This window comes from Amborella trichopoda, chromosome 7 (assembly GCF_054954075.1).
Source record: "Amborella trichopoda isolate Santa Cruz 75 chromosome 7, AtrichopodaSantaCruz75HAP2 v2.0, whole genome shotgun sequence".
In the NCBI taxonomy this organism is placed as follows: Eukaryota; Viridiplantae; Streptophyta; class Magnoliopsida; order Amborellales; family Amborellaceae; genus Amborella; species Amborella trichopoda.
Window position 1 is genome coordinate 39,710,112 of NC_142342.1, and position 52,804 is coordinate 39,762,915.

The following is a 52,804-nucleotide window of genomic DNA, read 5'->3' on the forward strand; positions in this document are numbered from 1 at the left end:
CCTTAGCTCTTGGAGGAGAAGGTAATGTCCGGGAAAAGAGATGGAGTGCACACTTGTATGGCTCATTCTTATTCAACACACGAGGACTTCGGTAGGGACAAATTACAAAAATACCCTTTGTAGAAATTACAAAATTACACGCGCATGCTCATAATATGCACCTTGCACTAGAAGCTTAAATACCAGCCATAATATTTATTTTCTTTTTTAAAAGACAATAATTAACCTTTTGTTTTTTTATAAAAGATAGGAACCAAGTTTTTAAAAAACGGCTGATTGCACATCCAAATTTCTGATTTGGTTTGGCAGATCCGTGATCTGATTTTTGGAACTTCTCATTAAAAATTTATAAATATTGCAAAAAATAAAAAAAAAGGTGGGCTTAGTTTTGACCGGTTCTTTCACAAAATAGTCTAGCTTTGGCCGATTCTCTGACGGAACTGACCGGAAATTTATTTCACGGAAATTAATTCACCCCCCAATGACTCCCGATCTAGATCGAACCTTGACGATGTTTTAAAGGGTCAATAATTATATTTTAAAAGCATGATTATAAATAAAAAAATAAAAAAAATAATTAGAGATTGTATACAATGAGAACTGTTAGCTTTGAAACAAGAAGGTTACGAGTACTTACAACCATCTGATGTGAAATTTGATAGCTTAGATGTGTTATAAAGTTAAAAAAAAAAGTTTTTGAAGTTTGAACTTGGTAATAGAATAAATGTAGCCATCCAATTTCACATCCAACCGTCAAGATTACTTGTGACCACCATATACCAAAAATAAATGATCCTATACTTATCCTAATAATAATTCGAGAGTAATAATAACAACAATAACAGAGAAGGATTCAAAGGGTATTTTGGTAATCTTTAATTTGACGAGTAGAACGTATGCTCGAGGACTATTTCAAAACGACACGAAGCAAGGACAGTGGAGGACTTGGCTTGGATTCCAAGGTTGGGAACTGAATTTGAACGCATCCCCCATCTCTATTTATACATCCATTTCAAACATTTATTAAACTCCAATTTCACAACATCAAACCAACTTTCCAAGCTTGAACCTCATTCTCTCCCCCAACAAACAACTCTCAACTTCTGGCCTGCAAAACTTCAACCCGTTCCCCATTTTTATTTGATAGGTACCATCCTCTCTCTCTCTCTCTCTCTCTCTCTCTCATGCCAATATCAAATGATCAGAAGATTAAAGCCCATTCTCTCCTCTGCAAAGCTACTTTATGTTCATGCCTGCAAAAGTCTAAGAATTAGTCATTTCTCTTTCTCTCTCTCATATGCCAGTATCAAATGATCAGAAGATTAAAGCTCAATCTCTCCTCTACAAATCTACTTTATGTTTACGCCTGCAAAAGTCTAAGAATTATTCATTACTCTCTCTCTCTCTCACGTACACATCTCAAATGTTTCCCTCAGATTTGTTTCCCTCTCTTACCATGTTTTTGCCTTTATCAACGACAAATAATTCTTTGTGATATTCTAAATTTCTAGGGTATTATGATTTCAGCTGCATTGTTAAACAGAAGGAAAGAAGCAGAATGAGGTTCAAATTTAAGACATTTGAAAGACTAAGCTCAGATGGATGTACTGGTACTCCTCTCTCTCTCTCTCTCTCTCTCTCTCTCTCTCTCTCTCTCATGTTTCTTAATGGTGAATTCATCATCTTCTTCCCCCAATTCTTGCGCTTGCACGCGTAATTCGAGACTTTTGGTGAAGATAGAGAGACTCTGTAGAAAACTAAAGAGATTATACTCCCATGAGGGACCAAATTGTACATTTGCTCCCTCGAGTAAAACCTATAGAAGTAATTCTAAGAACCTGAATTATTTTCAGGAGGCCTGCAACTCAACTCAGCGACTCAATGAAGAGTTTTGAGTAGGCTTCCTGGATTTTGTGAGGAAAATCATTGTTTTATGATTGTGCAAAATTGAATTTTTGAATGATGAAATCTTATAATGTATATTTACTTCCTCGGATAAAACCCCACTTAGAATTAAGTTTTCGACCGTAAATTTTACTCCCTTGGTAAAACCCCATTTAGATTAAGTTTTAGACCCTTAAATTTGGAGATGTAACTCGTCAAACCCATGGATTGACCTCGATAAGAAAAATTCTTAATTGTACCTTTTATGCACATATAAAAAATTTATGTAGAGCACCCAATTTTAGATGGTGAGATCCCAATGTTAGGAAACTCAAATTTCAATTTTTTAAAAAATAATCATCTTCTAAGTCTTAAACAATTCCTAAAATATCAGATTGAAAAAATCCTTCCAAGTAAGTCTTTAAGTAGAAGTAAAATATGCTCATATGTGTACAAGTTGAAGGGGCGTATATATTGAGCTTTTCAAGCTGTATTATATATATCTACTCCCTCGGGAGTTTAATATTCTTTTTTTTTTGGGATGATTTAGTGGGAAAGACCGGCCTCTACCCGTTTTTTAAGTAGCATTATGTATATCTACTCCTTCGTGAGTATGATACTTTTTCTTTTGTTTTTTTTTTTTAGGTAATTCAGTGGGGAAGATCGACTTCTGCCCGTTTTTTCAAATAGATTAGGAGTTAACTTTTTGAAGGTATTAATGGGGTGGTGTTAGCGGTGAAAATGAAAACCACAACGTAGTAACTAGATTATGGGGTGATACCACCACGACTCAAGGCCCTTTCCCAAAAGTATTCAACGTAGTAGTTTTTCAACCTAGATGATTTTAGAATCCACTTTAGATCACCATATGAAGAGTTTGTCGAATATTTAGATTTGAGCATCTAAGTATTCAACGGTTTATGTTCAATATTAGGAAATTACACGCAATATATAAAGAGAGAGATTTCATCCTAAGAAGCCAGTTCATGGTTGTGAGGTGCAATAGCTTTTAAGCAACCAAATTCTAGAGAGACAAGGTACTCAACCAATTCTTCCAAGGCTTGGTTTCTCTAGAAGCTTGGCGGCAAAGCGAACATACGAAAGTACCCAAAAATATACGATGGCACCCAGACCTGGACATGGACCCGAACCTGGACCTCTGGACCTGTAAATATACTATGGGACTCAGACCTAATCCCAGACCTGACCGGGTCCAAAGTCCCTAGACCCGGACTCAAATTGATTATGGGAGACCCATACCCAACTTGGACCAGACCTGAAAATCATTTTTTACATTGAAAAAAAAAAGAGTGTATTTAACTCAAAAAACAAATAGAGGGACTGCCTGGACCCATATCCAAACCTAGACCCAATCAAATCCAGGCTAATAGACCCTGACCCGACCCATTGGGTCTAACCATTGGTGCCATACCTGGACCCTAGGTCCACTCTAACCCCCAGGTCTTGGGTCCGCATATCCTAATTGCCACCCGTATGAGAGAGAGAGAGAGAGAGAGAGAAAGAGAGAGAGAGAGGGAGGAATTGCTAGCCGTGAGGTGTGTCTTCCCTGATAGTAGTAATGCAATCTAATATTCTTATGGTTTCAATTTGTTATTTTGTTTTTAAAACGATAACGATGATATTCTTAATGCTTGTAAATTAGATTCATTATTTACTTTCTTTCTTTTCTACGAAAGAGAAGAGAGGGAGCACCCGGTGGCAATGTTCAAAATTTGTTACGCGTGAAATTATCGTTAGGCAATTGGGATAGGTGAAACTAGGGGTGGCAATGGACCCCGACCTGATCCGGGACCCACCGGGTATACCCGATAGGGGTCCAGGTAGGGGTCCAACATTTGGACCCGGGTGGGTTGGGTTTGGGTTCAAAACCTGGACTTGAATGCTATTCAGGTCCGGGTCCGGGTCCAGGTCTGGCTAGACTCAACCTGTACCTATAAACTGTTGGAGATAAAATACTTCAATCCCTATTCATTTGGGGATATTAAGGATCATATACAATAAAAACTCGTAGTCATCTTTATCTATTAAACGACATATCAGACGGCTTGAAAATCTAATCACAGGTGATTGTGATATGGTTATCGATAGAAAAAAAAAAAAACTCATGATTAGGCTAACAATGGACCCGACCAGACTTTGGACCGACGGGATGGGTATGAGTCCAACTTTTAAGTCAGGTCCGGTTCCAAAACCTGGACCCAGGTCTGGATCCAACTGAACCCGACCCATTGCTACCCCTAGGTGAAACCGGGGGCTGTAGGGTGTACTTATGGAGGTTTTAGGTAAATAAATATAGAAGAATCATCTTGTTTTCAGTCACGTTAAAAGCGCTGTTAAGACTGTATTTTACCTCCTTCTGTTAAAAATATAATGTGTAGAAAAAGGTCTATTAGGCAAACAATCCTTGGGATATCTGAATAAAGAATGTTGCAATAAAGAACTCGCCATTATTGTACAGTATAGGCAAGTCTACAAGACCACCAGAATTAAATGAAAGTAGAGAGACAAAACTGAGCAGGAATTATAGAAAGAAAAAGACAGTAAGAGATTATAGAGAAGAGTTGGTAAACAGGTGTTCAAAATAGAAGTGTAGATGTGCAAAATGCATTATCAAGTGCCCTCCACCACACAAGCACCCACATTCTCACGTTTGTTCAATTAACACAAGGCATGAGTCTTCTCATGTAAATGACACTCTTTTTTTACTCTATCCTTCAAGGACTAAAACCCACCATTTTGTCTCTCCACTATTAAGAACTAAGTAAAAACACATTTGAAACTATACTATTGTGAAATACAACACTGTATTTTTAAGTGTGTGGTTTCTATAAGGTTGCAACTTTAAATAATTAACTTAAAGCGAACCTCTAAAATTTATCATAACATGTAATTTTGAGGCAAAAATTTCTTAGAATTATTTCAAAATCTATATTTATATCTAATTATAAAATTTTAAACTCCAAAAATAGTTAAAATCAAGTTGATCTATAAACGTATGAAAATCTTGAAAATGGACGGTTTAGATAATGTGTGGTAAGATGCACTATTTTTGAGACTCAAAATCTTTTTTTTTTTTCATATTCATACATCTCGATGAGATAATCAATTAGAAGATTTTTCAACAATAAAATAACATCTTTCAATGGATTTTTTAGGTGCATATGTAGTTCTACATTTTAAGGTTGCAACGTTATATAAACTTTTTCCTATTTTTAAAGCCCAAAAATACTAACAATTATAACCTGCAAATATAATGGGAGATGGACTGTAAGAAATAATCCAACAAAAAAACAGAGAGAGCGAGAGAGAGAGTAAGAAACTTTAAATAATACAACAAAAAAAAAATGCAGCTGAGTGAGAGAGAGAGAGAGAGAGAGAGAGAGCACCCCATATCCATATTTAAACAGTTAATAGGTGTAAGGTTGAAAAGCCATGTCAAAGTTGAGAAACAAGACATTTTCTGAGGTGATAAAAACCATTTCAATTGTTAAAAACTTAAGAGACTTAAAATAATGTGAATATTGAATACCCATAACCTGTCTTTTGACTAAACTATGTTGTAGAATGCGGTAATATGGGACAAAACTGCTAATCAGTTCATCTGGTGTAAATGTCAAACAAGCGGTTCTCTAACCACTAACTCTCTTGCTTTGTTTGTATTTTATGGGGAAATTATAGATATTCCCTTTGGGTTTTTAGATATCCACCCTCAAGTAAAAAAATAGATGTTTAAAGTAAAAAATATCCCCTATGCATTTAAGAGAGTTTCTTTCTCTCAAATTCAAAATTTAAAATTTTAGAGAGACATAAAATATTTGAAATTTTTAAAGAGAGAAGTTACCTCGAATTTTAATTTTTAGAGAGAGACTATATCAAAATGTTTAAAAATAAAAACTACTTTAAAATGTTTAGAGAGAGAAACTATCTCAAATTTCAAATTATCTTAAATTATAAGTTTTTAGAGAGAGAAAAACCCTTTAAAATTTTGAAAGTCTCGAGATCGAGAGAGAGAGAGAGAGAGAGAGAATTATCGGCAGGGACATGGTTTATGTGGGTGTATTTTTTGTCCTTAAAAAAGTTATTTTTAACATTGAGAGATCTATATAAAAAATAAATTATATTGAGGTTAGTAGTATGGTTTAAAAAATATTAGGGGGTGGCATGAATAGAAAATATGTTTGGTGGCTATCTATATTTTTCTCTGTTTTATATTAAATATAAATGAAAATACAAGACTGGAGTCTAAAAGTCCACGGACCAACTCAAATTCCGATCCATGACTATATATGGACTGCCCATTTTGATGGACATTAAATATCTGGACTTGTAATATTAAGATAGCGGGCAATGATCTAATGGAATGGTTTTATCATGATATAATGCAACTATACTTCTAGAAAACTATGATAGTAGTATTTGTATAACCTAAAATTTTGTACACACACACTTTTCATCTCAATAATCAATCTCAAGAAAAAAAAATATCAATTCGAATCCCAGAGATGGTCAAAATGAATCCCCTCCAACAACCAATCTAGATCATTCATTTGGTGAATTTCAAAATCTTAGCCTTTACAAATTCAATTTTTTTTTTCTCTTTTTTAACATTGTTCATCTAATGATAATAAAGCCATCCAAAAAATTGAAGAAGAAAAAATCCTTACACGGCCTAGATCTAAGCATCTGATCAAAATGGATGGCCTACGTTAATTGGGCTAAAAACATACTCTCTAAGTGGTATTTTCAAAATTTTATCCTTTGTGATTGTTTATTAGAATGAAAAGAGTGTATATTTTAAATTTTGGATCAAACAAATGGTTCTAAGATGTTTTGAAGATTGTTGCATTATATTACTATACATCTGTTTCATAAAACCATTACCCTAAAATAGCACTTATTTTTTTTTAAATAAGTCTTGAGATGTATTGAAGTTTTTTTCAAAAAGAAACTGTTATTATTTCTTAGGGTTAGATGATGACAAAATCATTGATTCGTGTTTAGAATCAGCTATTTGGATCATATTCAATTAGGGCTGGCAACAAGTAGACTTGGGGTGGACTAGCCCTTGCCCTGACTTGGAGATGGCCCTTAATCCTAACCTTATCTAGGCCTTGATCAAGCTGAATGGCAAATAAAATTAATAAAAAATTAAATAAAGAAAAAAAGAGGGCTGGACTGGTCTTCGCCTTAGCGCCCTAGTTTTTTTGAACTGGGCTGACCGGGCCATTACGCGCCCTAGTTACATGATTGATTAGATTCTTTGACTTATCTCTGACACTTAGTGCTAACATAGCAATACTTAATAAAGTGGGTGATCCAGGTTTAGAGAAACGAAATGATTACCAATTTATTAATTTTGTTTCCCATTCCAATCAGTACGTGCACGATCAAAAACAAGTTCGTTGGTCGATCAAATCGGTTTTGATTTGATTTTAAAAATATTTAAAAAATTAAATAAAAATTTGAAAATATATAATATATTAAAAAAAAAAATCACCCACTTCATTTAAACAGTCAAACCAATTAAAACCGGTTAGACGAAGGAGCCAAAATTCATCAAATACTAATTTTTAATAGTTTTTTTACCTACTTCAATTTTTACTCAAGATTAAACTGGCCAAAGCATTGGTCCACGGTCCAATGTGGTTAGCACATTTGCCAATTTAAATTTTTGCCCCATCAACAAGGCCACCTTTTAACTATACCCACATGAGCATACAAATTAGGAAAAAGTTTTTATAAGCGTGAGGCTCGAAACAATCAAATTAAGACGAACCTAAAAAATTTTACGACCTCAAGATGTATGGACATTAGAAAATAAATAGATTTTAAGTTTTGAGAATACTGCATCTTGCAATGCATTTTTTTACCGTCAAATTTCAAAATTTTCAAATTTTCACATATTTGTTCGATCTATACAAATTTTTATGCTTTAAATTTTATAATCAAAGATGAATCCAATATTGAAACCACATTTTTCGATACTATTTGAGGGTAAGCTTTACTTTGATTGTTCACTATTTGAGGGTAAGCTTTACTTTGATTGTTTAGAGCCTCGGCTCTATACAAACCGCATGACACTGACTTGCATTTATCGCTTTCGGAATCTAAAATCTAGGCAACGCGTCTCATAATTCCCACGTGTTTTTTGTAGGACCCGAAGCTGAATACGAGCCTCCATCATCACCACCGAACCTCCACGAGGAGTATGCCAACGCCTTCCGCACAAAGTCCTACAGCCTTTTCTGTGCCCGGGTCAACGCCGTCAAGTCCAACGATACCACCAAAACAGCTTTGACACCATCGACTTCCGCCGGAAACCGCCTACCCTCTTACCGTCTGTTTGCTGAACAGCTGTTAGAGCCTGCCCAGAAAACCGCTTTTGAGATACTTTCTCTCTCCAAAAACCGCCCTAAAACCCACTGTTTGCTCGGCGATTACTTCTCCAAAACCGCTGTTGCCTCTTTTCAGTGCTCACTTCTACTCAAAGAGATCGAGCAAACCCGCCTCCAATACGGTACTCTCAAATCCGCTATCCAAACCCTAATACGAGACCCGGTTTTGAAGCCAACGGTAAACAGCCCAAAACCAACGGTAAACCTCAAAGAACCCAAGAAGTATCACATGAATCCAGCGGAAAACTGCCAACAACTGGGCACCTGCCCAAGACAAACGAAAAACCTCCAAGAACTAACGGAAAACCACCTCTTGGCGATGAGGGATCTGTTAGCATTTTCAGAAGAGCAGACTCCATTAACGCTGGTTCGGCTCGAGTTGGTTCGAGCCATGTGCGCCGATCTAACGTCTCGGCTCGAGATCCGTCGTACCTCGGCTCGGCGCTGGCTCAGACTCTGCTCATGGCTTGGGTCGTCCTGGACACCTCGTCGTCTGGTATGGGATTGGGCTCGGATCGATGCCGCAGCCAAAGGGGCTTACATTGTGAGCCGAGAGTTGGACACCATTAGCCGGCTCGTAGCTAAAGTTAGAGATGAGGTGGATCACCTTAGGGTTTTGGCTCGGTTTGTCTCGGTTCGGCTCGGTAAGCGGCTGATTGAGGCGGTGAGAGAGGTGGCTCGCCAGGTTACGAGGAGTGAGCGGAGCTTTAGTGAGCAGCTTGATGAGCTGGAAGAGCATTTGTATCTATCTTTTTTTACGATTAACAGGGCAAGGAAGCTTCTCGCTAAGAAGATAGATAAAAAATGTCGTACGGACTACTGAACATTTTTCGGAAAAATATATTACGAGAACATTTATATTTGGTACAAGGAGGTTATAGTCAATGTCAAGATTTGCGTCAGAATCTTCTTCGGCTTAGTGAGAAAATTAAAGCAAAAGCGGCAGCACCACGTTTCTCTTCGTTTCGATTTATGCTTAAAATCTGAGGCCGAAGCGAATTTGATGACATTGGTCACAATTAGTCATAGCTGTCATATGTGACATTAAGTAACTCAGTGACTAGATTTAAAGTTCTAACGAAAGTTTTTTGAAGTTTAGGACACACTCCAAGCCGTTGGATTTTACATCCGATGGCTATTAGTGATTGTGAACTCTTATGTTCTAAAAGTAAATAGTTTTATAGTATATAATTAATTTTTCTTTTACTTTTCTTTTTTTCAGGGCTATTTGCAAAATAGTGCAAAGCTCATATTTAGGGAATTCATTTATTTGTAATCTGTAAAAATAAGGCAACGCTGATCTTTAGGGAATTCCTTTATTTGTAATTTGTAATTGGAGGTTCAATTTTTTTTTTGAATTGGATTGGGCTTGAGCCATGTATGTCTTTGTCTTAAAAAATTGATCTTCTTCAGTAAATTACCGATCTGGATCAGTGAATTGAGTTAATTCTCTAGTGTGAAAATCAGTCCACAAAAATGCAAAAATTTTCAAAAAGAAAAATAATACGAATATAATATTTGGGAACCATCGATCTTGCCTCCGGATTACCCAATTTCCTGATGCTACAGAACCCAGACCAATGTCCAATTCCAACTAAAAACTTGGTCAATCTAGACCGATTCTAGATCCAGAGAGTTCACAAAACGGTGATGGCTTTAGAATTTTTAGAATGTCACACAGTCAGATCCTAATAGGGAGGACTCGTTTCTCAGTGGAAAAAGAGAGAGATTCATTTTTATAGGATGGATGACGCTTATTTTGATTCATTTTCTAGGATGGAAGGTTCTCTTAGGTTTAGCTTTGGTTTAAGGTAGGAACTTGTTTGGGATTTTTTTAGGGTTTATTAGTGGTCTAGAAAGTACAGGGCATGATGGTACAAGGTATGCTATGGATTATTTTGATTATATAGTCCACAACGATGTTCTAGGTTAAACTAGGTTCTTTCTCTATGGAATTTAGGAATTTAAGGTTAAAGACATCGGACTAGGGTATAATTAGGATTAAGTTCTTAGGTTTTGGGGTCAAGGGGTGTTGGGTAAAAAACAATACAAGGTTTCTTAGGAGTAAGCAAGAAATTCTAGCAAGTGGGGATCAATAACACAAACAATATCTAGATGTTCTAATGGGGATTTTGGGTTGATTTGCTTTTTACTTCTACCGAGAGTGTCTCAATATTGTTGTTTTAGTCGTGGTATAGTAATATGAAAGCCGACCCCAATTAATTGAGAAAATACTATGATGATAATGATGATGATAGTGGTATAAAAGAGGTAGATTGATTTTTGATGTTCAATATGGAAAGTGAATTTTAAACCGGCAAAGGGCATTGACAATATTTACGGAGAGATACATCTCTTATTAACCGAAAGTATAATATTCAATGAGAGGGATTCAACTTACCAGTGGATGTAGACATGACGCATGTAAATCTTGTATTATTGTGTGTTTTTTCTTCTTATTGTATTAACTGCACCTGTTTTCTTGTTGTATTTGCATATTTTGAATTTAGTTGAATATGTACATGATCTTGGGTAGTGTTTTTGTATTTAGGATAGTTCTGCAATAGAGGAGTTTTTTTTAGGAACTTTCAATTGGTATCAAAGCACATGGTGTATACGTATGGGGCTAAAGTTTATTTTTGGATAGAGAACAATACATGGTGTGAAGTGGAGAAAGATGGAAACGAAATGTTTGTAAAAATATTTATAATAGTTTTATTTAGCAAGGGATATAAAACTTTAAAAACTATCGATTGGAGGTCGGCAAGGCAAAGAAGATTTTCATATTTGTTAATAGCCACAATCACCACTCATATGTTTTCTTAGAAAGACAGGGGGTGTCACGGTCTTTGGGTAAAAGGCAACTAAAAGCCATAGTTTTTATAGATAGTAGCTTTCCACTAGCTAAATTTATAGACATTGCCCCAATAGGATGAACCACATAAATCTTATTTCATTATAGTAGGTTTTTATTTTTATTTGTTTCTCGTAACTATTTTCTCGTTGTATTCACATATTTCACATTTCGTTAAGTGTATATACATAATAAGAATTAGTGAGATTCCGATATTCAGAATCCATGATTATGGAAAAGGTTTCCAATGCAATTATGTAAGCACCCACCAAACCTCATTCCTTCAACTACCTCATAAATTTGTTCTCCCCATTGTTTCTCATGTCTCTTTCTTGACAAACACCCACAGCTACTTCTCTCCACAATATAGGGATTACATTGCCCTTTATGAGCTATTCGCTTGCTTCTTCCAAAACTTCATTTAATGTTCAAAAACTTCATTTACAGTAGTAGGAAAGACCTTTAAGAGAAAGGGAGATAGTCTATCGCATCTTTAATTTTCAAGGGTACAAAATCATATTAATACCATAATCAATCGCCACCATTTTTGTTCTATTGGTGGGAGCCTCAAAAGAGAATCCTTAATATTCTTGTATCACAACTCTTTCAATCTTGACTCGAGCCTATTTGCTCAGTGGTTAGGGAACAACATTGTCTAAATCTTTCTATTTCTTCTCAAATCGCTATCTTGCTGATATTACTATTATCATAGTCTTTTTTCAATTATTTTAAATGGCTATTGATCCGTCCATTATGTTCTATCAAAGGCCATACCTTCAGTAAGGCCATAAGTCTCTATATGTTTTTTACTACTTCCGACCATGTTCTTTCGGATCTATCCTTTACCCTTTTTTGAGTTTTTGATATCACTATATTAATACTAATTAAGTGTAAAACTCTTCTAGATCATATAGTCAATGCTTACTTATGACACTATGGTTGAAGGTATCTCACCTATAATTTCATAAACTTGTTAATTTATTTTTAATAAATATATTTTACAAACAATAGAAATAAAATAAATTATTTAAAATCTTAAAATAATTATTCTAAAATTAATCTATATCTAAGAAAATAAATTTGATGGAAATATGATCCTTAAGGTCTAGGAAATAATAATTATGAAGCACTCAATCTTCTATTGTGGACCCTAATCCACACTTACTTTTTCAAACTGACCCAGTAGTACCCATCACCTACAGTTCAAACCTGATGTAAACATAGCTCTAAAGTGCATAGGGGTAATATTTCGTACATGTGAATGCATCACTCTCAATGGCGAACTGTTTTCCCAATACGGACTTCATATGTATATGTCGTGTGATGGATTAGAAATGAGGCTTTTGATACTTGTCTCTAAAGACCAACCATCACACATAAGGGTCACATAGTCCCTTGGTTCATTCATCTGGGCAACTCCGATCTCATCAAGGGATAACCCATTAACCCTCATCGGTGTTTATTCCATGCCTAGGAATCAAGGGTTTTCTAACTAGACTGGCCTAGCACACAAACCCTAGTATGAGTTATGGCAAAATAACATTTGCATTGCATGATCCACATAAGATCACACTCCCACTCAGTTTAAGTTCCATAAAACTCTTATTACAAGCTCTCATAAAGCCTTTAATGACCACATTTACCCAACATTCTCCCACTTGGCCTTCGAATGCTTTACAATTTCTCTTCCTTACATTCTCTTAACCCCATCTCTCTCATATGTTTTACAAAAATATTTGTAGCAAACCCCTTTGTTAGCGGGTCTGCAATCATTAAACCTAACGGTCAATGATGATTGTGACATCCATGTGTCAAAAGTAAATTGTCTCATTGTATACATCATTATTTTTTTTTGTTTCCTAAGAAAAACACAAGAATGCGCGCTAGAACAGTTGATGGTACATAAAAAGTACATAAAATGTTAAATAATTGATGTTTTAGTTGTATTTTCATAAATTTCTCTTATTAAAAAAAAAAAGTACTTTTTCTTTCCCTTTTTTTTTAACAGACCACTATATTGGTCATCCCTATTTATAAGTTGGGGAACTTTGAATTCAAGCTCAACACCATATTGTTGTTATACAATAACCACTGAGCAAGAGTCAAACCCTAATGCATTCTGTTAACAGAGCCCCAATTTGAGCCTCTTTAACAATTAGGTATGCTTTGGGATGGTCTAACCTCCAACCATCCCCCACTACTTTCCAACCCACATTGAATGAAATTTTAAAGGACTGAGAAGTGGATTGAAGAAGTTGGTACCTTGTACCAAACTTGTGCTGTCATAAAAAGATCTTTTGGCAGTAGCCTGCCGACGGTATCATAGAGTTGCATATATTTTGAACATAGTTTTATGTTGGTTGCATGTGTTAGGAGTCAGAACCCAAAGAGAATCCAATGATTCAAATCCAAGACTTTAGTAAATAGTCATATGTTTATTTGGAATCATGCCCAGGGGATTAGATGGGCTTTAGATGTTCAAATTAACAATGGAAGTTTTAGGTTTTTTTTTTTTATTTTTGCCTATGAAAGAAAAGCCAAGAATTTACAGACTTATCTACATGGATCAAAGTGCTAAACTGTCAGATGTGAAATTGAGTAGCAAGCAATGTGAAAAATGTTCTTAGACTTCAAACATGGTAAAAAACAATAAGCATACTTCGGAGTAGTTGATTTTATGATGAGTATGATTATGACCTTCTTGTAACACTAACAAACGGTATGATACATATGGGATCCTCTGGTCACAAGATTTCTTTCTTGAGAATTTGATGCATAAAAGCTCTTGCAATGGCATGATTCCAAACCGAAAATTTTGAAGTTTTACACATTTTTCTTTTTTTTATGTTTTGGACAAGTATAAATATAATCATTCAGTATGGACGGTGGGATAAGGGAGTATTCCAAGTTTGGAGTACAATTTTTTGGGCCTTATTCCCCATAAACCAATTTGTATACATATTTCTTACTATGCCAGATTGATTGGTCCATGTATCCATCCAAGAACTATTGATGCAACATCTTACTTTATATTTAGGGAACATTGATGCAACATCTAATTTATCCATAGCTCTACATGGTCCATGCCAATATGCACCAATGGTAAATATTGGCTTTAATTAGAACTACATGGTTTAATAAAATGATTGACATAAGTTATTATGCAAGACCGACCGTCTTTGCTATTAAAGGTGAGTCAGAGTCCGGCATAAGCAAATTCTTTCACTTGGCATTCTTTACAGAGCTCAAACTTGAATCAACAAATTTTGTCTATGATAAATTGATACCGGTAGTTTTAAATTTTTTCTAGATTTTACTCCACAGAAAGCTTTTAATACCTCCCCTATTGTATATTTCCCCACCATCGAGCCGTCTAATTTAGATCAAGTGAGACACTAACTGTTTGATCTAGATCTAATGCGTCAGAGTATTTTAGTTTTAACTTTTTCTATGAATCATATGAATATGAAATTTGGTATGTGACCTCATCTAAATGTGGTGTACCTAAACAAATATTTTTTATAAAATAAAATAACCAAAATACCCCTAAAATTATATTGTAGTGAGAATATGTTTTTCTATTTTTTGGCAAGGGGATCCAAAATTTGGTGTCAAAATTTTTTATAAAAATAAAACAGCATAGAAACTTGACATTATGATCGAGTCCATCTCAACCACCGTTTTCAACAATGTTCAATGCTTTTATTGATAAATTGCCACAAAAAAGTCCATCTCATGGTAGAGGGAAGTAGATAACGTTTATACAGTACAGGAAGCATAATGAACTTTCCCTTTTCTCCAAGCCTACCCATGTGCATGAGTTTCCCCTTTTGGGGGTGGAACACCATCACATTTATCCAAGTACAAAAACTGTACAATACAAGAATAGTGAAACGGTTTACACTATGCAATCAATTGAAGCTTTATTCGTTTTAGTAGGAGAGTAAATGCATTCCATAATTCATTGATGCCAAATATATCCACCTCTATCCACTTTTTCCCATGCAATTGCTCCTAGAAACCAAAAATGTGATACCCAAGTAAATGTTTCCCATGTGGTTCCCAAAAATAATACTAAATCATCGAACATTTAAAGATCATATTGGTGTTTATAGAAATAATGAAATGAAATAACAAGCACCCATGGTATGTCTATAAATAAATGCCCTCATTTTCAAATTTTCCATTTGTTTTTTGGCATTATATTTGCTATTTTCCACATTTATCTCAAGGTTATCTAAATCTTGGGAAGTTTTTCTAATTTGAGAAGGAATGGCTTGTAGTCCTTTCCCTTTTAAACTTGGGGTGAAACATGGAATGCATAATATTGCTTGTCCTTTACTACTTATGATGGTTGTGAAAATGTGATTAACAACATATCTAATCAAAATAGGGTTATGTTAGTGTGCTCACACTATGAAGTAATTTATTATTATGTTCAACAAATTTTGGACACTTATGTACTTTTGTTTTGCATATAAAGCATTTTTTTAGTAAGGATATTTTTTATCATTATGAAGGATGTGACGTCATCTACATGGGGTGTGACATCATCCCACATCGAGAAATAAATGTTATTAGTATACTCCATTTGGGTGATGTCACACTCATATATATATAACGTCACATCCTATTAATGACAAAAAGTCCTTCATTAAAAAAATATTCCATGTACAAAACAATAGTATAGAAGTGTCTAAAATTTATTGAGTACAATAATAAATTACTCTATAGTATGAGCACCCTAACATAATCCATCAAAATATAATAAAAAAACATAACTAAATTTGAAAAAATAAAAGTGTCCTTGGTTTTCCATTGCTACCTACTCCGCCAACCCACCATAGAGAGAGAGGGGGGCTATTGAAGGTGTGGGAGCATAGGAAAGTTTTTTTATTGGAAACATGCGAAAGTTTAATATTGGCAGCCTTCTTTTCATTTATTTTTCATATTTATGTTTATCTATGAAAAAGGGAACTTAGGTGGTCCATTTGGACTCAATCCTAGCCTACAAGACTCATTTTTAGCTAGCATGACTAGGTTCAGGGCACAAGCCCATCTATCAGACTATACATCCATTTGAACTCAATCCTACCCTACAAGACTCATTTGTGGCAGGTTCTAGGGCACAGGCCCATCTATCGGACTATCAATTCATTTGGATGCACACAATTTTGAGATTATGATTTGAATATCAATTTAGTAGGTTGGAATCAATTATCAAACTTGTCAATCAAATCATTGCTTTTGGAAAAATATATCTAGGCATTGCTACCACTAGAGGGTAGTACAAGTTTGTTTGTTTTTTATCCTTCTTAAGGCCTCAATAATAGATTCTTAATTGCTCATAAACAAGGTTGTATGGGCCTAAGCTTTGTTCTTTGATATGAACCATCTTTGTATAAAGTTTTTGAAGTTTAAAGAAAAATGAAGCCCAGTAGCACCATAGGAAAATAGAACTCAACATGAAAGGAACAAGAAAAATGAAGCCTACAGCTGAACTAACCCCCAAAAGGAAATGACACAAAAATAATTAACAAGGAAAGAATAAGAAGAAGATAAAATATGATAAAGGAAATCGTTATGAAATTAGAAAAGTGAAAAGAAAATCTTAGCAATAGAAAAAACTAAAGGATGGAGTTTCTATGAGGCCTAGGCTTTATGAAAACAAAATAAATCCTCACCTCAAATCCTCGTCTGGAAAGCACTTTCGACAACGAAAATCTACATAATTGATCTAAAATCAAATTCCAACAGTGGTAATAAAATTTGAAACTCAAAAAATGATAAAGATCTTGCAAATTCATGAACAGTTATTTTTAGGGTGAAATAGATGGTCAAGATAATTTGTTAAAATATACCCAATTTTTAGAGCTTAAATCTTAGTTTTTTTTCACAACCATAATGTTCAAGCTGAGATGATCGATATATAGGTTTTGCAATGCTTGAATTCCAAATTTTGATGAATTATAAGATGCTGATTTACTTATTTTGATAGGGTTGAAGCCCTATCATACCATTTTTCAAAACTAAATACTACGAGACCATTCCCTTTTGAGGTCACAATTGTTGGTTGTCATTTGATGTAAATAATATTAAGGTTATTTAAATTTTTTATTATTCTTTTAACTTTAAGAGGTGCGCAGGATTTTGTGCGTGAGTTGATATTGATTGATTTGGGTTAATTAGTTATTGACTGATTTTGGTTAGTTAGTTTGGAATAAACATAGATAATTAAATTAGGGGAGGTAGTTTAGGAGTATAAATAGGATAATGTTGGATCTAAATGGGATTTATCTTCAACAACATGCAACGTTCGGATAAAACGTGGGATATAAGCAAATATTTGACACGTGATTTTATGAGAGAGAACATAAGGAAGAAGAGATAAAAAATAGGAAAAATGTAGAGAGAGTTTTTTTTTAATGTTTACATTATTTTTTAGTCTATTTGAATAGAGGTATCCCTTCATTGTAAAAAAGTTGAATAAAATTTTGGCCGAGATTATTTCGGGGTGGATTCCCTTGCAAATCTTGAGATAGTGTATATTCTCTTAACCTTGGGATGAATTCCTTGTAGATCTTGAGAAATGGTATATTCTCTCAACTTTTTATTTTTATTTTTTTCTGATTTTATTTTATCTACATTAATTGTATCGGAGCGAGGACAGATCTAGAGAGCAAGTCAGATCCAGATCAAGTTAGATCAGAGCAACTCAGATCCAGATCAAGTCAGATATTGAGAGCAAGTTAGATCTAAGCAATCAAGCTAACATGTTAGATTTAAGCAATCAAGCTAATCTTACTCCTACTATGAATTATCGTTGGTAGAAAATTTCACTAAAGCCCTAAAGGATTTTCGAACTGAAGATGAATCAAGAGATGAATTAGAGGTTGCAGCGGTTGGAGAACAAGCTTTCTCGTGAAGAAGGTACTCACAACCACATTTATCTTGCACCAGTAATTCCACGACAAATACTGGGTGTTCATTTGAAGCATACTAAAGAAATTTACAAGCCAGATCCGTCGTGTTCTATAGAGAAACCAGATCTGTCACGTCCTATAGAACGACCACGAAATTTTGATATTAAAATCGATCTCCCAAAATTTCATGGTCAAGCGTGTTCATTGGTTGAACTTGGTGTTTTTTTTGAGCTGGACCCATTCCTGGTTAGGAATAATCCGCCCAAGCTCGTATTCAACAATTACTCTTAAAACACAGTGGCAGACATCAATCTTGAAGAAAAAGTATCGAGACACACGGTAGGACTTCATCACCAACTTTTGAGCTCGAGGTCGAGCTTCTCCCAACCCGAAGAGAATGATCCAAATAATATTAGGGCTATTTTAATTTTTTATTATTCTTTTAACTTTAAGAAGTGCGCAGGATTTTGTGAGTGAGTTGAAATTGATTGATTTGGGTTAATTTGTTATTGAATGATTTGGGATAGTTAGTTTGAAATATAAACAGATAAGGTTAAATTACGGGAGGTAGTTTAGGAGTATAAATAGAATAATGTTGGATCTAAAGGGGCTTTATCTTCTCAATAACAAGCAACTTTGGGGTAAAACGTCTGATAGAAGCAAATATTTGGCATGTGATTTTAAGAGAGAGAAAATAGGGAAGAAAGGGTAAAACATGGGATAGAAGTAAATATTTAGCACGTGATTTTAAGAGAGAGAACATAGAAAAGGAAGGGTAAAACGTGGAATAAAAGTAAATATTTGGCATGTGATTTTAAGATAGAGAAAATAGGGAAGCACAGATAAAAAATAAGAAAAGTGTGGAGAGAGTTTTATTTAATGTTTATCTTATTTTTTAGTCTATTTAATAAAAAAAGTTGATGAGTTTGAATAAAATTTGGTCTCGTGAAGAGATTATTTTGAGATGGATTCCCTCTCAGATTTTGATAGAGGGTATATTCTCTCAACCTTAGGGTGAATTCTCTCACAGACTTTGAGAAATGGTATATTCTCTCAATTTTTTATTTTTTTTTGTTTTATTTTCTCTACATTATCATTGGATGTGAATTTTGACGGATTGACGTGTGTCACAGCATTTTACATTTAAGGTTGAAACCTTATTTAAACTTTTTACTTCGACTTTTAAACGAATTCAAATCATTTTCAACATTTTACTTGGATTTAGGGGTGGCAATGGACCTGGACCTGCTAGGTATACCTGACACGGGTCGGGTATGGGTCTAGCATTTGGACCCAACGGGTTGGGTCTGGGCCCAAAACTTGGATCCGAACACTATATAGGTCCGGGTCTGGGTCCAGCTGGACCCGACCCATACCTGTAAACAGTTGGAGATCAAATACTTGACTTAAGCCCTATTCATTTGGGTGTATTAAAGATCGTATATAATTAGAACTAGTTTATCTTTAGCTATTAAACGACAAGTCACACGACTTGAAATCAAGAGCGGGTGATTGTGATCTTGTTACTAATAATATGGGTATATGACGGTAAAAAAGGGCAAAAATAAAAAAGAAACAAAGAAGCTCACAATGAAGGTGACAATGGACCCGAGACCTGAAATATATAGGTATAGATTCAATTTTTGGACCCGAATCTATTCGAATCTGGTTCCAAATCCAACCGGACCTAACCCATTCCCGACCAGTTTCCACCCCTACCTGGATCTTGCAGCCTCTCATGGTTATCTACTAAGGGTCATAAATGAAATTGATAGAGAGAGAGAGGATTTGTAACGAGAGCATTGTTGAGTATGTGATTTTAAATTTAGGGTTAAAAGCAAAAACAATATAAGATCAAAGTCTACGATTTTATTCTCACCTTAAAAAAAAAAAAAAAAATGAAGATAATTGGTTTCAACGGCTTTTTGTAATTTTGTTATCGATCAACTAAAAACAATGTGCGATGGATGATAAAGCACTTAAAAATTGAAGCAGACTTTATGGCCTGCAACAGCCATCACATGAAGGCCTTAATTTCTCCCCAACTGCCACCCCTCCACCCTTAACTCTCTTTCTCTCTCTCTCATCTGCACAACCCCTTTATAAATCACTCCACCTCTCATCTCCCAATGTGAACCTCCATTTTCCTTCTCTCTCTCTCTCTCTAGATCAGTAACAGGGTGTAGGGTTTTGGGTACTCTCTCATCAACCATGGCATCTGACAACCACTCTGTGGTAACCATCAAGAGGAAGTCCACCATAAAACCAGACAAGAAGGCAGAGAGAGAAACCATCCCATTAGTAACCTTCGACCTCCCCTATGTGACTTTTTTCTATAACCAAAAACTCCTCCTATTCAAAGATTTTGATAAGAGAGAAAATGGAGAAAGAAAAGAGCCCATCAGCAATGGCTTCGAGGAGAGAGAGAAAGATGAAGATGAGGGAAATGGGAAGGAACCCAACACCACAAATGGGGGGTTTGAGGAGAGAGAAAGCGGAGGAGAGAGAAAGAAGCCTGCTGAGATTTGGTTTGAGGAGAGAGTGGAGGGATTGAAAAAGAAGTTGAGAGACGTTTTGGGTTACTTTTTTCCTCTTTCAGGGAGGCTTAAGAAAGCTGAGGATGGGGCTTTGGAGATTGAGTGCAATGATGAAGGGGTGGAGTTTGTTGAGGCTTTGGGTGAAGGGATAGGGATTGAGGATCTCTCTAAACCAGAGGCTTCTCCACTTCTTAAACTCATTGTTCCTTACACTGGGGTCTTCAATTTTCAGGGATTCACCCTGCCATTGCTGTCTGTTCAGGTAACTTTCCTTGTTTCTCTCTCTACCTCTCTCTCTCTCTATTGATGTTTGTCTCAGCAAGTTACATACCTCTCTCTTAAGAGATTTCTCTCTCTAGATGTTATCTTCTCTCTTATTTTTCTTAAAAATTAAGGCCAGGGGCCCTCTCTCTCTCTCTAGATCCCAAGAATAGACTGTGAGTCTCTCTCTCTCTAATTCCCAAGAATAGATGGAGACGCAGGACCCTTTTTCTCTCTCCTCTTCATGACACCGTCTTTAATGGTGTTCATTGTTAGGTGTCGCTAAACTCATTACTAGTTATTGTCATACCAGTATTTCAATTCCCATCTACGTGTTACTTTTTCTATAAGGACTAAGTTTTATGAAAATAAAGTAAAGTCTTGGTTCGAATTCTCATCGGATAGCATTTTGGGTATTCGAAATCATTTTTCAACACCGATCGTGAAATTTAAAGTTACAAAATAATATAGATCTTGTCGATTTGTGAACACTTATTTTTAGGATGAAATGAATAGGCTAGATAATTTGTAACAATGTGCACTATTTTAAGTACTTAAAATCCTGTTTTTTTCACGATTATGATGATCAAAGCCGAGATGAAAGTTTTTCGATACAAGAATTGCAATTTTCGGTGAATTTTGAGTTGAGGCTTTGATTATAGGCCCTATCAAACTATTTTCCTTATCGTTATTGCTTGCTTGCTTAGTCATGGTAACTCAAATTGCTAAAGTTAACAAGGCATATGCACATGCTATCCTAAATTACTGAAAATCCATTTAAACGACATTAAAAAAAATCAATCAGGGAAAAAAAGAACCAAAAATGTAAACCTTGAAATTTGCCCCACATTTAGATGGAGATGGGATTTTTGGTGACACTGGATATTTTTGGAGAGATTTTTTTAAATACAATTAAAAAAAGATGTCTAAGTTTTTACTCTCAAAGACTACTATTGTCCAATTTTGTAAAGTGTAGACACAAATGTATAATGTAACACGTGGAGAAAACCATATTGGCACATGTTTGTAAACCATAATGGCACATGTTTGTAAACCATAATGGCACATGTTTGTCTTACATAGCATGTATCATATCCCCAGATATGGTTAAGATCAATGTTTTGAAAAATGAAAATCCAGATAGGAACGATCAAAATTGTTAGGATCAATGGGTGGTTGATCCATATCTATAATATCAATAGATTTTAACCTATTTTCAAATTTTTTTATTTTTTTTCCCAATTTGGTCCATATATATCACCTGATTCAGCGGATTTAGATCACTTAGAACGACAGGCTAATCCAAAACCCAATTCCAGATTTTAAAACCTGTTGAGATAGACACATTTTGCTCAACCTGTTGATTAAACTATTTTAAAAAAGAAAAAAAAAAAAGAAAAAAAAAGGTAAATCTCTCCTTCAATGTCTTCGCCATCTTAGTTTTATTACAACCTTTAAAGTTTCAACTAGAAACTAGAACTATAGGCCCTGCTTCTCCCAATTTCCATCACATTTTCAATTTTTCCATCAAAATATGTCAATTTCTATTGAATTTCCACTTATTTTACATATGGATAGAGAGAATTGTCGGTCTGGGCCCCCAATAAGAACAGTAGCCTAAATGCTTGGGACCCACAATCCAGAGGTTCCTAGAGTTAAGTCTATATACTGTCAATTATGTCCCACATGTTCCTCCCTTGGACGGTCGGTCTGGATTGTGTGGACAGTTGAGATTTGATGGGATAATGCAGCTCAATTGATGGTCCGGATTTTGTGTCATTTGAAAGGACGGTTGAGATATAATGATTTTCTTTCTGACCATGAGATCTCGAGATGTGAAGTTGACACGGTTGTCAGTTTGTTCGTGTACTTCAAAGCTCAAACTCTGGTTTGGACTGTTGATATATGTTTAATGCTTATTTTCGATTGTTTTCTTTTTGTATCTTCAAAATATTAAGTCTCTTCGATATTTCAAACTTTTGTGTGTTTAGGGGTCACAACGGGTCTAGTCCGGGTTCAACAGGCCTCGAACAAAATTTATGGGTCCTTGACCCGGTCCCTAACCTAGACTAGTATTTTTAAATATTATGTTAAATATATATGTATTATTTAAATATTAATAGTTATATTTATTAAAATATTATTCAAATAGCCTATTTCAAACTAGTTGCGGGTACATTAAGTTGGTAAAAACCTTGAACGATGTAATGAGTGAGTGATGTAACTGATTTTCATTCATCAATAATGAATGATAACATATGCCAAATAAAAAAAAATGGTAAAAACAATAAAATCTTGATTTATTATGATTCTGATACCTATATACCTTTCTAGTACATCAAAAGGATTTTCTGAGATCAGATCTCGGTGTGGGTGTGGGTCAGGTCCAGGTTGAGTCGACCGAGAACCGACCCGATTAGCTCCATACGCGGATCTGGATTAGGTCCAAGGGACCCGGATCAAGGTAAGAGGAACAAGTATCCGAATCTCAAATATCTCTCGTACAAATCCGCAAAAAGAGAGATATACACCGCTTTATACTTGCGTGAACAATTTAAATGCAAACATTTGATGGTCCCATAGAACCAAACGATCATACTGGTCCATCATTCAAATCGACCCCTTTCGGGTTGGTGAGGGACCAAAAAATGCTTCATGTTAGTCTCCTCCAAACCAAAATCAGTCTCCTCTAAAAATGATTTGAAGTAGATATTTCCAGGTCTACCCTGCCTAAAGCAAATGTGAATGGTCCCTCATAAAATCATTGGTTGTGGTCCTTTGGACCATTAAATATTCTTCCCAAATTTAATGGGGACCTCATCTTCACTAAGCTACCTAAAAAAAAGAAAACTATGAGGAGAGCATTTAAACTCTTTTGTAATCATAAAACACCCAAAGTATAAATAGATAGATACTTGATTCAATTAAGTGTGGGTGGACCTAAAATTTTGGGCACCTACTTCTTTGGCTCTTTCCTAGAAAAGGTAAAAATATATGATATATTCCATTGATAATTTGATTTTGTTTTACTTTTTAAAAAAATCCAAAAAGTAAAAACTATGTTTTCAAAAAAAAAAAAGCATAAAATCTCAAAAAAATGGACTTTTTAAGCAATTTACCTCCAACCTAACTTTTCCTAGTAACTTTTTTTCAAAACAATGTTTCCTAGCAAATACCTCCAACTAAAAAAAAAAAACTAAAATACCACTCCCTTACCTCACACGTTGACAATGGCGGTCCAGTGTTTGGAAGAGGCGGTCCAGTGCTTGTCACTGATTTGGAATGGTCAGGCATTACATTATGGCGGTCTGGAGTTTGGAAGAGGCGGTCCGGCATTTGTTTGTAGATTAATGAGCGATCGGGCATTTGTGAGCTACGGTCCGGTAAAATTGAAAATTGTGTCTCGAATAGGTGGCCCCAACAGTGTAAAGTTCTGGTCCGGCAGAATGGATGGGTCCGGCAATATACAACCGTGGTCCGGAGTTTCCTTTTATTGGGATCCGAAAATGATTTGTTATGAACAGGAATGGTATTTTCGCCAAAAAAATGAACTTTTAGTATTGGGGGTATTTGCTATAAAACTTCATTTTTGAGAAAAAATATGCTAAGAAAATTTAGGGTGGGTAAAGTGCCTAGAAAGTCTATTTTTGTGGGTTTTATGCAATTTTTTCAAAAAAAACTTATTTACCAAAAAAAAAAAAACTTCTTCTAAAGATGGTAATAGGTCCATAATAACTCCAAACATTGAGAAATTTACTTTCTAGTTTAAAATTTTGCTTGTCTTGGAATGGTATTTTTTATTATCTTTATTTGGTGAATTTTTTGGAAATTAAATCCTGAAAACTTATTGCTATTAATTCTAATAACCTGTAACCCAAAAAAAGTCTGTTTATCATTGAAAAGAGCCTGTCAATTTGGATTGGGGAAAGTGTGCTTATATATAGAGTACAGGGTTCACGTGTGGATCTCCTAAAAAAAATTTAGCTAGTGATCAGGTGACCAAGCTCAGAGATGGAATGGCCCTTGGGTGTGCCTTCAACCATGCTGTACTGGATGGCAACTCAACATGGCACTTCATGAGCTCATGGGCTGAGCTCTCAAATGGCTATCCCACCCCCTCTCTCCTTCCCTTCCATGACCGGACCCAGTCGAGGGACACACGTTTGAAGCTCGACATCCCGGACCTGAACTCTATCAGTCCACATGAAAATGGCAAGCCACCAGAGAACGACGACAATGATAACAACAGAGGTCATATGAGGGAGAGAATTTTTCACTTTTCTGGAGATGCTGTGGAAGCCATAAAGTCTCAAACCAACGAGGCTCGTGATCCTGGTGCCCCTTCGAAGCCTTTGTCGGCTTTCCAATCTTTGTCTGCACACGTGTGGAAGGCTGTTTCTAAGGCAAGGGGCCTCCAGCCTGGTGATGTGTCTATCTTCACTGTGTTTGTCGATTGCAGGAAGAGGATCGATCCACCGATGACGGATTCCTATTTTGGCAACTTAATCCAAGGGATTTACAGTCCTCTCACGTGTGATGCTTTACTAGAAGGGCCTGTACAGCTCGGAGCCGAGACATTGCAACGTCTGATAGACTCACACACCAGCAAAGCCATTTCTCAGAAATGTGAGGAGTGGGAGAAGGAGCCGAAACTCTACAACTTTAGGGACGCCGGGATGAACTGTGTGGCCGTCGGCAGCTCGCCGAGGTTTAGGGTCTATGAGGTGGACTTCGGGTGGGGCGGGCCCATGCACGTGCGAAGTGGGTCCAACAACAAATTTGATGGTATGGTGTATTTGTATGGTGGGAGTGATGGGGCCCGGAGTGTGGATGTGGAGATAACACTAGAGGAGAAGGCCATGGAGAGGCTTGAGGAGGACCCCAAGTTCCTCTTGGGCATCTCTTGAAGAATTTCGAATTTGAAATGGGGTTATTTCAAATTTTGAATTTCTCTTAGGTTGTGCTTTGGGATTTTAGATTTGGTATGGAGGGGTCAATTGAAATGGGAGCTTAGGAGGAGTTACATTGTAATTTTGGGAAATATCAGTTGTTATTTTGTTGTGTTTCTTTTCAAGGGTGTCTTTTTTATTTGTGAAAAACATGGATTTCTTTGGAGGTTCAAGTCAGTTATTTTGTGTATGCAATTTATTGACATTGTTCCTTTCAGTTTATGTTATTTATTTATTTTTTATTTTTATTTTTCCTATTTGTTATGTCTTTATTATCAGCTTTATTGAGCACCACGTGATGCATTTGTATGTACGCCCTCCTAGTGGGGAGTTATTATTTATGTGATTTGAAGATAGATGTTTGGCATGGTAAAATGTTTTTTTTTATTCATTTTGGTATTGTTCTCTCGCTGAAAATGAAGCCATAAGATACTACACTCCCTCGGGAGTACACTGTTTATTTACTCTATTAGGATTAATTTTACGACCTCAGATTTGGGAATATAACCTCTTTAACCCATAGAATGACTGAATTAAAAAAAAAAAAAAAAAGAAAGATAACTGCACCCTTTATGAATTTGAAAAAAAATAATGTCAAAATTGAGTAGAGACCGTCCAATTTTAAAAAAGTAACATATCAGTATCAAAATCCTGAAATTTCAAATATTTTCTTTTGACAATAATCATCTAGTGATTCTTAGGTAGTTTCCAAATTTTCAAATTGAAAAAATCTCCTAGGTAGGTCTTCTTACTGAGGGAGGAACTGTAAAGTATGCTCCGCAGGAGTATAGCATAACTGCTCCAAAATGAAAATGATAGAATAATATATGCACATGACAATTAGTTTGCTTAATTGACAAATGTCATCTCTGTCATATATGATATTCAGCCAATTAGTTTGCTTACCAGCTTCTACAAAATAATTCTAGAAGTTCTAGTAGAGAGGCTAAAAGTAGTGCTTCCCTCATTAATTTCTAGCCCTCGGCCTTTTTGAATAACAAAATAACAAAATAATAACGGATAGCATTGCACAAGAATGTGTTGACTTGAAAGTTTGTAGTAAGGAGCCAGATATACTACTAAAGCTAGACATGGAGAAGGCTTATAATAAAGTGTAGCGGCATATCCTAATGGAAGTGATGAGATGCATATGTTTTGGAATAAAATGGAGAAATTGGATATGGGGTTGCTTATCAAGTACCAATTTCTCAGTCTTTGTTAATGTATTGCCTAAGGGATTCTTTCAGGTAACCAAAGGGATAAGACAGGGTGATCCTTTATCCCCATTTCTTTTTACATTGATTGTTATGGTTTTTAGCTTGATGATTTCTAAGGTTGAAAAATTAGGCAGATTTAATGGCTTGAAGGCCTCGAACGATGATCTCTCCCTCTCTCGCATCTTCAGTACACCAATGAAAAGATCATTTTTGGCAATGCAGACGAACAAGTGAGGTACGTCAACAATTTCCTTAGATCCTGTAAGTTAGGTTCGGGCTTAAAAGCTAGTTTTAAGAAAACTTCAATGTTGGAGTGGGCTGCTCTGATTCTAGTTTGCATTCACTTGCCACATTAGTTGGCTGCAAAGTGCATTATTTTCCCATTAAGTACCTGGGATAGCTAGTTTTAGACTCTAGATTGCAAGTAAAACTTGATTTGTGGAAAGCAGAAGAGTTACACTGATTAAATCCTCTCTTGTTAACCTCCCTATTTATTCGATGTCATTGTTAAGTATGTCGCCAATGGTGTGCAAATAGGTTAAGCTAATGAGGAATTTTCACGTAAATAAACTCCTTAAAGTGATTAGGTGTGAGAGTTTTTTTACACTATTTGGTCCTAGTGCATATTTTCACACCAATTGACAGCCAATTGGGGTGAAAACAATCTCACCCCATACCAAACATGTCCACCTGAGAAAGTACATTTCAACATGTTTAAGAAAGAAGAAAGCTAGGCAGAACAAATTGAAACTGAGACACTAGATCCTTAAATTGAAACATAGACCCTAGAGAAACAACACTTCATAAATTTTCTTTTATCTTCAATTCTTCGGGGGCCAAAGGAGAATAACTGCCTAGGTCACAAGTATGATTTATAGAGCTAGAGCCCGAAACCCGAAACAAGAAGCACTATCATCAATGAAACCTTCAACTGTTGAGCTATGGTGTGCTCTGGATCACTAATGGGATCAGATGGTTGGGTTCTTTGCAAACAAATGGTCGATTTTTTGTTGCAAGAAAGGGCAGGGAAAATTGATGAGCTTCTTTGAGAAAGGGGGAAAATGGAATGGAAAATGATGGAAAGGGAGGAAGGATAACAGAAGTGGCGGTGTTTCTTTGTGAGAAAGGATAAAGAAATGTTAAAGGTCAGTTTTTGCCTGTAAGAATCGAGAGAGAAAGGAAGACAAAGAGAGGGGAGGAAAGAGAAGGCGAACCCGAAGGCACAAAGCTCATTTATTCGGAAGATATCTTCAATCCAACTATTTTTTTATTTTATTTTTTTTGTAATGAGCATATCCATGTTTTGAGCCATGTTGAACGTAGGAAAAATCCAAATACGGTCCCCCAAAAAGAGCCAAATGGATTTTCATGACTCGTATCCTAGAGATGCAAAATGGGCGTTTGTATATGTGTAAACATCCAGTTTGGAAATAACTTTTTCCTCTGAATTTCTTTATCTCAAGGAGTAGAAATATCCCTTGAAATCCATAGAGAAATCATTAGATTAGCCTAATACACCATAGTCCTCAGTGAACCAAAGTCATGCCTAATCCATAGTCTAACCTAGAAATAATCCAAAATATCCCAAATCCAGAACTTCCAAGATCTGGTTTGAACCCGGATCCGATGTATTCCCCAATAAAAGGTAATTGTCTTTGGTCACATGAGAAACCTCGCTCACACAAATGGAGGGACCCCTCTCTTTCAAAGCTACAACTTCCATGGGTTGGGTTGCAAGCCGTGGTATCCAAAATTGCTTACTAGAAGTTCCAAAATGTTAAGTTACCATAAAACTTTTAGTTATCAGAACCGCTCTACTAAATTGGGAATTTTGGCTTCCAAAGCCCCAAAAAAATTTGGTTACTTAACTCTCCTTTAGTTTCATGAAACCTTCACTCTGGCTTTACAAACCCTAATCTTACCTTAGATCTTCCAAAACTATACTATTTTTTTATAATCCTAGTTAGGCCCAAATGCATAGGAAACACTAGGTTTGTATGTAACCCTAGGTTTTTAATCTCTTGATCCATTTGCTATCCAATATTCGATTTTTTAAATTCAAGTTTCATTTAAGTTTCTCACTAAGTTGGAAAAGGATAACACACTATATTAACTCCTACCTGACCAATCAAAGTCTGATATGTATGAGATTGTATACAAACTTAATATTTAAGAGAGTCCAAAAAGGTGGGTCCCGTCAAATTCAGATATACAAAAAACCAACCTTAAAAGTCTTATTATTTGCAATCTATCTCGGCCCAGCTTAAATAGTGTGAAATTCGAAAAAAAGCATAAACAAGAATGAAATAAAAAAAACAAAAACAAAAAGGTGGGGTTTCTATAGGGTTGCAACCTTAAATTTGGAGGGGGTGTCTACACACAAATTGCATTAGTTCAATTTAGGCTCCTGAGTGCTACTCCAGTGGGCCCAATTTGGTATGTCATTCTTTAGTTGTTTCCTTGTTTATTACCTTATACTCCTCCGTGCTTTTATTTGATTTTAGTCCTGTTAGATGTGTTTTAATCCAATTTCATTAGAATCATACAAAAATATTAGTTTTATTTAGATTCTAAGTGCGATCTATCTAGTGGAGTTGACAATATATATAGGAGAGAATAGAATTGATTCGTTATGAATTGTGTAGGGTTCTTGAGAACACCTCGCTTGTGGAACTAGGAATAAAAAATATCAAGATTCCACCCAAGATTTTGTACATGATTGGCTAAATGCAAAGTAGATGAATACAACTATAAATTGAGTGTAAGAAATAAAACAAACATAAAAATCACACCACAACAACATACAATTTATGTAGTTCACTCATAAGGCTACATCTACGGCCTTGGCAAGTTGAAATCCACGATCACAATGAAGATTTACAGTTTTTGGGTTATAAGAGATAATATATATCTCTAAATATCGGTAAAAGACCATCACCGAAGAGATAATATATATCTCTAAATATCGGTAAAAGACCATCACCGATTTTTCCTTTTAAACTGGCTCTCCCGACCCAGCAAGATTGTCCATTAATATCTTCTTTTCCACCGCAATACCGCTACCGAAAAGATAATCTCTAAAGCAACTGAGAGATTTTCTCTCGTTACCAAAAAGATAACCTCCAGAGCAACTAAGAGATTTTCTCTCTCTAAAAGTGAAAGCCTACCAATCCAAATTTTATTGATTCTCTTTTATAAAGATCATCTTGAGCTTTTTTCTTGCTCCCCAAAAAACCCCTTCTTTTTTCACCATAATACTTTTAGTATTTGATTTTGACTATCACCGAACATAACAAAGTGTAATTTGATTAAGACTCGTATTTTAAAAGGATGATAAAATTTCTCTTCTCTTCACCTAAAACAAAAAAAGGATTTCTCACTGTTCGAACACTATTTTGAGAGAAAAGATCACATCTTTAAGGGATTTTTTATTCCCACTGCTAACAAGAGTGGATGTTCAATTGGGGCCTAAAAATTATTTCTATAGAAAAAAGGAGGAGGCATTTTAGTTAAACCATTTGTTCAATGTCCAGTAAAGAACAAGACAAATATATCATTCCCATCTTCAAACACCATCGCCATTTTTATTTTCAAAAGTCAAATACCTTCCCTATCTTCAAATAAATGAAAGGGAAGTTTAAAATGTTTAAAATAATTCACCCAAAAAAAAGTTTAAAACGTAAGAGTTGAACTATTTAATATTTTGTTTTAAGTGAAGTTTTTAAATCCGTTTTGATATATTACTTGATGGCTATTTGAACTTTGTTCACGAGAATGATGGACTACTTGAAATTATATAAAAAATATCCTGAAATATTAGATAATTCAAATATTAGATATAGTTTGAGTAAATATGATAAAAAAATATAACACAATATTTAAAGGGTGCGGTCTATATAGAGCCGAGGCTCTAAACAATCAAAGCAAAGCATATTTTCAAATACTGTCAAGAAATGTGGTTTTAATACTAGAAATCTTTATAATAGCCTTAAAATATAGTTTCATCTTTAAATTATAAAAGTTAAAAAGCTTAAAACATAATGTAGATAGAACATATTTATGAAAACTTGAAAATCTTGAAAATTGATAGTCCAAAAATACGTTACAAGATGCACTAATGCGTTATAAGATGCACTATTTCCAAAACTTGAAATCCATTTTATTCTCATGTCCATGCATCTTGATGTCGATATGAACAATTTGAAGGTATTTGGGCATTAAAACAACATCTTCTATTAAAATTTTAAGGTGGGCTCTAAGTTGATTATTTAGAGCCTCAGCTCTATATAAACTTTTTTCTTTAAATAGTTCAAATGAGAGATATAGTAAATATAATATAGAATTCAATAAACTGAAAAAAGGAAAGCTCAAGAAGGCAACATTCTTCTAAAGAGAAGCAAAGAATATTTCTTCAATATCTTTTTTGAAGGGGATATTAACTTAAATTACTGATAAACCGCCGCAACCATACCGGTTACCGCTCAAGCCGGTGGCCCTTTATCTGTCGCCTTAAAACACGTATAAATGGCCTCTCTCTGCGTGAATTTCTCACTCTCCGGCACTTGCCTGAAAATTCGGCCTGTAATTTTCACGGGAATTATCGCGGGAAAATTTGCCGGGACTTTCCAATCAAGGTGAATATTGGCTGGAATTTGTTTTGATCAGTTGTTTCAGGTTTTTATGGCTTAGATAATAGAACGCGATTTGTTCTAGATCGGGGTATAGGTTGAGTTTATTTGATTGGGTAGTGTCGGTTGTTTGGATGGGAAATCTAGGGTTTCTAGAGGTCGTCTTGAGTCTTATTTTGCTCTCTGCTTTTTAGGTTTGGATTGTTTAGGATTGTTCTATGCTGCATGGATGGTTTCTTTTGCTGAATTTCAGTAACTTAGGAATTTATTTTCATTTTGATGGGATTTTACTCCTTTTCTATGAATTATATGGTGAAGGAAATGTTTTCTGGAATGTTTGATTGGTATGGAAGTTTTCTCTAGCAAACTGTTTGGGATTTCGGGTAATTATTCATTTTATGTTTGTAACTGTTTTTTGCATTCTCCGTTATAAAAATTGTGTCTTTTTTTTTTTGTGGTATAGATTTAGTACGTTTTGATGAATTTGATAAAATGAAGCATTTTATTTTACCTGAGGACGAATTCAAGTATTTGATGTGTGGATTGCTTTGTTTATCTCTTTTTTACTGACTGTGGAGAGGATAGATTTGGAGAGTTGTTGTATTTGGATATGCTTTTGTTATGAAGAGATTACTTGAATCTCAATGTCGATTGGGATTGATTAATGAAATAATTATTTGGTAATTGTACTACTATTGCAGTATCTTTACAGCTGCTTTCATCAAACTGGGTTTTAGATAAAATTGCTTGTGTTAATACTTTGGTTGCTGCTTCCTTTAATAGTTGGCTGATATGGGTGTTAGATATGTAGGTATTGGATAATGGCTCTTATGTTGTTATTTGATAATATTAGTTGCTATAGTTAGTTCGTTTTTTCAAATTTAATTGCTTGGAGTTGCTGTTAGTTTGCTAGTTGATAGGCTCACTCTTTTTAAGAAATCCTTTTACTTGGAAAATTCTATTCTACTTATGAATTGATCATTTAAGTTTCTGCAGTTCTTTGGATTGGTTTTGTTGGTAGATTCTTATTACAGAACAATTCATGTTGGTAGTGTTATTTGGAGAGGATTGTGCTCTCTCTCTCTCTCTCTCTCACACACACACACACACACACGCAAACACACAACACACAGTGCTTGTGTGCATGCAATGTGTTCACGTGATATTATGTTTTACAAAATGAATTCTTTTGGGTGTCCTGTGTGGTTTTTAGTTCTAGTATACGCATTTTTGTCCCCATGTTTTTTCATTGTCTTGAAAGGCTTTTTATATTAAACTTGGTGTTCCATACTTTCATGGGCTTACTTTGGGTTTGTTTGTCACCTAGAGATTGTAAATGATATTGTTTTAGCGATATAAGGGATGGTTCATAGTGCTTTGGCATGATAAAAGTCTATTATTTTGGAACTTCTGTAATCCTGATTCAGATATTTTTAACAACTTCTCTATCATTATTCAGCCTATAATTTTTACAGGTACTTATTTCATACCACTTGAATGACTCTTTGTTCAGGTTTAATAATTCATTTGTTGTTATGACACTATTTTCTATATGGCTATCCAAGGCATTTTCTCTTGAACTTCTATGCAATTGTATCCTAAGTGGTTTATACCACGAATGTTGTTCTCCATGAACTCAATAGTTCATTTTTCTTTCTTAAGAACTTGATTGTGTTATTATATTATATGGGGATTATAATTTATTGGTTTATCCTTTTTCTTGTTTCTCAGCGTTATGTAACACTTGGAAGTAATGCCATTTAGTGCTTTTGCACACAAACCACTGTAGAGTTCTTTGGCAAAATCTGATAAGTGATTTGATTGTTCATTTTCTTACAAGTTCATTCAAGAGAGATCAGTTTCATCTTACAACTCGTTTTGATAGTAGAATGTTTAAATTTTTTTAGTAAGCCGATATTTAATAATTTTGATATCTGTAAACTGCTTTCAATTGTCTTTTGGATTCATTTTTTCATGTCTCATTGCTTAAGGTTTTTATCATAATCATTGTTACTACAGGAAATTATAATCATTAAGGACTCTGTTATCTTTACAGTCTAATAATTTTTTGGAATATTTTGTTCCATTGGGGCTTACATTTGATTATTTTTTCTCCTAGTCCCCTCCACCCGTCCCACCCCCTTCTTTGTATCATTTTCTTGATATGAGACATTTGTTATACCAGAATATCTGATATGCTGCAACCTGTAACTGATATTAGATATTCTTTCCTGCAATTGTTTGCAGTCCGTAATTTTCTTTACAACATTTCATGTTTTAAGTTTAAATTTTTTACTGGAATTTGCATTAAATGTGGGTCTTATTTATGTTTTCTGACTGACTTATTGAAATTCTGTTATCTGATCAGATTGAAGAATGGCTGATAATGAGAAGGAGGGCGAGGAAACTCCTGGGCGTGGAAATGATTGGGAAGTAGTTTCACTCACTGCATCAACATATGCTGCAGCACCTGGCCCAAAAAGCTTCGAAGGATCTGAGGACGATAAAGATAGGGAGCTTAGCAAGGATAATAAAGAGGAATGCTCACCTGCATTGTTCATGTCGGACCATTTTGTATTCCCACCAAGCGAGCACGAGAATTTGCCAATTGAGGTTGATAGCCCAGAGATCATTGAAAATCCCTCAAATCTCTCTGAAAGTGTTGATGGGTCTAAGCCTGATTCTCAAATTTATGAAATTCGCAATGAGGCTGAGGTTGATGTGGCTGAAGATGACAGACTCGAGAGAATTTTGGAGCATAAGAAGACAGCTGAAGAGGAAACACTCCATGGCATTGTGTTTTTTGATGATAAGGGTAAGAAGCTCTATGACTGTGGTAAGGATGTGAAAGGAGGCAAGGGTTTGCAGGGGCTGGATTGGATGGAACCAATCAAGCACCCAGAAGTGGAGGAAATGCAAGATATCTATAGAGTGACTAAGCTGGGTTCTTTTCATGATGAAGCAGATGTCGGTGGGTCGACCATATGTGACAAGGGTTCCATTATTTCAGAGGAGCTTAAAGGGGCAGAGGAGACAGATGATCCTTCTTCACCATCAAATTTGGGATCTCTTTCTGAGTCTTTAAGATCTGCAAAGCCATTAAAAGAGAAGAAAAGTGATGGGTCTGGTCTTCCTTGTGAAGCTTGGTGGAAGAGGCAGGCAGCTTCTCTCTATGCTCAGGCTAAGGAAGCAAACACCTTTTGGTCAATCTTTGTAGCTGCTGCTGTGATGGGACTTGTCATTTTGGGGCAGCGCTGGCAACAGGAAAGGTGGAAGGTACAACAACTTAAGTTCGGTATCAACGATGAGGTGAGCCAATCTTTATTCATATGATATATAGACTTCTCTATCCGTAGAGCCAACAACCCAGTGTGCGGGCTGTTTGTAATACTCGCTATCTGCTGAATGAATTGAGATCCATTATTTAAATATAACTCAAGTTGGGTCCACCGCCCAGTGTACTGGCCAGATGACATCATATTTCAAGAGTGTTGTTAACTTGAGCTGTTTGGCTTGGCCTTTAGCATAAAGTTTCTTTTTTGTTCTTCTGTTGGATGGTAGTTTGTTATTTCATTTCTTTGATAGGCTTTTTAAGTGCATTGATGCTATTAACTTCCTTTGAAATAATCTACTGAAATTTTTTGGTTGAATTATTGCATAGTAGATTTTTTGGACAGTTTCTCGTTGTCTCTGAACTTGTTATTGTACTGTAATTGATATGAGTTGGTATGTTGTTTGGGTTTGGCAATTTATATCAATTTGTGGCCTGTGATAACTGATAACGGTTTTATTTACTTTGAAGTTAATGCTTGATGCATAGTATAAGAAAATGGAGTTACTGCTTGGATACTATGATTACTGTGTAATGAATTTTGAACCAATTCCCAGTATTTCATCATTTCACATTTACTATATTTCCCTATGACAGATGTAGACCCTTGCTTAACCTTCCGCTGCCATTGCCTAGTCCTTCCCTAAGAAGAGACTTTCACACATGGTTTTTCCATTCAAGACATATTCTCTGTTGCTTATCAGGATTGGACATTCATGTTCAAGTCACTGTAAACATATTAATTTATTTCCAGCTTATATCATGGTAGCATGCTGGATAGTGAGTTTTGCTAAAGGCTTTCTGAAGTCTGTCATATTTGTGAAACTCCAGCTAGGCAGAGTCTAGTCCTTTGCCTGTGGGGAGAAGAGTTTTCTATCATGGATCCTCTGTTTAGTAATTTCAAAGAAAGTTATTTTCTGATTATGTGATTATGTCACAAGTCATCAATTCTGTGGTATATCACATATATCTTACATGAGATCTTAGAGCTTAGTTAATCTGTATCCATATTGTCTTTAATATTCCAGTTTGGCCAAGGGAACATTAACTCATTGACTAGAGTGGTGTTAGCTGTCCACTCTTTCCATTTGAGGGTCTGTGATTCAGTGAGACTCACCTAAGTCTCTGTTTTCATCTGGACCTGGCACTATGCTGGTCTGAGTCACTTGGGCAAGTCCAAGCTTGAGACACTGATTTTTTAATTGCTACTAATTATTGTCACGTGTAATTTGGTTACCTACAAAAAAAACTTTTAATACATCATAAGTTTAGTCATTCCTTTATGCATCAAGTTCCAATCTCCATCTGCATCGCTTTGATTTGCATTGGAATCCTTTTTCTTTGTATAACTATGATCCATGCTATAAATATATACTGTTCTGTGTCATGCTCAGTTTGACTTATATTTTTATTATGATGAGTTGAAAATCTTGAGTAACACTTTCTCAGGTTTCCTTCTCTATTTGTAGTGTCATGTGCATGTGGCACAATCCCCCAAATTAAATTGTAGGGAAGAGAGTAGAACATAGTTATTGTGTATCTTTACCGTTCAACATAGGGAAAGTATCTCCATATCCCCCATTTTAAAGTTTCATATCTTCATGGACCCAAGATTTCAACACATATCTTTGGCCATAGATATCCTAAGTTTTATATCTTCTAACCCTTTAAACTAACTTTTTCATTTTGATCTTATTTTCTAACCCAAACAAATTATAAAAGGACAAATATTTCTAAACCTATATTTTCTCTCTCATCCCCAAACTTCTCCCTCTTTCACTCTCCCCAAGCCCCTTCTCTCTTTCTATTCCGTGTAATACACCCCAACTCTCTCTCTCTCTCCCTCCGTATTACCTCTCTCCCCATCACTCCTCAAGCCCTCTCACTCTCTCCCTCCCTGTATGGCCCTCTCTCTCTGTGGGGCCATATATGTGTCCATATGGCCCCCTCTCTCTCCCTATTACCCCCTCCCCCCCTCTCTCTCTATCTCTCACTGTCTCTCCCTTGTGTTTGCCCAAACCCCTCTCTCTCTCTCCCCCAAATGCCGTAACTTATAACACCCTTATAACTGAAACTTTCGAATGGCCCAAAAAGGATTGATTGCTGATGGGTTCACTTATGGTGCTCTTGTACATGGTCTATGTAAGGAGAAAATGACTCAAGAGGCAAAACGGGTTATCACTGAAATGCTTGAGAATGGACTAAAACCTGACTGTTATATTTACAGTAGTGTGATTGATCGTTTGGTGAGAGTAGAAGAAATTGAAGAGGCTTTCAGCGTAAAAGATAAGATGGTGACCTCGGGTATTCAGCCCAGTGCTATAACATATAACATGCTTATTCGTGGGTATGCAAAAAGGGTTTGGTGAAAGAAGCTGATAAGCTCTTGGGTGAGATAGTGAGGATGGGTTATACCCCAGATTCCATGGCTTAGACTTCGGTTATTGAAGGGCATTGTAAGAATCAGAATTTGGCCGGAGCTTTCAATCTTCTTGCCAAGATGAAGCAAAGAAGACTGAAACCATTTGTGGTAACTTATAGCATTTTGATAAATGGGTTTCACAAAGCATGAAATTTCCAGATGGTCTTGACTGGATTTTCCAACCGAACCTCTAATTCTCCACTGGTGAACCTTCAAACCTTAATCAATCCTCAATTCACCATTGAACCTTTTAAGCCCTAGCCAACCTCCTATAAAACCTGAGTAAGGGTTTCACATAGCATCAAACAATGAGACAATTGATGAGTATTTTAAGCGCTAGGCAGAGATGGAAGGCTTTTCCCTTAAACTGATAAATTTTGGAGTCATCTAAGATTCCATCGAAAATGGCAGTACCTCTGCAAATGACGTGAATCTCTGCAAATGGAGATCTTTGTGGTTTGGAACCTCTGCAAATCGACTTCTCTCAAAGAGAAGAGGGGTTTGGGAAACATGGGGTAGAGAGAGTGGGATAATACGGAGGGAGAGAGAGAGAGAGTTGGGTTAATACACTGAGGAGAGAAAGAAGGGGCCTGGGGAGAGAAAGGGAGAAATTTGGGGATGAGAGAGAAAAGATAGGTTTAGAATGGTTTGTCATTTTATAATTTGTTTGGGTTAAAAAAATAGAATTAAAGTGGAAAAAGATAGCCTAGGGGGTTAGAAGATACAAACCCTAGAATTCCTATGAAATCTTGGGTCTATGGAGATATGAAACTTAAAAATAAGGGATATGCAGATATTTTGTAATAAACAAAATTTCTACACAAATAAAATAAAATAAAAAATACACATTTTTTGGATGTTTAAATACAAATAGACATTCGCATATGCTCTAACTACAATCCCCCTCAAGTTGGTGCATGGATATCATGTATACCCAGTTTTGCAATTAGGTTTAGTAGTCCTCAGCATTCAACTTCAGTGAAAACTTTTACTGGCTGATCTTTCATTTTGACATATAGATTTGTGTATTACTTTACTCGCCACCTTCTCTATGTGTGGTGTGCTCAAAGAACCATGAAGTCGTGGCTAGGTGAATCGCGGCTTGGTAATCACAACATACATGAAGGAGATGCCATATGCCATAGCATAGATGTGGGGAACTTATTTGGGAGGTGGTGATCGCCCCTCGGAATCTCACTCCGGCAATCCTAGAGCTGGAGCCCGAGCAGAGCTCGCTCCTCCAATCAAGGGAGCTCGATCCCTATCTTGTAAGGATCTCGAACCTTGAGTAAAAGGGATCTTGATTGCTTTGGAAGGGGATTGTTACCTAATTGAAAATGGGGTGCAATCATAGTCTGAAAGGATCTCAGTCCTTGGGGAAGTTTCAAAAGTTTTTGAATTTTGAACCTAATATTTTGATTTTGTGCTTTTCTTTGTTATTAACTTTTTGTCGCTTCTAGGTAATGACAATGAGTAGATGATTTTTTTTCTTTCTTTTTTTAGTCATAGTTTACATAAGTGGTTGAAAACTGGTGAAGAGTCTTGAAGAGGGGAATTTATGAGGTTGTCTAGAACCAGGCAGTTCTCACTATAAGTAATCACTATGTCTTGTCTGGTTAGGGACTCAAGCGATTCCTGAGTTTGACTCTTTCACGGCCCGCCCATCTCAATTTTTCAAGGGATTTTCAAGCTATAGAGTTCTCATTGTCCATGTGTAGATAATGCTAAAATAGCTTATACATTTCCCAAGTTTTAATCACTTCCAAAAAAAAAAAACAATTATATATGAAGTGTTCCCCTAGCAAATCCAGTGTGCATATGGTACGTTTATCAAGCTGTTCCTGAGTCGGCTTCTTGAATGATGCTTCCAGTGTTTGGTTTGCATATTCCTAAGTCTTTGGTGCTATCGAGTCTCTGTTCCAATGTTATCAAATTCGCTTCGGCCGAAGATGCTGAAGTCTTCAGATTTTTGGCCTAAACCGAAGCAAACCAATGCTCCAGTGAATCAGCTTCAGCCTGTTTTAGTTTGATTTGGCCTCTTCGATCGAAGATTCAGCCTCTTCGGCCAAAGCATAGATTTGTCTTTTTTAAATACCATTATGTGCTTCGGTCTGATTCGGAATCTTCGGGCTTCAGCTGAAGCAAATAATTTTTTTGAATTTTTTTGAAATTTTATTGGTTTAATATATATTTTTATATATAAATATATACTTTATTTATGTTACTATTTTTAAAAAAAATTCCGAAGTCTTCCTCGGAATCGGCCGAAGCATCGAATTGCTTCGTTTTTCCCGCCAAACCAAAAAAGGCTCCGAAGCTAATTTGACAACAGTGCTATGTTCTAGTCTACATATTTAATGGATTGCTATCCATGTGCTTAATTTTACGACACCTTCATTCTCAAAAACATTTTACGACACCTAGTGAAAACTTATGGGTAAGACACCTCCAGTCAGTCGTGACAATGCCAACTTGAAGTGACAAGAAACAAGCTTGATCCTTGGTTAATTAATTATTTTAACGTTTAAATGTGAGGGACAAGTAGAGTCTGGTGAATAATGTTATTCATGTAGACATAAGATGGCATATATTTGGTTTAAAAATATTGTGTTGTTATGAGACCAAAGAAATTCAAGTTCGGCATTATATTGGGTGATGACCATCTTATGGATATCGTTTGATTTTATAGAATATATTTGGACAGTGATATCCAATCATCAATAAATGGACATAAAACACTTAGGCCCAATCTAGAAAAAAGCAATTGAGGTTGGTCCCTATACAGCAGTATGGATTTATATAAAAGGTCAGATGCAAGGTTGTCTGTTGTTTTGCGAGGATAGATGTCTCGAGCTAGATAAGTGACAGACTTGACGAGAGTCTGAATTCATGCTCAAAACACTTGATTGTAGAAAATATGTGACAAAGGAGTTTCCCCTTTGAAAGACCAACCCATGTATACCATATATGCTCCTTTCCTATTTTGTAGACAGGGCTATGGGCTTTTGTTGAAACGGTTCTACCCATTGAATTTATTCCCCTTGTTGATGACCTTCCCGCTTTGCACCTCTTAGAAGTAATACCTGAGAAAGCCTGGGAAGGTGGAGAAAGGTGAGTGTTTTCTCACTGGTCGAAAAGTCAGATGAGCTCTTTCAAATGGCAGACATGAAGATCCAAGGCAATAATTGGCAAAAAATTGAATGGTTGTGGGTGCAGTTGCGCATACAAGGGCTGGGGCCGGCCACTTGGGGGTATTGCTTTCTGCCATTCAGTTTCCAATAATCTTTCTCGAGGTGCTCCTAAAGACTAAGGTAAGTGAGGCAATGGCATCGATGGATAATATCTTACTATGGGTCATTTCATACTCATCCCAAACTCCAACAACAACCTGAAAGATGCATCTATGATCTTGCTGGGTTTATTATGTTGGGATTTGTGGCCTTTAAAGGCTTAGAGAGTTTGTAAAAAATGATATTTATAGTGGATTATGAACCCTAGTGGGAGTGTGTGTATTAACTTACCAAGGGTTGGGTTGTTTATGGCCTTGGTTATGTCCAATCCTTACCCCTGAGTATGTGGCACTATTGAGAAGGGTTCACTTAGGGTCATATCTTGTTGATGTTGAAGAGATGCCCAAGGATGATGTTTGTAGGCTACGGGAATTGTGTGGTCTCTTGTGTATGGTTATAGACCAATGAGAGCAAGGGCCAAAGCCTCAACAAACTTCCGCACAACGTGTATACCTGATAGGCACATTACTTGGAAGCAGCCTATAGAGAGACACATATACATGGGCATAGGGAGAGCCCCCTTTGCACTATATTGACAGGTGCTAGGTTTGCTCTTAGAGGGGCGGGGAAGGAGGGGGGGGGGGAGGAGCTAAAATCCACATTCTGGGATCACAGTTCCACTTTTTGACAAACCAATCTTGAGTCCAATCATAATACTATGGGTCATAGGGCTTTGTTGGGTCGGTTTGAGAAGATAGTTGTGGATCATGGTTACTAGGTCGGGTGGAGTATCCTTGTAGTCACTTATTTTGACCCGTTGGTACCAGTCGACTTCTAGATATTCTATTTGTGGTATTAGAAATGCTTTTGTGAATTTTTGTTATAAAATCTTTGAATAGGGTACTTTCAAAATTTTCAGAATAAGGGCACATGTGGGGGGCCCTTGGATCCAGCCCCACATGTTTGCCACCCTCACATGGGTGGGACATGTGGCCTATGACCCACTTGCGGCCCATAGGGGTGGCATGCCCTAGTTATATTTGAATGGTATGTTTTTAATAAAAATTAGTTACAAGTCAAAATGATCTTTCAAAAGAAAAGATTGTGTCTTAGCTTTGTGGGAGTTTGTTTGGATTAAATAAAAGCTTTCTTTGACTTCCTACAAATTTTGAAAAAGATAATAAGAAGTTCTAGATTGGATATAATCCTATTTAAATTAGAAGTTGGAGTTACGTCAAATTTAAAGGGATACGGTTCCTAATAATCTTCCCAAAATCGTGATAGCTGATTTGTAGGATGGATGACTTAGATTTGTTCTCTCTCACCCCACATATTTCTTAAGTCCCTATTGGTCAAGTTGTGTCATTGGATATGAAATTCCTAAAGAAGGTATTCTAATCCAAATAGGATAAGGAATTCATTCTATTTAAACAGCATTGAGCCCCTCTATCTTCACACATATTTCATTTCCCTCCATGCACCAAATATCTCTCTCTCTCGCACATTAAAATTGGTTTTTCTCTTTCCTCCCTTCCAAAAAGGGTTATGCCACCGAAATTTTGGTAAGACAAGGGTGGCACACTGAAACCCGAATTAGGGTTTTGCTAATTGGAGAAGGACACGGGATATGCCCAGCCATAGGTGGATTTTATGCCTTCAAGCCCAGTCCTAATTTGTTCCTAAGGGTTCCTATAAACCTATTTTTTTCATGCTCTTTGAAACCCTAGAGTAAGAGATATTGCCTATGAAAGCTTCACATCTTTGAAATTCCAGCAAGATGACAATAATGCGCCATCGGTCAGGGAATCAGGTGTGGGGTTATTTTCAATCATATTTGCATACTTTCTGTGATTTTTCGGGAACATACATTGTACTTAAATTCATAGTGGAAGACTAGATGTTGTTTCTGGGATGTGTTTATTTGCTTTGGCAGTAAAAGGTCCTAGGTTGTATTTAGGCTTTTATTTTTTATTTACAGCAGTTTATTGTGGCCCACGTAAGTGGAATTCAGATATATTGATAAAAGTTAAAAAAAGAAAATTTTTTGAATTTATTACCTTGAGTTCAACATAGCCACACCTTTCACACTTGGTGCAAGTGTCAGCAGTTAGAGGTGCATGATGACTTGTTTCATCCCACCTCCCTTTTAGCTCATCAAAGTAGTTATCAAAAGAAAATTTTCCTCTCTTGCAGTTGATAAAATCTCTGAAGTTGATTGACTCTGCAACAATATCCATTTGATAGAATGTTCCTTTATTGTGGTCCAGATTTATATTAAGAAAGTTAAGGCACGAGAAATATGGATCTTCAGAATTCAGCAACCACCCATCATGATGAAATTATCAATTTCCCATTTGAAACCCATTTCATTCCTTGTTTTAGGGCAGTTGTTGGCTTGACTAAGACCATGCTAAGTAATTGTTATGTTATCAGATTCGATTTGGAGCCTTCTTAGGTTTGGCTGAGAAAGTGAAGTGCTTTGGCACTTCAGCGGATTCAGGGAAGACTTGTGATTTTTTTAATACTAAAATTATTAAAGATAGACATGAAAATGAAAATGAAAATAATAGAAAAGAAGGGAATTTTGCATGGGTTCCATGGAGTTTGGCAATTTTGATGCATTATCCGATGAACTAATAGGATAATAATATAAACTAAGTGAATTTCGTATGGGTCCCATGGAATTTGGCAAATTTGATGCATTATCTGATGAACTAATATTGAAGAGTTCTATTTCTTTTTTGTCGCAAAAGTTCTATTTATTGTTAATGATCATGGGGTATTTTCATTTATTTATTAAAATTTAGTAAAATGCGATATCTAGTTTTAGAAAACATTGGACAAGGGAATAAAAGTGGGGCTTTAATAGCAGTGGGAATATATATATATATGGATAGGTCAGTGGTAGGAATCGAACTTGAGATGTAGTGTTACTAACGTCGACTGCTAACTAGTCAAGCCCAAGCACGATTGCTAATAGAAAAGTAAGTCAACAAATAGGGTCTTCGGAAAAGTAAGGAAAACAAAGAGCGTGCTCCCATGGGAGAGTACCAGTAAACTTTCTCTGGTAAAAGATCTCTTTAGGAGTATTTTCTTGATCAAAGTTTCGGGATCCACTCTATGATTACCAAATGCGTGTTTAAAAAAGCAGCACTCATTTGGGAGATGTATGTTTTTCAGGTATATGTATTTTTTATTAATATTATTATTTTTAGGTTGTCCCTTTGTTGGGGAGACTACATCCCTAAAATTTGGGGTCCTAAATTTACTCATTAGAATAGGGTTTTCACTAGAGGGACCAGATACCTGCAAGAGAATACAACATGACAACCTTTATACAAATAGGATTCATTGACAGGGGGGCTTACAGCTTTGCTTCACTTCGGCCTAGGGCAGGAACCTGAAGTTGTCGGTCTCTTCGGCGAAAGCGAAGTGGACTTAAAAAGTATTCATTATTAAGTTTATTGGTGGTGATTTGAATTCCAGGGTTATTGAGTGCATGGAATTTGGAGGAATGGCGTTTGCAGGAACGAAAGAAGATGAAAATTTCTTCTCAGCTATATTGGATCAAGAGGTATAGTGGACAGAGGACCAGGTGCTGAACTTGTAGACAAGATAGCTCAAAAGTTGTCCAGAAATTGGTTCAAGTAGGACTTGAAATAGCCTAAAAGTACAAAATGTAATGGAAAGTTATAGACCTCAAACAATAAAAAACTAGGCCAATATAACCAAATTTATGTGTTGAACACTCACCACTCACAAAATGGTTGCATGCTCTAACACCAATTCAAACCCTAATTTTGGTGTGCAGCTGTAGGAAAAGATTGGAATGAAGTATGATGTGCAAACCAAGATTTATGATCTCACTCTTGATGCCTTTTACATTCAGCAAAAAAAATGAATTGATGGTGGTGAAAGAGGGCGATTACAAGGACTAGAGAGCGTACCCTACTTTGCTACAATGTGAGCTCTCATAGAGAGCCAGATGACAAGAGATGCGTGATTTTGAAGAAGTGGTAGTTTAGTGTTCTACTTTACACCATTCTTATTGATGACTACAAAGAACCATAATACCCCTATGGTATATTTGCAATTACAAAAGATGTTGGGGGTTATGAGCAAGACAGGAAAGGTTAAAAACAGATCCATATTCATATAAAATAAATTAAAATACACACATTAAACTCTCACTACAAGAATCCTCCTTATAAACTTTGAAGCATAATACCCTCGCAGAAGGCCACCTCAGTCACAATAAACAACCAAGGAGAAAACTGGCCACCTTCATCTAGACTCTTGAAACACAAACTAGACAAAAGGGGGTCTATTAAATAAAGACTGAAAGGCTACATTGCTGATTCCTCTCAATCGGTTAACACAACCTTGTAGAGAATTGAAATCCCAACCTCACAGGATTTAGCCATAGTCAACTTAAGCTCCAAATTGATTCCTCTAGTCTTCTTTAGCTTTAATATCAATGCTTGTGCAAGGTGTATATTCTCAGTGATGGCTTTCCCCTTAACTGAGGTGTCCAAATCAGTGTTAAATAAAAGGATTGGTGGGACGGATCATCCACCACCAATCACAATCTGGATCGGCAATCCAGACCATCTAGATTGCTGATATTATATTTCTTAAAAAATAAAAATAAAAAAGAATATTAACTTATATATTATAACCTGTCATTTTCAGATTACCAAATGTGCATTTGCTTTTCGGTTGCACGTTCTAACCAATATTCATGGTTCTTTTCATTGAACCTCTTTTGAGGCTCATGAAAAGGTGCATTGCCATTTGGATTTTTTTAATATTATAACTTATCTTGGACATACTAACCAATATTCATGGTCTTGTGATCAAATCTTTTCATTGAACCTCTTTTGAGGCTCATGAAAAGGTGCATTGCCATTTGGGTTTTTTCTTTCTATTATTACTTATCATTTCCAAATTGCCAAATGTGCAATGGCTTTTTGGAGCACGTTCTACCTCATATCCATTATTCTAATAAGGTTGAGGACCTTAAACTTTCTCTTAACCCATCCCAAGCCCGGGTAATAGAGGTGGGTTGTGTTAGGTAGGAGCTAGTGTGAAACTTTGCCACATCTTATCATGAATCCTGAAAGAGAAGAATGGAGGCAAGGATTCATGTAGCCCAACCCCAAATCATTGGGATAAGGCTTGGATGATGATGATGATGTTCTATCCCATATCCATGGTCTTGTGATCGAATCTTGTTATTGAACTTCTTTTGAGGCTCATGAAAAGGTTTTTAATTTTTGAAGGTTAAAAGTTTTGAACCTGTAGCTTTCATAAAAGGAAGGCATGCTCGGAGGGACTCGAGCCCCCAAGGCCCCACCATGTACTCCTCCCTGCTACTGCCTGGAACAATCTGGCTAGCTGAAATAAAAACGACCCATTATATAATGGAAAAAGTTTATATAAGGTTGCAACCTTAAATGCAGAATTACAGATGCACCTAAAAAATCCATCGAAAAATGTTCTTTTAATGTTGAAAAACCCTCTAATTGATTATCTCGACATTGAGATGTATGAATATGAAAAAAAAAAAAGATTTTGAGTCTCAGAAATAGTGCATCTTGCAACACGTTTTCTAGACCGTCCATTTTCGAGATTTTCATATGTTTATAGATCTACTTGATTTTAACCATTTTTGGAGTCTAAACTTTTATAATTAGAAATGAAAATAGAGTTTAAGATAATCCTAAGGAATCTTTACACTAAAATTACATATTATGATCAAATTTGAAGGTGTGCCTTAATTGGATTGTTTAAGGTTGCAACCTTATAGAAACCACACCCTTATATAATATATAGTACATAATTCACCCATTCCTACAAGGAACCTGATCGTCCATGAATGATTCCTGGCTCAGATTGCGCAATTCCGATCCTTCCCGGCAATTTCTAAAACACTGACCGGTCCAGATGATTAGTCTCATGAAGAATTGACAGTTTTTGTAGGAGTTCTTCTCTTTTATTATGCTGACTATGCAATGGTCTCCATTATTAGCTGGCATCTGGTTAAGGAATAGGTTCTTTGACAGTTGCCTATTGTGTTGCTCCCTATTTGGGGCGTGGCATTGGGAAGATGCTTTTACTGTGCGCCTATGCTGTTGTCGTTTTATGTGGAAACGCCAGTTTCTAAAAGGTTGAAATGCTTGCGTACTTTGGATTTTCCTTTTGTTTGAGGTCATAGCATTTATGTCTTTCTCAAACTTCTATTTGGAATTTGAGATTTTGTCAGTCTTCCTTCAGAAAACAAATTTATTTAAGATACTTTTTGTTTATCAACAATCCTTTACTTTGTGCTTGTGTTAATTTCTAAGGAAGATGTTGGGATGGTTGTTTCTGCTTTTGTGAATGATTGTTGTCAACTTGAAATAGTCACTGTTTCTGTGATACATATTTTTCTAAACCTGATTTGTTACTGGTACACTATATTTATGACGTCTTCGTGGGCAATAAACACTTAATGTGATCTGCTATCTGATACAAGTATAAGCTTGCTCTTCTGTGAGGCCCAAGTTATTTTTTCTTGTTGATGTCCTACTTAATTTGTATGTTTATTTGCAAGTTAATTTTGGATTTGTTTATGTTTCATTTCCTCAACTGGGCATGGTTAGGTTGCAAAACACTCACTAGACATGAAATATATCCTCTCTCTCTCTCTCTCTCTCTCTCTCTCTCCCTCTGTGTGTGTGTGTGTGATCCCTCTCTCTCTTATGAGTAAAGTTGTGTGATCCCTCTCTCTCATGAGTGAGGTTTTGTGATCTACTGACTAAATGCCCGCGAAATTGCAGAAAATCAATCGGATCTTTGGACCTATGTCACGGTTCAAAGATGTACTCGTGGGTCAGCAACGTGGTCCATCCATCAGGAACGTGCCCATTCGTGAACAATAAGACGACGATGAATGATGATGATGACGACAAAAAGAATCCCCAGCCAAAATTGGAGGCTCATCCCTCTGGAAAGAATGATTTCAGGTTTGATATCATTGTACCTTCTTGTCTGTGAGCTTCTTATATTTGTATTGGCAAGTTCATGCTCCGTATTGACGCAATCCCTAAAACTTTTCCTTAACATCACCTGTTAATGACTTTGTTTCGATCGATGACTGTATGTGCATGTGTATATATGTACTTGATTTCATGTGCTTATATTTATTTACATTGATTGTGCTAAATCCTAAAACTACCCAGAATTGGGTTGGGATGCTGAATTATTAAAGTATAACATTTTAATTCGAGCCCAAGCGTAAAACCATATTTCTCGTCAAAAGTTTCTTCTTTTTATTCGGTTTTGGGAAAAACTTGATGGCTGGCATGGAGTTTAGTTTTCATAACTGAAAAATTTTATGGTTCAATCCCTGCCCAACTCTGATGCCTTCTCCACTCCTTCCTTTGGCCAGCCCCTGCCCCTGCTCCTGCTCCTGCTCCTGCGCCTGCTCCCACACTGTGTGCGCGCGCGCACACACACACACAAACACATGGGTGTCAGCTGTTGATTTTGTACTATTATTTTGTCATTGTCCCCGGCAAAAGGAAATGAAATGCTCAGACCCAATAATGTTATACACCAATTAGGGAATGTGATTCTTGTATTCTACTTGGTTATTTTGATGGTTGGGTTTGCTCTATAGTTCCTGAAGAACTGGGTGTGCTTTTGGACTCTCTCCCTCTTTAACTTCTGTGTTGGCCAGGTTTTGATTATGGATCGTACGCGAGGGATACCATTTATATTTGTCACAAGAAAGTCATCATCTCTCTTGAAATAGGTGATTAGAGGTGTCCCCAAATTTTGACTATCTATTTTTTATTTTGAGGGTGCTGACCTGTTAAAAACACATTGCAGTCTTCTTGTATACCTTTTATTTTATGAGCTGCTTTTGTTTCCCTTAGCCTTTGTAAAAAAGTTAAACCTTTTCATGCATGCTCTCTCTCTCTCTGCCTCGCTTCTTACCATTTGAAAAAGATCCATTCCTCTTCAACTAACTCTCCAAATCCCAAACCCCCACCTCTCTCTCTCTCTCTCTCTCTCTCTCTCTCTCTCTCAGTACATCGTCAAATAACCCAGTTTATCTCTATCACTCTCATTCTCAGTACATCATTGAATAACCCCATCTATATTGATCATATAAGTTAAGTGTTCTTTTTTCCTGTGAAACAGCCACCCTTTTCAAATAAGGCTATAAGGTGTGGTTTGTATAAGGCTGAGGTCCTAAATGATCATTGTAAGGTGCACCTTCAAATAATGCTGAAAGATGTTGGAGTTTCGGAAATCTTTGTGATGGCCTGAAAATTTATTTGGATCTCTAGTTATAGAATTAAAAACTTCAAAAATAGTAGAGATCGAGCAGATGTACGAACACTTAAAAATCTTGACAATTGACGGTCTAGATAATGAATTAGATTGTGCACTATTTTCAAAACATGAAGTATATATATCTATATTTTAAGTCTTATGTATCTCAAGGTTGAGGATCGGATTTGAGGGTTTTGTGGCGGCGAAACAACTTTTTCTAGTGAATGTTTTAGGTTTGCCTTAGTTTGATTGTTTAATGCCTCAAACCTTATATGAAACTTTTTCCTTCAAATAATCCTTTCCTTTGTAAACTAGTAAATTTACATGGGCTCCTATAAATCGTGTATTGGTCCATGTTAGGTGTTTCCCTATGAGAATATCCTTTCAATTCTGTAGGAAAAAAATATCTCCTTTGAGCAGGTATCCTTTCTACTTGAGCCAACCTTCTCTCTCTAGTGCCTAAATCTCTCTCTCTATCTCTCTCTCTCTCTCTACTTGGGCCCACCTCTCTCTCTGGTGCCCGAATCTCTCTTTCTTCCCCCTCCACCCTCCCTTGAGTGACTGACTATTCTTTCTACTTGAGTCCACCTCTTTCTCTAGTGCCCATATCTCTCTCATTCACACACACACAAACGGCCCACACCTAAATGATGTAATATGGTGGTAAATCGTTAGTCAAACCATCTAATCTTTTTGTTGAGCAAACTCAGTCTTAGTTCCTCAATACCGATAAGATTTTTCCGACTCCAAGAAACCATGTTTTACTGGACCATTTATTGAACCAGTTGAGGTGTTCATTGTGGTCCTACCTCTGTCCAACTGGATTTAACTAATGTTCTCTCAAGTAATGGATCAAAATTTTGTTTTTGCGGAGTATAAATTAATAGTATGAGATCATAGATATTTGAGAGCCAGATAGGAGAGAGAATAAGCCTGTGATAAAAGCCAGGGGAGAGAAATGACAAGTAAAACACACCGAAACCCAAGCAGTCTTTGTAATTAGTTAATATTTCTATACATTGGAGTAATCTCAAATTTGGGGTTTTCACCCTTCTCACCATCTCTTACCTGGAAAAATACCAAGAAAATATACACTGGAATCTTGTAGTGGTATTTTGGTAATTTTTATTATTAAATAGCTATGTGATGTTTTTAAGAGGTATGTGATGGTGACAAGTATGGAAGCTTTAAATTTGAGTTTAATATGATGCATAGAACAAATAATAAAATTAAAATACATCAAGTGTTGTCGAAAGGCTTGTCTAAAATATAAAAAGCATTGAACTAAATTTAAATTTTAAAAAAGACACGGTTTCTATGAGTCCATATAGAAATGTGTAATCTCTTAAAAATCTATTTTCAAAATGGATTTGTGGACCTAATATTCAAGGTCATATAATATCTAACACATCGATCATGAATATGTTTCAATTGTTTTTAGATGGACCCCTATTTGCATCCCTGATGCATGTTTTATACCTTGGGACCACATATTTTAGAAATGTGGTCCAGCTTCCTAATGGATGTTTTATACCTTGGGACCGCATAGTTTAGAAATGTGGTCCAACTTTTAAAAATGAAATAAAATTTTTCTGCAAGTTTCCTGGTTCTCTATTTTTAAAAGGGAAAAGATTATATGAGCCTCTGGGTTTTTACTGTATCATGAGCCCATTGGAGCTGGGGGTGAATATGGTCATTATTCTAGTGATCGAAACGCAACATTATTTAAAAAAACAGAATGTACTTCACAATGACTCTCCCCTTCCATTCGACGGATAGTGGATTTAGGCTTACATGAACTTAAAATCTTTTCTTTTTATTCACCCAAAAGAATCTTTCTTTTTTAAAATGCATTATTTTTAATAAAGGATATGCAATAATTCCGTTTAACAAATCCTCCAGCTACGTGTTTCTGGCCAATGAGCTCTTGGCTTGTAGAATTTTCTTCTGTCGTTTAATATCCCAACTGATTCATAACGCTGTAAGAGCAGATATAACGGGTTTCAAAATCTTCTCAAAAAAAAAAAAAAAAAACAAACAAAAACCCCTCTAAATCCATTATTTTTAAAAATAATCCAGATATACTCACTGTAAATCTGGTGCTTAAAGAAAGGGAAATTCTTATATTGCGTACAGTATTTTAATTCTCCTATGCATTAGAGTAAAATTCCAATTTGATGAGTTCATACTTCTAACCATATCACTTGTAAAAAATATAAAAATAAAAATAATAAAAATAATGAAAATAACAAAAAATCATTACCAGATTCAAGAGTATTTTGGTAATTGGTAATTTTGTTTATTGGGTAGTTTGGTAATTTTGTTTATTTCGAATGAAAAAAACTAAAATATCGTCACCTTTGCTTCTTTTTGCTTTCTATATTATATAGCCTAATATTACATGCTCCTGAAATATCATATCATAAATTTACCCCCACGGTTAAAAACCTATCTAGAGGCATTTTTAGCAACCCATCAAATTTAAGGCCCTTCAACTTTGCACCCACTTTCCGACAGCGAAAAATATTCACAATCAATCCTCAAGGGAAATAATGTTTTAGGATAATAAGGACTATATGAAACTTGGACACTCTTTAAAAACTCGACTTTTTTTTTTTGTATACTCATGCAGTGATTCTAAACTAAAAACCAAAACCTAATATAAAGAAACTGGTATCTTAATCTACCCAAAAAAACTGGTATTTTACCGGGGCAAGAATTCATTAAGCTCCATCGGGACTATACTATACACGGATTTTTTTTTTTTTTTTGAATATTAACATAGACTTTTCATTGATCTCAAATCAAGATACAAGGTGTACAATGAAAATGAAAGGAGAATTATAGAAAACAAGGCACTACCAAGGACCGACGATTCACTCCCCCCTTAGCAAAGGCATCAGCCTCTTCATTACTCGTCCAGTGAAAACTCAAAACTGTCTGTTTGTCTTTTCACTTCAATAGATTTGAGACCACAAGTTAGCTCGAAAATTTTTAAAACAATGATATCGGTTTTGAGATTCAATTTAAAATTACTTGATTGTTATTCTCAAAAGAAATTGGGTAAACACCTTAATTTGACCATCTAGAATTTTTATGGACTTTTTTTTTTATTTTTTTGGGAGTATGTCCCTTACGCCTTTTTACTCTTTATTTTGAACGTTTAGGCTGCGCAAATTACATGTCAAAATTTAGTCTTTTAAACAAGGACGCGGTTAGCATGCGGCCAAGCCGGCACATGTAGAAATGTGAGCTTGGCAATAAATATTTTTTTTTAATACACTTTGATCATAATTTTTTGAGAATATATAAGAGATCATGAATTTGAAAAAAAACAAATAAATAAAAATAAAAACTGAAAATAATAATTATATTAAAAAAACATTTGAACCGTTAGTTACCATTGTTTTTAGGTAGACCACCTATTTGCATCCATATGTATGTTTTATACCTCTGGACCGTACATTTGTGGAACTGTGACCCGGCCTGCATGTAACAATTGTTCTCTAAACAACAATCTCGAAGCATATAACCATATTGCAAGAAGCATGTTCGAAAAGTCAACTTGGGCCGACTACTTGGCCCATGCCCCAACTGAGTATTCGCCTGAGCCCGATTAACTCAGCCTGAGTAAGGTTGAGCACTATAGCAATTGAAAACTACTAAAACAAATAAATTGAAAAAATATATCCAAAATAAAATTTAACAAAACGCAACTAATTGTAGTTAAAAAAAAGTAGCGAAATAATAGATTTAAAAAATGAGTTTGTGACCCAGGTTACTTTTGAAATTCCGAAAAAAAATGGAAAAATATAAAAATAAATATT

General features: G+C 35.9%; 3 protein-coding genes across 4 annotated transcripts; all 3 read left to right on the forward strand.

The window, feature by feature from the left end:
- Nucleotides 1-929: 929 nt before the first annotated feature.
- On the forward strand, nucleotides 930-9,717 carry LOC18422980 (UPF0496 protein At3g49070). Its single transcript, XM_020669493.2, has 3 exons — nucleotides 930-1,147; nucleotides 1,512-1,610; nucleotides 8,060-9,717. Exons 2-3 carry the CDS (start codon nucleotides 1,559-1,561, stop codon nucleotides 9,121-9,123), a joined length of 1,116 nt encoding a protein of 371 aa, XP_020525152.1. The 5' UTR covers nucleotides 930-1,147; nucleotides 1,512-1,558; the 3' UTR covers nucleotides 9,124-9,717.
- A 10,493-nt stretch (nucleotides 9,718-20,210) lies between these two features.
- On the forward strand, nucleotides 20,211-26,199 carry PEL3 (HXXXD-type acyl-transferase family protein). The gene is made up of 2 exons (XM_006827503.4): nucleotides 20,211-20,876; nucleotides 24,871-26,199. The coding sequence occupies exons 1-2, from the start codon at nucleotides 20,289-20,291 to the stop codon at nucleotides 25,780-25,782; spliced, it is 1,500 nt and encodes a 499-aa protein (XP_006827566.1). The 5' UTR covers nucleotides 20,211-20,288; the 3' UTR covers nucleotides 25,783-26,199.
- A 5,279-nt stretch (nucleotides 26,200-31,478) lies between these two features.
- On the forward strand, nucleotides 31,479-47,859 carry ATI1 (mesoderm induction early response protein). 2 transcript variants are annotated; one of them, XM_011626570.3, is made up of 4 exons: nucleotides 31,492-31,675; nucleotides 34,038-34,484; nucleotides 34,635-34,978; nucleotides 47,474-47,859. In XM_011626570.3, exons 2-4 carry the CDS (start codon nucleotides 34,046-34,048, stop codon nucleotides 47,573-47,575), a joined length of 885 nt encoding a protein of 294 aa, XP_011624872.2. In that variant the 5' UTR covers nucleotides 31,492-31,675; nucleotides 34,038-34,045; the 3' UTR covers nucleotides 47,576-47,859. The 2 variants fall into 2 exon arrangements, with proteins under 2 accessions (XP_006827567.3, XP_011624872.2); XM_006827504.4 differs by having other exon boundaries at nucleotides 31,479-31,675; nucleotides 34,038-34,978.
- The last annotated feature ends 4,945 nt before the right edge of the window (nucleotides 47,860-52,804 follow it).

Excerpts from the sequence above, each read along its gene's own strand:
- PEL3 (XM_006827503.4), top strand. The coding sequence starts at position 20,289 with ATGGCATCTGACAACCACTCTGTGGTAACCATCAAGAGGAAGTCCACC. Across the intron at positions 20,877-24,870 it reads TGCCATTGCTGTCTGTTCAG|GTGACCAAGCTCAGAGATGG; the intron begins GTAACTTTCCTT and ends GCTAGTGATCAG.
- LOC18422980 (XM_020669493.2), top strand. The coding sequence starts at position 1,559 with ATGAGGTTCAAATTTAAGACATTTGAAAGACTAAGCTCAGATGGATGT. Across the intron at positions 1,611-8,059 it reads AAGCTCAGATGGATGTACTG|GACCCGAAGCTGAATACGAG; the intron begins GTACTCCTCTCT and ends TGTTTTTTGTAG.
- ATI1 (XM_006827504.4), top strand. The coding sequence starts at position 34,046 with ATGGCTGATAATGAGAAGGAGGGCGAGGAAACTCCTGGGCGTGGAAAT. Across the intron at positions 34,979-47,473 it reads AGTTCGGTATCAACGATGAG|AAAATCAATCGGATCTTTGG; the intron begins GTGAGCCAATCT and ends GCGAAATTGCAG.